Source organism: Juglans microcarpa x Juglans regia, chromosome 5D (genome assembly GCF_004785595.1).
Source record: "Juglans microcarpa x Juglans regia isolate MS1-56 chromosome 5D, Jm3101_v1.0, whole genome shotgun sequence".
In the NCBI taxonomy this organism is placed as follows: Eukaryota; Viridiplantae; Streptophyta; class Magnoliopsida; order Fagales; family Juglandaceae; genus Juglans; species Juglans microcarpa x Juglans regia.
In genome coordinates this window covers 14,533,569-14,594,516 of record NC_054602.1, presented here as the reverse complement: position 1 = coordinate 14,594,516, position 60,948 = coordinate 14,533,569, and the positions used below count along the sequence as shown (strand labels likewise).

General features: G+C 35.0%; 4 protein-coding genes across 15 annotated transcripts; 2 read left to right on the top strand and 2 right to left on the bottom strand.

The window, feature by feature from the left end:
• The first annotated feature begins 286 nt into the window (after window positions 1–286).
• On the top strand, window positions 287–10,402 carry LOC121266204 (28S ribosomal protein S33, mitochondrial). 2 transcript variants are annotated; one of them, XM_041169964.1, is made up of 5 exons: window positions 287–442; window positions 1,898–2,063; window positions 5,534–5,562; window positions 7,491–7,719; window positions 10,151–10,402. In XM_041169964.1, exons 4-5 carry the CDS (start codon window positions 7,502–7,504, stop codon window positions 10,242–10,244), a joined length of 312 nt encoding a protein of 103 aa, XP_041025898.1. In that variant the 5' UTR covers window positions 287–442; window positions 1,898–2,063; window positions 5,534–5,562; window positions 7,491–7,501; the 3' UTR covers window positions 10,245–10,402. The 2 variants fall into 2 exon arrangements, with proteins under 2 accessions (XP_041025898.1, XP_041025899.1); XM_041169965.1 differs by lacking the exons at window positions 287–442; window positions 1,898–2,063; window positions 5,534–5,562 and adding an exon at window positions 5,003–5,025.
• A 2,154-nt stretch (window positions 10,403–12,556) lies between these two features.
• On the top strand, window positions 12,557–24,766 carry LOC121264496 (pentatricopeptide repeat-containing protein At4g20090). The gene is made up of 3 exons (XM_041167688.1): window positions 12,557–14,775; window positions 16,688–16,869; window positions 24,264–24,766. Exon 1 carries the CDS (start codon window positions 12,767–12,769, stop codon window positions 14,765–14,767), a length of 2,001 nt encoding a protein of 666 aa, XP_041023622.1. The 5' UTR covers window positions 12,557–12,766; the 3' UTR covers window positions 14,768–14,775; window positions 16,688–16,869; window positions 24,264–24,766.
• LOC121264498 (phosphatidate cytidylyltransferase, mitochondrial) lies at window positions 18,702–36,275 on the bottom strand. Of its 11 annotated transcripts, none has more exons than XR_005940506.1 (12): window positions 35,923–36,274; window positions 35,387–35,532; window positions 35,226–35,282; window positions 35,063–35,125; window positions 34,911–34,979; window positions 34,651–34,743; window positions 33,394–33,498; window positions 33,246–33,323; window positions 32,339–32,467; window positions 30,660–30,765; window positions 30,073–30,352; window positions 18,702–18,720 (listed from the first exon to the last, which is right to left on the bottom strand). XR_005940506.1 is itself a non-coding variant. In XM_041167692.1 (12 exons), the coding sequence occupies exons 3-12, from the start codon at window positions 35,483–35,485 to the stop codon at window positions 30,162–30,164; spliced, it is 990 nt and encodes a 329-aa protein (XP_041023626.1). In that variant the 5' UTR covers window positions 35,486–35,532; window positions 35,655–35,768; window positions 35,923–36,275; the 3' UTR covers window positions 29,770–30,161. The 11 variants fall into 11 exon arrangements, 10 of the variants coding, with proteins under 10 accessions (XP_041023626.1, XP_041023629.1, XP_041023628.1 ...); XM_041167692.1 differs by lacking the exon at window positions 18,702–18,720 and adding an exon at window positions 35,655–35,768 and having other exon boundaries at window positions 29,770–30,352; window positions 35,923–36,275; XM_041167695.1 differs by lacking the exon at window positions 18,702–18,720 and adding an exon at window positions 35,655–35,762 and having other exon boundaries at window positions 29,770–30,352; window positions 35,923–36,275.
• On the bottom strand, window positions 25,715–27,904 carry LOC121264497 (cationic amino acid transporter 5). The gene has a single exon (XM_041167689.1). It carries the CDS (start codon window positions 27,774–27,776, stop codon window positions 26,031–26,033), a length of 1,746 nt encoding a protein of 581 aa, XP_041023623.1. The 5' UTR covers window positions 27,777–27,904; the 3' UTR covers window positions 25,715–26,030.
• Window positions 36,276–60,948: the final 24,673 nt, after the last annotated feature.

The window sequence follows — 60,948 nt, the reverse complement described above, 5'->3', positions numbered from 1 at the left end:
TGATGATTTTGTTTCTTTAAAAGAATGCAAGTTACAATTTTAGAGACTCTATTTCTTTTGTTTGATATATTTGAATGAGTATCTTTATGTTATTTCAATGATATATTGTTCTTGACATATCATATATTTTTTTAATAAATAGATTGTATTAAACGTATTTTATTTTTATTTTTATTTTTAGATCTTACAATCAAATTATTCTATACTATAGAAAAATTATATAAAAATAAAATAAAAAATATTTTATTATAATTTTAACTTTACTTGACCCCTAAAAAAAATTGCTGGTCCCGTCACTGTCCACACTTTCCACTGCGCCAGCAGAAGACCTCCAGCCTCTATTTCTGGTACAGTGCCTCGACCAACCTTCTCTGCAGCAGTGGTGCTCTAAGCATATCCTCTATTTCCTAAGTTGAGCCGGCCCTGCAAAGAACATAGCTCGGTACTGGCTTTTTCCATTCACGCTATAAGCTAAACCTAGAGCTATGATTTTCCTCACCTTGTTACTAAACTAATAAATCCATAAAACATGTAATAAAATGGTAAATAAAATTCATATCTTTTATATAAGAGCGGTGCTACTCAGTCACATGAAAAGTACAGCTCGATGTTATCGTTAGTTATAAAATTAATTTTTTTTATTTTTTTATTCACATTTTTAATATATTTAAATATTTTTAAAAAATAAAAAAATACATCAATACATTTAAAATTATTTTTTTCATCATTTGATAAAAAAAAAAAATCAAATGATCAAATCAAGCAGTGTATTTTGAACGGTATAGTAAAATTTTTCTTTATATAAATAACTTTGATGTGACATTTTTTTTGTAGAATTTTGTTAGATACAACCGGCTCGTATAACCGCCGTGTAACCGGCTGATGTCAGTATAAAATTAAAAAGAAAAAAATAGATAAGCAATCGGCTGAAACTTTGGGGCTTGATGCATTTTGTTTCTTCTCCGCTCACTATGCCCACTGCCTCCAAAAGCTCTAGAGGCTTCAGTGTAATTTCAATTCCATAACGCACCAATGCCTCCAGAAGCTCCCAGCTGCCAACAACAATTTCACCTACAACTACGATTCCCACACCTTCAACAACAAGTTCAATATCGACGACCTCGAATCCGGCCACGTCATGTCTGAAAGCTCCTTCCTAGCGATTAAACTTTCGCAGCTATATGTTATTACTAGAAGTTTCAAAATTTAAACTTACTTTGTATCCCGTTATAGTTTGTTTTGTAATCCAAAAATAATAGGGGAGCTAGCAATTATCCAAGGGTTAGAGAATCATTGAGAGACTTTTAACATTGTAATTATTCTTAAAAAAATGAAAAGCTTAGGTGTTTTTACAAAATGTGTGGAGTTCTAATTTGGAACTTTATGAAATCTGCAGAATTTTGATATTTCGAGATACAAGGAGTATTGCAAATTCTATTCTTAGAAACCAGTTGAGCCTGTGGAGCAGCTATCCAAATGCAAGTAAGTATGCAGACATCATTACGGTTGGGAAGCTCCTACCAAAGAAAAGGAATTCGAAGGGGGGTAGAGGTCTTCTCCAGCTTCAACCACAAATTTGAGGAAGGATCGTTTCGCTTCAAACATAAAAAATGAGAAAATTGCAGAATCGAAGGGAAGGGGGGAAAGGGGATTTCGGGGGAAGACGAAGGGAGAAGGGAAAATGTGATTTCGAAATGCTATGCTTGGGGAAGGGGGGATTTCAGACAAAATGAAGTTTTTCTAAACGGCACCGTTTCTCCCATGCCACAAGGGCAGCGTTTTCCCGACGGTTCCCAGTCGGTTGTGTTTAACATTTTACTTTTTTTCTTAGAATTTTAATACCTCTGTAGCGGTGTGCCCCCTACGTGGCAATCCGTTTTTTGATTTATTTTGGCAGGTTGAATTTTCTTCCCCCGTTCGAATTTCCCCTCGCGGAAAACCTCCTCCCGTGTCGCATCACCTTCCTCTGCCTAGCGCCACCGGCGACGCTGTCGGTACCGGTGGAATCAGCCGCATCGCGTACAAAACGTGCGTTTGACCTCTGTCGGCCACCCAGCAACGCCATCGACCATCTCACCGGTGACCCTCCAGCCACCTTCAAGCCTCCACTAACCTGACCGAAAGCTTAAAAAAAAAAACACCTCCCCTGCGTCTGTGGCCGAGCACCACATTCTCGGCACAAGGACCTGCTTCAGAAATCAACAATCTAAACCACAAGTCCCTCTCCTCCACCGTCTGGGGCCGAGCACTCCTCTTCCACTCATTCCCTCTCCCTTTTCTTCCCCTTCCGCTGATCGAAAGCTGCCATTTTTTTGCACTGTTGCATTTCGTTTCCAAGGTAAGAATCTCAACATTTCTAAGCAGTTCTTCTCATACCTATTCTATATATTCCTTTTGCTGTTTTTAGACCTTTTTCTATTTTTGTTGGTTGTGTGTTTTTGTGTTTCTGTTGTTCCGAATATGTGTTTTTGGTTGCTGATTTTCCTGTTCTTTAGATGTGTGTTTGGTTGCTGATTTTCGTGGGTCTTGATTGTTGATTTTCGTGAATTTTGGTTGCTGTTTTCGTGGATTTCGTGGGTTGGGTTGGGAACGGCCAAAGCCTTGCTTATTTATGCTGAGGATATTTGTTTAGAGCGAGCTTATGCCACAGTTTAGAAAAAGGAAGAATCATATTGAAGTTTTTTGAAAAAGTTTACATCTCATAAGTGGACTCTTTTCAAGTTTTGCCGCCCTAATTCTTCGATTTAGGATCATTTTGCAGCAAAGTTCAAAGAGGAATAAGTGCAAATTAAGAGGAAAAAATTGCTATTGCTCATTTCAGATTTAAACAAAATTCACTAGGTTACAAATGAATGAGTTGTGCCCCAATGCAGACATGTGTAAAACTAGACAAGTTTTGCTAGTAGATGTTTAGAGAATTTAGGTTTTAAAGAGTAGGGTGGCAAAAATGGTGCCAGCCAAGCGTGATTGACTTGTACTTATGAAGGGTATATAATTTTTCCAACCGCTCACCTCTGTTTTTTCCTGTAAAATCTCAGGGAATATCAATCCAGCTTAGGCCACCAGGGCATGAATAAAACAGCCAAAAAATATTAATTGACTGTAATATATTACAAAGTACTAATTGATCCCTAGAAAGGTAGCATCATGATTGGGCGTTTCTAAACTTTTCTGAGACAAAACTGTCAGATGAGCATCCATTACTACTATCTTTAAAATATTTCTTATCATTCCTCAGTTTTTGATTTGGGTGTACTAGCTATGTATATATTATTGAATAATTTGGTATGTAAATATTTTTTACACAGCTTCACATTCAAAGCATCTTTCTGGTAATTAATATATTACACTAATCTGCAGACCAATAATGGACCCTCAGTATAATAATGGTTAAGGCTGCAATGGGATTTTGCACTGGATACTTCTAAAGAGAAAAACTTATCCAAGAAAATAAGACAACAAAATCATATTGACATGAAAATTGAAAACAAAACAAAGAGGAAAAAAAAAAAGGTTCACTTCATTTGACCTAAAGATGAATGGTTCAGTAGTTCATGTAACGGTCTGAAATAATTCTCTTTGTATATACAGCAGCCTCTCTCAATCTCGGGGCCTTGAATTGATGATTGGTGCAATCAGAGCTCAGCTTATACATGTGATGCTTGATCTGAGCCTGTATGATAACAATATTTATCTTGGATCAGAATTTTGCTGTTATTAATGTCATTTCAAGCAAAACTTGATTTCCCCGTTAATAACAATACATGTGATGCTTGATCTGAGCCTGGATGATAACAATATATATCTTGGATCACAATTTTGCTGTTATTAATGTCTTTTCCAAGCAAAACTTGATTTCCCCATTAATGCTGAATTGAGGTATGTTCCAATATAGCCTAATCTTCATAAAAAAGGGGAAATGCAGAAAATTTCATTTTATGATATCTTTGATTATCATAATCAGTTAATGCTTATTATTGACCAAATGGTAGTTGCACTTTTATACCAAGGACAAGGCTGCAGTAGAGGAAGATGTATAGATTTTTCTCTACCTCTGCTTTTTATGTTTGGGTGGCAAATATATGTTTATCCAATGGAGCCCATCTGCACAGTGCCGCCACTCCCCGCATTGCCTAGCTCTCCTCCCTCCCCATCGTCCAGCAATCTTCTGTTGTTCCTCCCCCCCCCCCCCCCCCCCACCCCCACCACCTGCATCGCCCATCCTCTCCCCCTCCCCACCCCCACCACCCATCGTCCATCCTCTCCCCCACCCCGCGTCATTTCATTTTGGGTTTCCTGCTGCTATTTTGAAGTAAGTCTGGAAGCTTTCCTCTTCACAGTTTTCAGTATGTTGATTAGCTCAGTAGAGCAAGTGTCATTAGAAGAATGTGATTTACTATCTGCATGACAATGTCTCAGTAATCCTCTTAGAAAATATTATTTACCCAATTGTATTTTATAGCCATGACATATATATATCTATCTCTGGTAGCTTCATCTTGTTCTAGTAACAGAGGCAAAACTTAAAAACAGCCAGTATATTTTACATTGCACGCAAATCCAAAAAGAAAAATAGTAATAATGCAATGCATGCATGCATATACCAACTCCATATATATACCAGGACGTGAGATATATATATATATATATATATACATGACAATGGCTCTGATTGAGTCACTTACTTACTCTATGTCTGTCCATGGTTCTGTCTCTAGTGATTTGCTATCTGCATGACAATGTTTCACTTGATTGTGAGATGCATCGGTAGACTATGTTATCATGATTATTGAGATAGGCTACCTTTTTTCTGATTGCTATAGAGTTTCTTTAGCATATCACTGATTCTTGTACATCAATTCCGCCATGAGATAGGCTACTTATATTATTGCGACCTGCCTGTTTTTTAGCTTAATTTTTTTTTTTTTTTTTTGAGAAGTTTGGAAGGGAATGTGAACAAATTTATTAGTAATTTTGTGATATGGACAACCCATTTGAGGATTTTGGAGTTACAAATCTGTGGAGGTTTTGTTCGGGATTCCTAGGGTTTATGAACTTTTCATTGAGTTTATGATAACAAATTTGTTAAAATTCTGGTGAATTTATGTTAAAGATCCAATCATTGATCCAAAAGCCTTAGGACTGTTAGATACTAATTTGATTAAACCTTTAATCTTTAGGATCATAACATTCCACCATACTTCCGAATCCGACGTCCACGCGGCCCACTCTATCGACACTGACCTAGTGGTAGCCTTTTCCCTCTTGGCGGCTTCACTCATCGATCAGTATTCAATGACTTAACACTGTGTTTATACATAGTACCAAAACATTTTAATCCAACCTATAGGTCACCCCCTTCGTGACTTGAACCCGTGACGTGGTCCCTGTTCTAATATCAATTGTTAAAGACCCAACCATTGATCCAAAAGCCCTAGGACTGTTGGACACTAATTTGATTAAACCTTTAACCTTCAGGATCATAACATTATCTGGTGAGTAATTTTGTGATATGGACATCCCATTTGGGGCTGAGGATTTTGGGGTTACAAATCTGTGGAGGTTTTTTTCGGGATTCCTAGTGTTTATGAACTTTTCATTGAGTTTGTGATAACTAATTTGTTAAAATTCTTATAATTTTGCATATTAGGGTTTACGATTCCACAACTTGTTAGTAGAATTTTTCTCAAAATTGAAAATGGTTCAAATTGGTTGTTACAAAATCTCAGTTCCTTAGGTTAAATTGTGTTTATTTTGGCGTGGCTGTTAGTTTAGGGTTGTAAAATGGAATTTACCCTTAATGTATATGTGTGTGGGTGGATGTTAATAAGTTTGATGGTCAGCATCCTTTATTATTTGAGAAATTCAGAAAGGAGTTTCTCATCAGCTTTATTAGTGACATTGTAAATAGCTTGGAGGTCTAGAGACATTTGTTTAAGAGAAACTTGTTAAATCAGCAAAATTGTTCAATCCCTGCAGTCTGTAAATTGAAAATGGCTCAATTATAGCTGTAGCAAATTCTCATATTAATGCTTGATGGATGGTCTAGAAATACCCCTCTTTCCAAGTTTAGCTCCATATTTTTAGCTTGAAGTTAGCCTGAAGTTTGCTGCCAGTGCAGCATTTTTGCTCAGACTTTGGGTTATGGCTGCAGTTACCTTGAAGTTATCATTTTTTCATTTATGTTTTCCATTTTTGCAATTTGCATTTTAGTTTGAGTTTTTTAAAACTTTGCATATTAGTGGTTAAAAATGAAGTTTGCTGCCAGTGCATATTAGTTTGGGTAAATTTCTTTATGATAAGTAAGAAGATATTTTATTGATATAGTTTGGGTAAATTGAAATGTAACCATAAAACCCCGTTTCATGGATATCTGATTTTTTTTATTGCTTTTGTGTTTGGTGCCATATTGGTCTATGACATAATGGTTTTACATTGTACTAATGATTATTTTATTTTTCTATAAGCCTGCTCAAACTCATTAGCCATTAGTCTTATACTAGTTCTGTTTCCACCTTGTTCTTTTTTTCTTATAAGTAAATGATTATATTGCCACCTTGTTCTTATGGGAGGCTAGAGCCTGATTCCCAGCATAGATATTATAAAGAAGTAATTAAAATTGAGAGTCTAATCCACACTGAAAGACACCATTTTGGCGTGATTATGGAAAATATAGAATTGGCTAGAACTGTTTAATGGGAAGATTGTTGGATAGATCTCTACTTTGAGGGACAGGAGAGGGACTTGAAATCTGAATTCTAATCGAAATCAAAGTAGAGGAGAGTGAAAAATCTCTGTCAATTTTTATACACTAGCTTTGGTGCTTTGTGTATAAATTATTATTTAAACAAAATGAAAACAAAGGAAAGGTAAAGCATCCATCTTTGTATTGCTTGTGTGTGTTCATCAGGCTGCAGTAGTGGCATCCTTGTGTGTAAAATAAAAAAAATATTAAAAAAATTTATTTTAATAGTTTAGCCAAACTTTTAGATAATCCAATGTGGGATGCATGGCAAATAGATTATGTAAAATAGCCAAGATGCCATCTTTAGCTAAAATTTTGCTAGAATTTTCCACAAGCCAATGCAAGTTCTCTTAGTCAACTATTGTTCAGTTTACTCACACTTCCTATAAAATGTCTAAATTGTATTGGGTCAAGGTAAAGTCTCAATATTTGGATGCATAGGTGATGCTCTTGTATATATCCCATGACCCGTGTATTTGGGCACTTGCCCATTCCTATTATCAATACAATTTTGTTTACTGAATATATATATATATATGTATATATAGACACATCACTTCTGGGTCACCAGGGATCTGTGTGATGCTTGGTCCTCTTTTAATAGCGTGAAAATACACAAGTAATATTAACTTGAAATTGGGTTTGTATCAATTCTGCATAGATTTCTGTATCACAAAACATTATTCCATATATTTGTACCATCAACTCAAAATCTGACAAAAAAGGTTTATTTTTTGACTTGAAGGCAAACTGAAGATGGCTACTGGTGGCCTAAAGAGCATTCTGGCTAAGGCTGTGACGAGTGGAGTGAACGAAGCAAGAGCAAGGATATTCGGCCACATGCTTAACCCAACAGGCCAGAGATCACCCCACAAGCTGCTACGCAAGAAGCTCATCGGTGACAAGGTTGCTGAATGGTACCCACATGATGTCATGAAGGATGATCCTCTTATCATGGCTCGTCAAGAAAAAGAGTAATCTCTCTCTATCTCTCTCGTGCCAAACAAATATTTGCTTAGGTTTCTCAACTATTTTCTTTGTCCTAGAACTTGTAATGAAGCCAAGTTGTATGAGATCGTGGGCTTCCTCATTGTATTGATGAGAAAGAGTGTGTTACAGAATGATCTTAGAGCAGTTTCGTGTCTTTATAAGTGTGGATAGAGCAGTCAAATGCAAATGTCCTTTATGGTTGCCTGTTTATACAGACAAACGGCATCTTATTGGTGGATAGTAGTTAAGCAACTCAGGCGACATTGGGAGTAATGCTAAGTATGGTTCCCTGATGTTCTTTTAACAAGTAGGTCTATGGTAGGCTATAACCATGTTTCATGTTTTGAATGAATTTGTGAAGAAAAAAGCACCTTGTGATTTTATGCAATTATACTAAGCAAGAAACCTATATAGTCTTCAACTTATTCCTCACACTTTCAACTTTCTAGAATGTAATTAGGTGTCTCTTTGTATACTTCCTGTGTACATGGGCTGTGCCTAGTTTCGTTCAATCATTAAAGTTTCTTACTTATTCCTCACACTTACGTTGAACTATGTAACAGTATACTTCTGATTAGGCCTTCTCTGCCATGTTTAATGTTTTACAGTATCTGCAATGAACTACTATTGTTTTACAGCAACTTGTCTGAGATATTGAAATGCCTAAATGCATACTTATTTTTTCTATTTATAAGGAGTTGGAATGGAATGTTTTAGCATATGTTTGCTTGATATTAGAAGTTTATTTGGAGGAATCTTTTTGACTGTCAATTTCAACTCTACAGCTTTGAGTATTATTATCATTATTTTTTTACTGGTGGTTTTACACATATCCAATGGGTTCTTAGCAACACTTTCACACTCCACCTTGTCATTATTTGAGCTTGAGTTCAGTGCGAGGGTAAAGCCAAGATTTTAAAATCTAGGGAGACCAGATCTATTACTGTAACTTTACAATAAAGCCTTAAAGAAAACATATTGCTTTGAACCGAATTATGAATAGACTCACCATATTCGTACACAAAAGCATAGTTTGTGTTGCAATGTTCATATCCAAAAATTGTAATTTCATTAACTTAGTGCATATTGTCAACTTTAAAGTTGCAGTTAAGAAGAGAAAAGAAGGGAGTATAGGGTTTAGTAGATGTAATTTCATGTATTTTTATCTTGCACGTCTAGATTATATGAGGGGCAGAATTAGACCAGCCTAATTGGGAGCGTTGCTCCTTTTGAATTTTCATGATTGGAATTATCAGTAGCAGCATTAGATCTGGTAATAGGTTGTCAATAAGCTATGGAAAGTTCTCTGGTTTTGGAGTTGAATGGTGAAGAGGGTTCAGGTTTACAGTTTATGACTAAAAGTTGGCTGGTTGATGGATTTGAACAATATTAATATGCAGTTTGATTGTTGATTCCTCCTGCTATGCCTAAAGGAATTACTGGACTGTCATGCTTAATTTGTCAGTAATTTGCTATTCACTAGATACATCATTGTAATCTGAAGCATACGGTTGAAGAATTGTACTAAGAACATCTTGTTCATAACATTCTATATATTTTTTCCTATTTGTCATTATCTTTTTTTTCAATTTATTTCTTGTAGTTTTTAATGTTAGTCCCTTTCTTACCAAGAAAGCAGTTTTCTTATCAAGCCACTGATAGATCATCTAAGCAACATGACTGTCCCATCCGGGCTATTTCGCTACATGCTAATATTGTCATATTCCTCCTCCTTTACTTTCCTTTGCATCCCCCCTTCTCCCATCTTTGACAGTGCCTCACCAACATTCAGAGCTTCCACACGATTCTCTTCATTCTTTTCAGAAATTATTCTATCTTTATGTTTCATATCATTATTAGCTAGTTTTTTTTATTTTTTTTCATGGAGTTGAGATTCAATATCATTTGCTGGTTGCCGCAGCACAAACTCAAGCCCATCACATTCATAGTCGTTCTTGCATCTGTAGTCTGTGCTCTCTCCCTCACCCTTCCTTCAGTGCCTACAGCTTTGAGTATTAACTTATTTTCACTCTCTGGATAAGCACCTTAAACTAGACTAACTAAAAGGGTTGTGTTATTTCTTGAAGCTTCCATTAGGGCTGCAACCTTTTACTTTGAATAATTTCTTGAAATATCCATCTACCTTGAACATTTTTAGAAAATCTCTGAAGACAGTTCGTTTCTTTTGCTGTAAATAGTAGGGAAATTACTTATGTTTCTAATGTGATACTGTTTACAAAATATATAGCCCAAACAACTACATTGTACTTGTAGAAGAATTTCTCCAGATTGTTTTTGTGGAGTTTGATGATTTGTACCATAAGGAGAGTTGGAATTTTTAGTGGTTATGGGGAATTTATTAGTTGACGTTTGGAAAACAGTCTAACGTTAAGCGTATGTTGTGCTTTGTCCCAGGCGTTTATCCAAGCTAGAAATGTTGAAGCGTCGTGGGAAGGGACCACCTAAGAAGGGACAAGGAAAGCAAGCTGCCAAACGTAAAAAGAATTGAAATCCTCTCTTATTGTTGGAACCAAACAATCTCTAGAATAACAAGGCCGTTAGTACTTGTTTTGTTGAGCACTTTGGCGTTTCGAATTTTATTGTCCTCATTCGTTTATACTTCTTGTGGTCTCTGTATGATTTCAATAGACTTGAGTTGTTGACCCATATCTTGATTATATAATAACTAGCAAAATTCAGGGCAACACTCACACGATAATGGCTAGAAACATAGAGGGTAGATCTATCTTGTTATGGCAACAGCATTCACATTTGGTTCAACAAATTTTAGCATTATATTAAATAGCATTCACATTCGGCTCAACAAATGTTTAGCCAAACTTTTATTAAAGATTCATCTTTCTATTTTTGAGCTATTCTTTTGTATTTTTCAAAATTTTATTGAAATTTTTCTTCCATTTAATATTCAAGATTTGGTCGTGTAATAAATAAAGATGGAAAAAAAGTGCTTTGCATTCCAAGTGTGCTGCCCAAACAAATTGGACAAACCCAACAGGCAATTTTTAAAAGAGTTTTGTTATGTACAAGCAAGTTTACGTATTAATCTGCGTATTAATATTGTTGCTTTTATATTTTAAATTTAAATTAATACTGTTTTCAATAAAATTTATTTTATGATCAATCATATTGAATGAGTGGGCGTATTAGTGCACAAAATCACTTACAATTAGATTTTTCCTTTTTAAAAATCTTCTCATCGATCGATTGCTTTTCATTTCTTTCATTTCCAATTGAAAGCTACTTTTTTCTGTAACAAAATTAAAATGATATTTACAATCTTAAAATGTACGAATTCTATACATCATCTTTGAGAAAAAGTAAATAAATTTGGAATTTATATTAAAAATTTATCTTTTAATAGTAGATCCCTGTTTTAAAGTGTACAGTCTTAGAAATTGTACACTCTAAGACCGTATCTAAAATTACTCAACGAGACTATAAACTAAACCTAGAGCTTTGATTTTTCCTCACCTTGTTACTAAACTAATAAATCCATAAAACATGTAATAAAATAGTAAATAAAATTCATGTCTTTTATATAAATAGCTTTGACACGACCTACACTCAAATGTAAACATTTATTCTGATATGATATAATCAGTGATAAATAAGGATAGTCACTTGTGAAAAGATTGTATCTTTAGATGTTGTAAATCAATTATTGTATTTCTTAATAGGTTTTGTTAACATAATTATAAATGGTGATGATGAAGTGTGTAAGTGGATTTCCCCATTTCACAAAGCCCACAAAGTCTCGGCCCAATTCCCGACTCAAGGGCCACCAGGACCGCGAAGGGGGCAAAGCATCTAATAAGGAAAGGGGTCGAGTAATCAATAAGATAGGTCAATCTGACAGCCCATGATCGCCATCAGAACCTAGAGACTTGCACAGAGCACAGCGGGAAATACGGAAGGCTCTCGATCCATCGATATCAGACCATCTACGACTCACAAGGGATAAATGTAAGACCAGAAAATCAAGCTGCATTAATAGTGCCACTATTGAGCTACACACCACATTTATAGTGCCGTCGCAGAACCACGCCACATTAAAAGACTTTAACAGCAGAAACAACAGAAGATGCACATACTCTGTAGAGACAAAGACAATCTTCACCTCCTCCAACACACGGTATAAATATCAAGCTCCAAGTATGAGAAAGCTCTCTGATCCCTAGACTCTTTCACTTATTTACAAACTTTCAAAAATATTTACTAACTTTAGCATCGAAAACTCTCTGACCCCAAGGCTTCCCTCTCCTAATTACCTTCTCTCCTATCTTTTGCAGGCCCGTTTTGAAAGACTTGAATTGTTGGAGTCTAACCAAAATGTGTGCAAAATATGTCGTTAACAGAGGATTTAACTCGACTTTATAATAATAAACATGTATGTTCCATTTATAAAGATTAATGAGAATAACTAGGGCGAATAAATTCTGCAAAAATATTTTTAGACATTTTTTAAATAAATCATGATTTGAGGTATTTATTATTTTTGTATTCTTCCCGCGTGTTTGAATTTCCTTCGAAATATTATTTAGAGCAAGAAGTTTATACGTTTGTTAAAATTAGCACTATGCCTAAAATAATGATAACAATAAAAATAAATAAAATTAATAATAATTAGCATAACTCAAAAAAAGAAAAATGGACGAGGAATGCAATAAACCATCGGAGAGTATTTTCATTTTTATGTTTTTTTTTTCCTTCCTTTATTTCAAGGAATTTTAAAACACTAAATGAAAAAAGGAAAACAATAACTAATGCAGCTAAAAATGAAATAAAATATACAGTGAGTTAACTCGCATGGCCAGCAAAGAAATTGGTTTGACTCGTTCTCTCACTGTAATCTTCCTCGAGGTGAAAAGTAGAACTCTCTGAGAAAACCCATCAAGACTTCCTTATTTTCTTCCTCAAGGGGAGAAGTCTCTCAAGTCTAAGAACTCTGAGAAAACTCCCATTAACCAAATCAAGCTCCATTGATATACCAGCTTCAATCCAGTAATACCCATGCGAAAATGCTCCTTATTTCACACAGAGCTCCTGAGCAAATCAATCAAGAAAGCTCTCAAGCTGGGCCTCTCTTCAGTCCCACCTAAGTTCCCTTCTCCAATTCACTCTCATTCCCACTTCTCTGTTTTCACCGTTCCATCGAACAATACCTCTGAAACCGCCGAACCTGATAACATTGGGGAAACTGAGCCCCCAGTATCTGATGAAATCTTCAAGTCAAGTCATAAATTGGGTTCTTACAAACCGGGTGATTCTACTTTCTATTCACTCATTGCGAACTATGCCGATTTGGGTGATTTTAGGTCGTTAGAGAAGGTTTTAGATCGAATGAAACGCGAGAACCGACGGTTTATGGAGAGATGTTTTGTTGTAATTTTTAGAGCTTATGGGAAAGCGCATTTACCTGAAAAAGCTGTCCAATTGTTTGATAGAATGGTCTATGAGTTTCGTTGTCGGAGGACTGTGAAATCGTTTAATTCGGTTCTTAATGTTATTATACAAGAAGGTCGTTTTTCTCACGCATTAGAGTTTTATTCGCGGGTCATTGGTAGCAGGGATTCGAATATTTTGCCAAATGTGCTTACCTTTAATTTGGTTATTAAGGCTTTGTGTAAGTTGGGAATGATTGATAGAGCGGTTGAGATGTTTAGAGAAATGCCGCTAAGAAAATGCACTCCTGATGTGTTCACCTATAGTACATTGATGGATGGATTGTGCAGGGAGATTAGGATTGATGAGGCGGTCTCACTGTTGGATGAGATGCAAATTGAGGGGTGTTTCCCGAGTGCTGCAACATTTAATGTGCTGATCAATGCAGTGTGCAAGAAGGGTGACTTGGCACGTGCTGCAAAGCTTGTTGATAATATGTTTCTAAAAGGATGTATTCCTAATGAAGTGACTTATAACACCCTTATCCATGGTTTGTGTCTCAAGGGAAAATTAGAGAAAGCAGTGAGTCTACTGGATCGAATGGTATCAAGTAAATGTGTGCCTAATGACATCACTTATGGAACAATCATCCATGGGCTTGTAAAACAAGGAAGAGCTGTTGATGGGGCTCGTCTGTTGATTTCTATGGAGGAGAGAGGTCATCGTGCAAATGAGTATGCTTACTCAGCTCTTGTTAGCGGTTTGTTTAGGGAGGGAAAGATGGAAGAGGCAATGAAATTGTGGAAGGAAATGGTGGAAAGGGGATGCAAACCAAATACTGTTGTTTATAGTGCTCTTATAGATGGTCTGTGCCGAGAAGGGAGGTTGGATGAAGCAAAGGACGTTCTCTCTGAGATGGTGAAAGTGGGCTGCATGCCCAACGCTTTCACTTATAGCTCCTTAATGAAGGGTTTCTTCCAGATTGGCGATAGCCATAAAGCTATTCTTGTGTGGAAAAATATGGAAAATGATAATTTTATCCGTAATGAGGTTTGTTACAGCGTACTTATTCATGGCTTATGTGAGGATGGGAAACTTAGGGAGGCCTTGATGGTGTGGAAGCAGATGTTGGGAAAGGGATTTAAACCTGATGTTGTGGCTTACAGTTCCATGATTCATGGTCTTTGCAATGCTGGTTTGGTGGAGCAGGGTTTGAAACTTTTCAATGAAATGCTTTGTCAAGAACCAGAATCTCTACCAGATGTGATTACTTATAACATCATTTTCAATGCTTTGTGCAAGCAGAGTAGCATTTCGCGTGCCATTGATTTCTTAAACAGTATGATGGATCAAGGTTGTGATCCAGACTTAGTTACATGCAACATTTTTTTGCGAGCTTTAAGAGAAAAGGTACACCCTCCTCAAGATGGGAGGGAGTTTTTAGATGAACTTGCTATTCGGCTGTTTAAGCGACAGAGGATTTTAGGTGCTTCCAAAATTGTAGAAGTGATGTTGCAGAAGTTTTTGCCTCCAAAAGCCTCTACCTGGGCTAGAGTTGTTCAAGAGCTTTGCAAACCTAAGAAAATTCAAGCTGCCATTGACAAGTGTTGGAGCAGCCTCTACTGCTGATTTCTTAAGTATGCCTTTCTTTTCTTCTTGTTTTATTTTTCTATTACTGCCTCACCGTCCAAACTATTGAATACAAGAACTTCTTGATCCTTAATCAGATAATCAAACCATGTTAAAAAATGTAGCAAAACTACATGCGACAATGACCTTATTCTTTGCAATTTGATTAAATATTGCAAAAGTGCCCAACCCTAGGGAGGGTGCCTGAAGATTGTCTTTCGTCATAGAAAAGATAAGTTTCAAAAAATGTTGAGTCATTGTAAGGGCATTCAAAAAATTATTCAACTTATCTACAGTTTGTAGTTGGCCAAGGCAATGACTTGGGATACCTGAGTCTTAAAACTGTCATCACCTGGGAAACGTGCTAGCCGCATCTGTGCTATATCCCAAAAGGATTAGCCAATATGACAATTGGGACTTTGTGGAATTGCTTATAAAATTCAATTCCACCTATTCCCTAACCAATGTGAGACTTAGCACCTCTACAACTCCTTCACAATCCATCCACCCAATGTGGAACTCATATCCAATTTGGATGGCGGCCTCCCTGCTTAAATCCTTGACGTCCTTGTCAGGACCCATGCTGTTCAATATCTCAAAGACAATTAGAACTCCTTAGAATCATTTCTAAAAATATGGATTACACCTTGTAAATACCTAACATGGGAATTAGTACCCTTACAATGCATTCACAATTTATGGGACTTAACACAATACCTTTGGGGTATCACATAAACTCTCCATGGGCTTACCTGATGGATATGTTTTCTTACCAATTGCATGCATTCTTAGGGGTTGGTTTGTAGATTGGTTATGACTCATATTAACTTATTAGTTAGTATTCTAATATCCTGTCTAGCAGCTCAAGCTGAAGGCCTCGTATGCTGCCTGATAAGTTAATATAGCTAATATGACTACAACTGCAATCCCCAAAAAATTGAACAAACCAAAATATCCTTTGCTTAATAAAATTTAGAAACGGTTAAATACTAAATTAAGATGAGATGCTAATTACCTCATAATTACTACTTGAAAAGGCGTCTTGATTACAATGGTTTTGTTAGCCTTTGGCTTAGGATAACAAATGGGATGTTCTCTAATCAAACCGTAGAACACGATACTAGTATGCTAAAGGCAATTATGGTAAATAAATTAAAAGCAATAAAATAATGAAAGAAGAGGAAAGAAACAAACATTCAAAAAAAAAAAAAAGTTGAAACAAAATAATTGCAATTAAGTTTGGCTAAAAGATCTGGTAATACCTTTTGTATTACCCCGATAACCTTGTTTGACTTGTACTTTTTGAGACTGAAGTTCAATGGTCCCATGTAATTGTCAGGAGCGCTCTAGGAGCCAAAAATATATTAATATAAAATAATAGGCCCAAGACTTCCCATTTTCTTCTAGATTTCAGTTTGGTTGTTGTTTTCTTGGGTACGGTCAATATTTTAAACATACCAAAAGTAGTAGCTTAAATTCTTATTGTCATTGTTAGAGAAAACCATCTGGATCCAAGCACAGAGAAAAGGCCACAATACCTCTTTTTATTTTCTATGTTGGTTCCCGTGGCAATCATGCTAGAGTACCAGCAGTTTACATATGCATGTGTCTATCTGTCTCTCTCTCTCTCTCTCTCTCTCTATATATATATATATATATATATATATATATATGTAGTATAGTTCTTTTCTACTTCAAGACTATGAGAATAACAAACTAGCTGGATTTGCCAAAGGCTTCATCAGAAAGAGTTACATGTTCACAGCGGAGCCATGATGAGTATGGTCCATGTAATTCTAGTTAGTAATCATCTCTGTTCTAGTCTTAAGTTCTTTTAAAATATACTTAGAAACAAAAAAGATCCTTAAAAATATAGTGAAGCTCTATCCTCTTTTTTTTTTTTTTTTTTTTTTTTTGCAGGCTGGGGTCTTTTGTGGTTCAATTTCTCATTGCTTCCCTGGAGCCCAAGGCGTCCATCTCACCAAGCACTGATACAATGATATTTGTTGGCTGAAACTGCCGCAACCACCGCACATAAACTGAGATCTATGGCAAGGCGAACCTAGTGGCCATACATACCATTTTCTACAAGTAATTTTCTGGTACATAACTGTACATATAACTTGGTTAAAGCATGAAGGTTTTTGCAACTTTGTTAACAATTATTTTGCAAAACAGTTGGACGGGTATTCAGTTAGCTGCCAAAAGTAGGCGTTATCAAATGTTGAGAAAGATACTTCTTTACTTTACATTCATTGAATATATAATGTATAAAAGCATTAAACCGACAAGTATAAACTTTTTTTTTTTATAAGTAAAACAATAATTTATTAAATCACTAAATGTCAAAATACAGAGAAAATGCCCTAATTATGTGGGCACATTAGAAACTAGGAAATCATGAAGGCCCATGCCATTAAAGTCTATAGCAATGGCCCAAGTACAAAGAGTCCTAAAGAAAAACAGTTTTAGCTCCTCCAAAGATCTCTCTTTATCTTCAAAAGTTCTCTCATTGCGCTCCTGCCATAGACATCACATAATACAGATAGGGATCATCTTCCAAACTGCTTTGATCTGTCTCGCCCCACGAATCGAAGTCCAGCAAGCCAATACATCCAGAACTGTTTCCGGCATAACCCACGCTAACTCCATTCTTTTAAACACCTCGTCCCAAAAAGTCCTGACCATCTCACAGTGTAAAAGTAAATGATTCACCGATTTACCCCCGCTTTTACACATACAACACCAATCTGCAATAATTATCCTCCTCTTTCTTAGATTATCCGTGGTGAGAATCTTACCTAATGACGCTGCCCACGCAAAGAAAGAGGCTTTGGGAGGAGCCTTATGACGCCAAAGCCTTCTCCAGGGAAACTGTATCTCTGGAACTTGTGTGAGAACCTTATAGAAAGAGCGAACAGAAAACACCCCTTCCGTTGCAGGACACCACCACAACCCATCTTCTTGCTGGAGGTTTGGACGAACAGAATATAGGAGGCTATAAAAATCTACAAAACTCTCCATCTCCCAATCCTGTGCTGCTCGATTAAAATTGATGTTCCAATGAATGTTCCTACCTGAGACTTCCATAACCTCTGCCACTGTGGCATCTTTGGTACTTGCAATCAAGAAAAGCGACGGAAACAGATCTTGTAGAACACTGTTACTACACCAAACATCCTTCCAAAATCTGATCTTGGAGCTTGTCCCTAGTTGCAATCTAGTGTGACGGTGGAAGACCTCCCATCCTCTTCTAATATGTTTCCATAGCCCCATACCTGATGCTCCTCTAACTTCTCTAGTACACCACCCCTCCCCTAAAACACCATATTTGCTCTGGATCACAGTCTTCCATAAGGCCTCTAGTTCCTTAGTATATCGCCACAACCATTTGCCAAGTAATGCCCTATTAAACAACCTCAAATTTCTGACACCCAAACCGCCATTAGATATAGGACGACAAACCATCTCCTATTTAACTAAGTGGAATTTAAACTCATCTCCTAAGCCCCCCCACAGAAAATCTCTCTGTAATTTCTCAAGTCGACCCGCCACACTTGCCGGTAAAGGGAATAATGATAAAAAGTAGGTGGGTAGGTTAGAAAGTGTACTTTTGATTAATGTGATCCAGTCCCCTTTCGACAAATACATTCTCTTCCACCCTGCTAGTCTCTTCTCTACTTTTTCAATCACTGTATCCCAAATCGTGCGTGCCCTCGACGCTATACCCAATGGCAATCCCAAATAAGTCATAGGAAGAGACGCTATCTTATAACCCAGTATGTCAGCCAGCACCCTTATATCCTGAACTTCTCCAATTGGTACCAACTCTGATTTATCATAATTCACTTTTAAACCAGACACTGCTTCAAAACACAGCAGCAATGCCTTCGCAGCCCTCAACTGGGCTTGATCAGCCTCGCACATGATGAGCGTATCATCTGCAAACAGAAAATGTGAAATAGTTGTAATACCCCTACTCGGCACTCCAATTTGGAAACCACTGATAAAACCATTAGTCACTATGGCTGAAATCATCCTACTTAGTGCCTCCATAACAATAACAAAAAGTAAAGGAGATAACGGATCCCCTTGTCTCAAACCACAAGAGCTTGGGAAGAAACCCTCTGGACTGCCATTAATCAACACCGAGAAACGTACCGTAGATATACACCATCTGATCCAAGACCTCTACCTCTCTCCAAACCCACACCTACCCAATAAATAAAGGAGGAAATCCCAATTAACATGATCATACGCCTTTTCTATATCTAATTTGCACATAATCCCTAAGTTGCCAACCTTCAATCGACTGTCGAAGCATTCATTGGCTATTAAAGCCGCATCAAGGATCTGTCTACCCTTAACAAAAACATTATGCGATTTAGTAACAATCTTCCCCAATACCCCACTTAATCGATTGGCAAGCACTTTTGCAATGATCTTGTAAACACCATTCACTAAACTAATGGGCCGAAAATCTGTGATCTCAATGGCCCCAACCTTTTTAGGGATCAATGCGAGAAAAGTAGTGTTGAGACTTTTCTCAAATTTTCCTAACGAGAAGAACTCTTGAAATACCTTCAAAAGATCCTCTTTAATCACCTCCCAACACTCCTGGAAAAAACCCATAGAGAAAACATCCGGTCCGGGAGCCTTATCTTTTGCCATCTTCTTTACTACTTCAATAACCTCTTCCTCTTCAAAAGCCCTCTCCAACCTGGTGACATCCCCAAGATCAATAGTATCAAAAGCCAATCCTTCTAAAGTAGGCCTCCAACCCACCTGCTCAGTAAGAAGCTTCTCAAAGAAAACGACCACGTGATCTTGAATAACTTCTTCTTCTCTACTCTCAGCACCCTCAATTCTCAGCACTTCAATGTTGTTATTTCTTCCATGTGAGTTTGCCATTCTATGGAAGAACTTCGTACTCCGATCTCCTTCCTTCAACCAAAGAGCTCTTGATTTTTGGCGCCATGAGATTTCTTCCTATAAGATTATCCTTTCAAGATCAGCAACCAACAAAGTTTTCTGAGCTTGTTCCTCCTCATTAAGTGGCCTCCCTTCTTGCAGTCTTTCTACCTCCTGAATTTCCATCCACTTTGTATTTTTGTTCTCCTCCACATTACCAAAAGATTGTTTATTCCACTCCTCTAAGTCCCTTTTTAAGGCTTTCAATTTGCTTGCAAAAATGAAACTGGGTGTACCTTCAAAATGATACGAAGTCCACCATTGTTTAACCCTTTCCACAAAACCTTCTGACTTCAACCACATGTTTTCGAACTTAAAATACCTTCTACCGTTACGAATACCTCCACAATCCAGCATAATAGGCCAATGGTCCGATGTTATACGCGCCAACCGCTTGTGCCATACCTCCGGAAAATGACTTTCAAACTCAGGTAAAATTAAAAAGCGATCCAAGCAGGACCAAGTTTGATTATTTGACCATGTGGCTGGACCCCCTGCTAGTGGAAGATCTATCAAGTTCAAATCAAAGATACACTCTGAGAACTCCAGGCTTGCTGGCCTCAGTCTTCTGCTTCCAAGACTCTCATTCTGGAAACGAACCACATTGAAATCCCCCCCAATACACCAAGGGAGCTCCCACCAACTCTGTACCCCTGCAAGCTCATCCCACAATAAACTTCTTTCAACGTCCAAGTTAGGCCCATACACACCTGCAAATGCCCATAAGAAATCATCTGACACACTTAAAAGAACATGCAACCATATATCTCCCTATGAACTCCTCCACTTTCACTACCACCCGTCTATCCCATATTACCACAACTCCTCCCGAAGCCCCCGAAGAGGCCAAATATACCCAATCTACATAAATATTGCTCCATAAACTTCGAATAGTCCTACTAATCATCTTCAACTTCGTTTCCTGTAAACATACAATGTCCGCCTTCCACTCACGGAGTAGGCGTCTAATCCGAAGACGCTTCTCTACCTCGTTTAGACCTCGGACATTCCAAGATACAATCTTGGGTTTCATTGGGAAACATTCAGCCCCTTCCCTTTTACCTTATTCCTGCTGGAACTAGCTTCCGAGTTCATCGACCACATCAATCTTTTTAATTCCTGACTTTTCTTTGTGTTCCCCCTCTTTTTTTGGTGGTGTCCAGCTTCCATAGCAGTTAACAAGGCTATAAACTGCTCCTCATACCCATCACACTCAATTCCAACAACATGTTGAATTTCTTTTGCTTTATGAATAACCCAATCTGATGCTTGATCTAGAAAATAGTAACTTTTTTTTTATACGTAGAAAATAGTAACTTAATGGGATAGGATTGCCCATCTTATTGTTCTGAAAATTCTGAAACTCACTTCCTTCCGAAAACTCCTCCAACCCACAGGCCTCTTGGATGAAAAGTTCATCTTCCACGGAATGCATAAAATCATCCGAGTCATCCTCAACCTCAGCCATCTCGAACTCCTCAACTAGTTTCACAGACACTGTCGCCGGGGCCAGAAACACCCCAGCACCACTCATCGGCGAACTCTGGTTCTCCGTAGACACAAAAACACGAGATTCGAAGCCTACCAAGGCCTGTCGCGTACAGAATTCCGGCAAAACCTCATCGGCGACCCCCACTACCTCCATTGGCGTCGTCTGTGTCCCCGCAGCCTGACCCCTCACCGTCGATAAGCTGTCCGGCATGAAACCGAGACTGAAAAGCTCTGTAGAAGGTATCGGGCTAGGGCTCCGGTTGTCGATCTCCTTAGGGTCGAGTTCAGACCCACTATTTTGGGTCCTGGACTGAGATCTGTAGCCTTGGGCCCTGGGCTGAGGCCCGCAGCCTTGGGCCCTAGGCTGAGACCCACTGCTCTGAGGCCCACTGCTTTGGGCCCTGGGTTGAGACGGCCTAGCCCCACCAAACAGGTCTTGTGACTTGGGCCGACGCCAAACATTCCAGCCCTTTCCCCTTTTATTTTTCTGTTGGGCCCCTTTGTGGACTTTACTCGGCCCACTTCCCATTTCAAAGCCTTTTGACTTAACAGCTGCTTCTTTCTCCTTAAAAGAACCGACAAAAGCTACAATTGTAGCCATATCTCTCTGCAATGCACGCAATTGCCCCTGCATTTCCAGCAATTTCCGTTGCAGCTCCCATGCATCCTGACACGCCACAGAGGCCCTGCCAAGAGTATGGCTCAACGTCCCACTACGCCAAAGCCCCTTACCTCTGTCAGAGACCTTTGCACCAGCCACCGTCTCCTTCACAGTCCTCGGTAGTGATGAAGAGAGGACCTCCTTATACGACCGCGCATGGTGCTTCAGCCCCCTCTTCCATCACTCGGGTGACCTCCACCAGGCCAAACAGCGACTTTAGTGTCCTCCTTCCTTTGCTCTAACAACACCTCCCTCATCTTCCTCCAACCCCATCCATTCTCACCTTCTGGAATACATAAAATATTCCTTCTTCCCCTCTGATTATACTCTGAAATTTCAATATATATCCCTCCTATTTGCACATCGTTGAGCAATGATACTACTAAAACCATCTCGTGTTACTGAATATACCTCCTTTTTCCCCTTACTTAGGCTCTCCTCTAACACCTTCCCAAGCCATTGAATTGAAGAATACCCCAGCATCACCGAGTTCTCTGATTTCCAGCTACGCTCAGTGACTCTCAAACCACCACCTCCACATTTTGCTAAAATAAAGCACTTTGATTCAATAACTACTTCTATAAAACGACCCATCTTGACTATCACCACTTCAGAATACGACAAGTATAAACTTAGAGGGTCAATTTTGTTCCAACTTTCTTGTTTCTTTTTCTTCTTCCTAGATAGGTGCTAACTCGTGTATACCTCCTTGTGTACTTGGGCTAAGCCTATTATCATTAATACAATCGTTTACTTATAAAAAAAAAAAAAGTGTTCCAAGAATGCCATCTAATACCCCCTTTGAATTGCCAAAAGTAGGCGTCATCAAATGTTGAGAAAGATACTTCTCTACTTTACACTCATTGAATATATAATGTGAAAAAGCATTACAACAGCTAGTACAAACTTATAGGGTCAATTTTTTTCCAATTGAGTATGATTCAAAGACTTTGTAAGGATATATTCAAATTGATCAACTCCACAAATGATGTAAAAAAGTATGGAAAGTATCTCCACTCAGTATCTTCTGTCTAATGAAGTGGCAGTCAACCCCCATATGCTTAGTTCTTTCATCAAATCCTGGATTTGAGGTAACATGAAAAGAGGATTAGTTATTACAAAATAGTTGGATAGAAGTTGGAGCAGAAAAGCCGATCTCTTGAAGAAAGTGTTGTAATTCCAGTAACTCACTAGAAGGTGTGGGTACCCTATACACAGTCTATGCACTAGATCACAATACCACTATCTGTTTCCTTCTCTTCTATGTAGAAAATGTTGTAGTACCCAATAGCAGACCTATCAGCATCAATGAAACCCTTTTTTTTTTTTTTTTTATCAGTAAGCAAGTTTTATTGATAGCATCAGTGAAACCTTTGTACTCTAAGATACCCATGCATCCTATACAATAGTCCATGGCGTAAGGTTTGCTTGAGATAGCGAATAATACAAGTGACACCATCCTAATGTGGAACCTTTGGGGCCTCCAAGAACTGGCTCACCACACTGATTGCATATGAGATGTCTGGTTTACTAATGGAAAATTAACTGAGCTTTTCAAGTAGACGAAGATATCTTCTAGCATCTCATGTGACTTTCTCATCAATTTGGAGTGATTTGAATCCATAGGAGCAATAACGGGTCGCCTAACAAGTTTTCAGAAAATCAGGTTGCATACTTCTTTTAAGATAAAATAATCCTTCTTAAACATAGCAACTTCAACACCAAGAAAGTATCAAAATTTTCCCAAGTCTTTAGCCTGAAATTGATGCTACAAAAACGTTTTCAGCTTGGCAATAACCTCAATTTCATTCCCGGTGATAAAACATAATCCACCTAGGGGATTGTTTCAGACCATACAATGCCTTGTTACTTTGTAGACGCTCCACTGATACTTTTTATTTTTATTTTTATTTTTTTTATAAGTAAATGATTTTATTAATGATGATAGGTATAGCCCAAATACAACAGATGGTATACAAGAGATAAGACCTACCTAAGTCGTAGTAATAAAAACAAGAAAATCATGAAAATCTAGACCATTAAAATCTATAGCTATAGCCCATAGAAATAAAGTTCTAAAAAAAAAGATCGAAGTTCCTCTATTGTCCGGTCGTTGTGCTCTTGTCATATGCACCACATAATGCAGATAAGGACCATCTTCCAATCTGATACTCTTTATGAACAACAAACCCAGGTAGTTGCTCCATGTAGACTTCATCTAACAAACTACCTTGGAGAAAGACATTTGGAGACTAGTTTAGGTGTCTGAGCCCTTTAGGGCCAAAGCTTGTGTTTGGGTTGTATGGTTCTGCATGATGCTGGCATGTTTGAGAGGCTTATGGCTTTTTCTTTTTCTTTTTTAACTTCTTGTAGGTCGTGACTTATGAATACCGCTGTCATGTAACATCTGATTAGGGAATTGGACAATATCACTCTAGAATTGACTGTTCGGAGGATTCATGGTGTTGAAAGAAGCTTGGATGAGCAGATGACAAAGGTGAGCAATCTGATTGCTCTGTGGGACGAAGATGGGGGAGGTGAGTAGAGGGGCAGATATTTCAGGTGATGTTGGTCGGGGATGGAGCTCGAGTTTCTTCAGCTTCATATCTCTGGTGCAGTGCATATCGTATATTGGTGGTTCTGCTGTTGAAGAACAACGTTTAGTATTGAAATGTTTGAATGAGAAAGCTGAAATCTTTCAGCTATTAATCGTTCTTGCTGGACTTGCAGCAGGTCGAAGCTTTTTTGGGTAAAAAAAGCTTTTTATTTTTTATTTTTTATTTTTTTATCATTTATGGTGATGGTGTTGTACAAAGTATTAAAGCCTGGAAATTGTATTCTAAAAAGCTTATTATAATAGAAATTGCTTTATATTATTTAATTTTGATTTAATTGTAACAAAAAATGAAGTGGATGATGTGACTTTATATCATTAAATATCATTTAATAATAATATAGCCAACTAGTTGATGATTTGACTTCATATAAACAAATCATCATAATTTGAAAATTACAGTATATAGATAGATAGATACATAATGCTCAAGACTACAGACCCTCGAGATTGGTTGTGAAGACGTCGGTCATCCTTCGTGGACCCTTCGTAAATCGGTCCAGATCCTTCAGCATTCACTATCGTTTGAAAGTGCTGTTATGATAATGCCTTGTCAGGACTCCCACCCTGTCTTTCTCCCATCCATCCTTACTAACCGGAAGTGAAAAACTGGAATATAGATCTTCTAATTGTCTAATAAAACTATATAAGAGAGATAAATATATTATGTGCGTCTATCTCCCTTTGCGTTAGACCTTTAAATTTGGTCAAGTAATTGAAGAGACCCCAATTGGAAAAAAATATATATAACACTTTTTACCAACTTATCTTGAAAGATCTTTCAACGATCAGAACTGCTACATGATTGGAAAGTCATCCATCTCAAAAGGTCATACTGTTTTAGTTCAGAGAAATACTACATATAATCGTAAAATACGCAAGCGTCTTGCAGTCGTTTTGAAAAAAAGTGAGATCCACTGTTAAGAAATTAATTTTTTTGTGGGTCTTGTATTTATTCACTTTTTTCAAAGTGATTGTGCGACGCTTGCACATACACGACTACAATTATCATTTCTCTTTAGTTAAATAATAAGGGCCTCACCATGGAAATCCATTTGATATCATGATAGAAAACTTGGTCATATTCATGTTAGACTATCTTTGTTGTGGATTTGAATACAAAATATGGATATGCACTCAGACTAGTTCAAATGGATGGCTCCAGATATTTCACCTCACATCAAAGTATCAATAGGACTTCATCTTGGCTTGTTGTACTATCAGTCTATCATCTATTCCATCAGGTAATTCATGCTATAATTAACTTTCCTATATTAGCTTAGTAATAAACTTTCCGCCATTAGCATTTAGTACATTGCTATATGTAGAGATATTTGTTTAAACATTGTTTCATTGACATCTGACAATAATACTATCTAGACTGCAGATTATTATTAACCGACACTTATGAGCTATCCTGGTATGAAACACAACTGGGAAGGAAATCTTATTAAGCATTGGGAGGATAAAGGATAAAGGGAGTACAGTGATTTCAAGGTCCTGCCTTCTGTTTGATGTTATCATCATCAAATTTCAGAGACTTCATTTTGTGTTGCTGGTGGGCGGTGGGCCATATCATAAGTTGCATGGAGACCAAAGAATATATAGTATGCTAGCATTACAAGGCTGCAGACTCCAAATCTGATAAATGCATCAGAACTCAAAGATCCCATGAGAAAGATATTTGTTGCAATTGACAAGGATGGAAGCCAGGGGACAAGTGGAACCCCCCAAACTTTTGGCGTCCTCTGTTGAGGCACAAAAAACGAAATCCCTGCAGTTCCCAAGAACCAAAGAGGAACGGTAATGGTGTATCCTGGCCAACTATCAGGCTTTAGTCCCCAGTAGGCTGAAGTTGCCATTGAGGAGGCAATAATGATCAGCAAGAAGATAACTAGCTTCAGGAGGTTAATTCGAGGGGTGATTTCCCTCACATAGTATCTCCTCACCAGAAGTGCAACTGCCATCATCATAAAGACAAAGAGTGTGCTCACCGATAACAGGCCTGTCAAGACATCCAAGCTCGAAAAGAAAGCAATACAGGCACTTGAAATGGAAATCAAGAGTGTAGCATTTATGGGGGTTCCTGTCTTTGGGTGGACAAGAGCAAACCATGGCGGAATCATGTGAGCTCGTGCAATATGAGTAGTATATCGTGCTTGTCCTAGTGCCCCTACAAGAAGAACAGTGGTCATTCCCTTTAGGGCACCAAGAGCTACCAGGTATTTTGCCCATTTCATGCCCACACTCTGAAAAGCTATAGAATATGCTGCTTCTCGATCTATGTCTGTGTATTTCTGCATCATAGCCAGGGAAAGCGCCATCAAGCAATATATCACGGTTATAATGGACATTGATCCAAGCAATCCTAATGGTATATCTCTCGATGGGTTTTTGGTTTCTTCAGCCATGGTGGCAATATTGTCAAACCCGCCATAAGCAAAGTAAACAATTGCAGCAGCCTGAAAGACTCCTTTAGCACCATATGGCAAGAAGGGTGTCAAATTTGACGTCTTGGCATGAGCAAATCCTGCAATTATCACAAATAAGATTACTACAGTGTTAACTGCAGAAGCTATCCAGTTGAGGTATGAAGTTTTCCTCGTGCTGATCATTGCAATTGTTGCTGCAGTTGCCAGGACAACTACAGCTATTGGGTCCAGGAGATTATACCCATCTCTGAGGTTTGTGTGAATGCGCAATGAGTTGCGTTGGCGGTTCAGTAGAGATGTAAAGTACGAAGTCCATCCTCTGGCAACTGCTGCAGTTCCAACAATGCTCTCAAGCAGTATGTTTCCTGCTGTTATGAAAGCGGTAAAGTCGCCCAATTCAATTCTTAAGTAAGCAAATGACCCTCCTGCAACTGGGATTTCTACTGCAAATTCTGTGTAGCAGAAGACAGAGAGCATTGCTGAAACACCGGAAGCAACATAGGACAAAACGATGGCTGGTCCAGCATGATCATGCGCTTCTTGGCCAGTGAGCACAAAGATCCCCGTACCAATGACTGAACCAAACCCAAACCAGGTGAGATCCCACCAGGTGAGGCATTGTTTCATATCATTCTCACTTCGTTTGCGAAGTTCTCCAATCTCCTCGGCATCATTTGATCTGCTTATGAGACGGTCCTTGAACCGAAGAAATGTTTGCGATAGTGCAGACAGATACGTGTTCCAGTTTTGAAAGGATTCCTCTGGGAAGAAATCCTGCTTGCTACATCTCCAATATTTTCTTGGTTGGCTATCGTCACCCAATTCTCCTGTGGAACCCATCTTGGTTTCCCTTGTACTATTTCCTACCAGTAATACTAAGAGGCAAACTAGAAACTGGTGAAAAGGATTGGAAGATTGATGCCATTTTATAAGCGTCCACGCCCTTTTCGTTTCTTTCTTGTAGACATTTTCCTTTCCGGGAGGCTTACCGTCCAGCGTAAAAAATTTGTTTTTTTTTACTTTTTTTTTTTTTTTTTTATATTTTTTTAATACATTTAAATATTTAAAAAAAATAAAAAAATATACAATATACTTAAAATCACTTTCTTAATTATTAAATAAAAAAAGAAATTTGACCAACAGTCAAATAAAAAGGATAAAGTGAAGAGGTAAAGTAACTTTTTCCTCTCCTCAATAATGGATGACGATGAAACCAAGGTTGTGAGCTCAAAGCACAATGGTTGTCTTCAAGTCTCCTCCACTTCAGACAAAATGGGAACCGGACTTGTTTGTGATTGGCTCACAGACGCATCTTTTGGTGAAAAAAGAACTGTTAACTATCAAAGATCCACCATCCCTCTTTCAATTCACAGATATTTTATATCCTTGATTCCAGGTTTGGGATGCTTAGAGCTCTGTGCAAACACACAAATTTGGCTCACCGTTTGCTAAATCCAAGTTTTTCTTTTGTTCTAAGCTTTTTCCTGTTTTCTTAAAAAACAAAACCTATTTCATTCCCTACCTAACTTAGCGTGTAAGCTAAACCACAGAACAAGTTCAAACCATCAAGCACAGCCTTCAAATTTGTCCCCCAACCATGGTTAGAAGAGAAGCCTGCCAAAACAACATTCAACAGAATTTCGGATGATGCCCCCACACTCCCCACATGGACCTGTATTCCCTAGTAAACTTCCTTCCACTTCTATCTAACCCACCACAGAATAAGAATTTCAGGCTTCCTGCTAGGGAGAACAGAAAGATCAAGCTTTTGATTAAAAGCTACAACTACGAGGAACATTTGATGTTCATCTTTAATAATTATGCAAGAAGATACTTCTTTTTTCCTTTCAAAAAAGAATGATAACATGGGCATCAATGGTTGGTGGCGTATAGCTGCTGCCATCCTGTCCACATCCAATGCTTATCCATCGGAAGGAAAAAAAATGCTGCATGCGTTCACTTGAGGGTAGTTAAGTCAAGAGAGTTGAGTGGGAAATGAACAGGGGTTCCACGTGACGATTCCATTGGAAGAGAGAATCGAGAATATTCAAAGATGACTCAACCTCTTTGAAACAATGCGGATCTAAAAAAGTCATGCAATTCTCCAGTAAGAATTATCTTCCATTTTATGATATTTATGGATTACCATTTCTGCATCCAAACAAAAGACCCGCGCAACAAGCCACCTATAATTTAGAGGTGACAATATAAGACACGACTTATTAATCCAATACGAATACGACACGATAAAAACATATTAGAGTTTAACCTTAACGGGTTCGGATCAAAACAGATTGATCCGTTAAGACACGATTGCTTAACCGATTAATAACGGGTCAACCTGTTTTGACGCGTTAAAAAACTTAAAGTTACAATTATACCCTTATACCTAAAAATAAAATTTTTGAGATTTTAATTTCAATATTTTTATTGTTTGGATTGTAATTTTAGACTTGTAATTAGTTTTCTATTTTTTTTATAGATATTGTGATTTTAACATTTGTATAAAATTATGCTAAACTTAATTAAGTCAAACGGGTTAATTTCGGATCTCAACCCATTTACATAAACAGGTCAAAACGGATTGACACGATATGACCCGTTATGTTAATGGATCGTGTTAGGGTTTGAGATTTTGACACGATAAACTTAACGGATTGGGTTAGAGTTGACCCATATAGTATAATAAACATATCTTGACACGACACGAACACAACTCGTTAGCACGATTTGACACCCCTACTATAATTTTCAATGCTTCCTAGTATATTGACTGACAATAGCCCCTGTTTGGGTACAAATATATGTAGTCACTACATCAAGTCATATTCAGTAGACAAAAATGAATGAAATCGTTTCAAACAAGACACAAGGAGAGCGTCATTCGACAATGACTGCTAAACTTCTGACCTCCCTTCAGCAATTTAAGAGACAATTTCAAAATCAATACACATCAAAACAAAATTTGCATTTTGACCAAATCAGACCTACCCTTTTTACCCAACCTCATGATTCATTTCACATTGCACCCCTATATCTGCAAACAAACAAGTTGATTAGGACATCCAGGCAAGCCCATGTGGAATTGTTAGTTTATAATCTCAGGCTATAAGTGATCAATCGTCGTTATTTAGCATAACTCTACCGTAAAGTGCAGGGCCAGCCACAAAGGAATAGGCTTGAGAGGTTGATAAATAAAATTTCTCATAAAAATTAAAGGTAGCCTCATCTCAAGGATTTCCAAGCCTTGCACATTTTGTTAGAAAGATATCTAACAGCCTTAACTCCACCAACAGTTAGTAGACCAGAGACAGCCTGCCTTGCACTTGAAACCATGACTGTTCGCCTCAGAACTTTCTGCATGCATTTTGCAGCCTCTTCTCTTGAGCCAATTGAAACTTCATGTATTACTCGACCTTCAATTGCGATTTGAAAGGATGTTATTATCAAATCAAATTTGGCGAAAATATTGAAACTATTGAATAATTAAGTCTAGTATGTTAACACTATAAGTCAACTAGCAACTAAATTGATGTTTGAAAAAAGAAAAAAAAAAGTTGATGTTTGAAAATGAACAATCAAAATCATGTTTCTTCCAAATACAATTGAGTTCACAAAGTTAGGATGGGTGTCCATCTGTGTAGTGTTGAACTATAGAAATATCAGAATCTTTGCATAAAGTTCTTTACTACAAATCCACAGCAGACGAATTGAAGTTAATACCAGATTCTACCAGCTTTTTCTCCTGCCCTAGCTTCATGCCCATTTTGCTTCTAACCATTGGAGGAAGGGAACTAACAAGAGAGCGAGCAGCTGATAAGCCACAATCCTGTTCTAAGAGGAGAAAAGGTATTTAAGCTTTTGGAACTAGCCTTTTTTTATATATACATAAGCACAAAAGATGTATACATTAGAGACACCTAAGTAGAAGCAGTAAAAAGATAACAAAAAAAACAGACCAAGCTTGAAAAATCAAAGATTGCAGACATCCAATGATATAGAGATCTGCAGAAGAAATCATTTAACCCCTCCATGTTATTACACATATATATTAAAAAAAAAAAAAAAAACCCTCCATGTTACTCTTGCAACTCTCAAGAGCTACAACCATTCATCTCTCTCCAAATGCGTCACAATAGTCAAATTGAGATCATTTTCCACAATCATTCACTATGTGGGTTACTAAACCAACCTTTCTAGCAAAAAGAAAAAGATCCACTGCCCATCACAACATTACCTAACTCAAACTTTCTAGCTACTTAACAATGTAGAACAAGTGAACCACAGTTTTGCCCATCCCTCTTACACATGTAGCACCAATTGATACTATTACCTGTCACTTCCTTATGTTATGCCTTGTGAGGGTTTCTCCAGAGCTGCCTCCCAAGCAAGGACTGCCCTTCTCCATGCAACTTTACTCCTACAAATGCTTTCGATGGGAAAGGAGGCCGTTCATGTGGATACAACGCACAGTGAACCATGTATCTTGTCTTCTCTCCCATGTCTCATTTGAGCTTGGGCTCCACACCATACATGTGCCAGAACTTGTCTAAGAGTCATCTCCCGCACAATATCCAACAAGTCTAGAACAACACCCCCCCCCCCCCCCTCCCCGCGGTGGGTGGCCAACAAACCCTACAAATGTTTTTCCACAACCGAACTTGAAAGGCCCAAATAACCTCTTAAGAATACCCTAAGAGCTACCATACTTTACGTCTATCACCATCCTCCATAGGCTTTCATTTTTGTTGGTGCAGTGCCATAAGCATTACCCCACATAGTATACCAGACAAAATTTGACAACTTTCTGCATGAATTCTTTTATTATTTTAATGAATTCAAGAAAGAACAAGACATTTACTTTAGGAAATTGACATAAACTGGAGACAACATATAACTTTTGAAAATCTACTCATTATCCAGAAGCTCAATAAGTATCTAGCTCAAAGTAATGAATCATTGAGTATGCATCAAGAAGTTAATAATGACCCAAAACACCATATAAGGAGCTAGTCCTTATTATATGCTGGAATTTCAACTGTTTCATGGAGGAGTGGAAATGTGCATAAAATTAAAAACACCGCAACTATCATAATAAGAAACAGAATTGCAGAATGAGCAGAAAGAAAAGCTAGGTAAATGGCATCTAACTCTCATTCACCTAATCTGACTTCAATGTTGCTTGCCTGAGGATGGCTACATAAGAAAAAGGCAGTAGAAATTTCAATGCTAAATTTTACAAGTATACTTCGTCGCTGAGTTCAAGATCCCAAACATGTTTGATGCATAAAGCAGCAGAGAGGTTAGAACACTCAGGTCTCTCTCTCTTGAATAGATCACAAAAAATCAAAGATGGCATATTGAATCAGCTTTCTTTTGAGAACTTGAGGATCTAAACAGACCTGAGAAACATTTGTTTGGCCACTTCCAGACGACATGAATCTCAACAACTCCTTAGCCTCATACTCTTCAAGAAATGGCCTATACCTTGACTGGAATAAATCAAATTGCCCTTGTACAATCTTCTTCACCTGGGCAGGTTATATAAATGAACAACTGAACTTTCATAAGAAAAGTAATTTTGTTAAAACTATCCAATTTCACCAAAAACAAAATGCCTTACCAGGTGTAACATCCAATAAAATAATGACAAAAAAATATCTAAATTATAATATATTAAAAAGAGAGAAAAATAAACTTACTGCCATTAACTAAGATGCATTTCCCAATATACACCGTAAATAACTACCAAAATTGGCAGATTGTGTCCTCTACCTACCAAAAAGTTGAAATGTGCACCCTCCGTTGAGATCCGACCACCAATATTGTGTGGCATCACTCAATTTTACCCACTTTTGATCCATCTAAATGGTCGGATTTGAACAGGTGCTATTTGGCATTCGATGGTACTTGGAAGGGTACAATGCGTCAATTTTGGAGCACATATTGCAAAATGCGAATTAGTTGGCGGGTGGAAAATGCATTTTCCCCTAAAAAAGGCATCTGATAAGCAGTTACAAAAAATGTACAGGGCTGGTAAAAAATGAGGCCTTCGAAACTTCCGGTGGTAGTAGTGATAATTGCATAATATGTCTTCCACAGGAATATCTCAGTCGTATAAACTCAATTTTGTTAATCAATCACTAGAAATAATACTTAAGTTTGGTCAATTGTTAATTAACATCGTACAAATCACAGATACATATAGTTTCAGTAGATCCTCCTGCAAATTATCAGCCATGCATAAAGCTATGAAAAACTAGGACCAGTTACCATCAAAAGACCATTTTGAACTCTATCAAGCATCACCTTATTTCTGTCTTCTGCAAAAAGCATTCGCAAGTCACCCATATATGAGAGGCTACATATTTTGGCATAAAGATCTTCCTGCAAGAAGCATAATAAGTTATGAACTTTAATAATTCTAAAACGATCAAGGATTGAAATAGAAGAAAACCTCAGTGAATTTCGGTGGCAAAAGGAGGAGGGCAGCAGTCATTGCAGCCTTTAAATTAGCAGAGTTTACATTTTCTATATCCAGGTTATCCACAAGTATATGAACCTGTATGAAAATGATAAAGCTTCCTTGAGATTAAGTTTACAAAGACAAAAACAAAATTGACTAGGTCCAGACTAGCAGGCAAATGCAATGCAGAGAAAGTTTGCGGCAGCCAATGTAAGCAGAGGAAAGACACCAAACTAGTTTGATCAGATAACAGAACCAAACTAGTTTGATCAGATGACAGACTAAGTTACTCATATCTACATGTTGACCTACTTTATGTGGAATTGAATTGGAACTTTGCATATGTTACCAAACTAGGAATCATATCATGACTGGGCTCAACAACCATATTGAAAAAAAACACTCTCTCCAAGAACCATCAGCAAATAGGACTCTTCGGCAACTCACATTTTTGTAGCCACATGTAGAGAACTACCAAAAAAGGAAGAGAAAGAGCAAGGTGGCTGGGCAAAGGAAAGCCCTGTGGGTTTTTTTTTTTTTTTTTTTTTTCTGATAAGTAATAGTATTATATATATATCAATAGGAGTAACCAAGTACACTGGACGTATACAAGAAAAACACCTAGCCCATACAAGAAAGCCCTTAATGACCCAAAAGCCCATAAAAGTTGGGGGTTTGGTTTGAAGCAAAGAAAAATATCCTCTAAAGGGCAATTAAGTAGAACAAAATAACATTGAATAGCTTCAGTGCTGCCCACATACGGTGAAAGCCGAAGGCATCTCAGTTCATTTCCATCTTCTAATCAGTTTTAAATGATGAAGAGTTTTTAAACTATATAGAGAACTTGTTGTCCATTACACTGTTTCCCTTCCATTAAAAACTGCTGGTAAGAAAAACTGACTGAAGAGTCAATTAACTAATTAAATCATTAATGAAAAGGAAAAAGCACAATCAGTGCAAAATAATTTTGGCTTGGCCACTTTTTCAGGAAAAGTAAGGTCCATAAAACATTTTTTTCGTTTCTTTTCTAAAATATTAGTATCAAATCCCACAATTTGTTCTCATACGTAGCATATAATGAGGGGTTGAAAATAGAGATGGATGCAATATACAGATACATCATAAAAGTGCTCGCTAGAAAAATGATGTCCTGTTGGCATAAATACCCCTTTCATTATAACATCCCCAGGTAAAGAAATGAAGACATGAAAGAAATTATTTCTAGAGGCACTGATAAGGAGGACATACCGGTTTCTGTAAACGACCACTCAAGTAGAATCTTTCCCAATTGAGTATGTCCTTAATCAAGTCATGCATCCGAACAACCCCATATTTGAGCAGCTGTTACATTTGCTTAAATGTGAAAATTACGGGAAATTGATCAGACAATATTACATGGCGTACCAGAACATACGCCAAAATTTTAATGAACATAGATTCTACCACATAGAGTAGAAGTGTGCACAATCAGAGACAGTTGATGAGTGTATGCATTGAATGGTTAATACCTTGTGATTCCAAGTAACAAAAGGGTTAAAGTGTACTCCAACACCAATTTCATCCGCAATTTCAGTAATCTAACATAATGAAACAATTTATAGTATCAGTGAAAATGAGACCAAGACCCAACGAGAGAGAGAGAGAGAGAGAGAGAACAAACCAGTTTTGGCCCTCCAAGATGCACCATCCATGAAGCGTAGTGATTTTTGTTCATTTGTAGATTCTAGGTTATAGAACCAGCAAAATTAAATTCGATCAGAAATTCAAACAGTCTTTGTTCTCTACAAGGGATTGTCCAAAAAATAATCATAGTTAGAACTTACCTGAGAATGCCATTGTTCAGGATTTGATACACCGAGAATGTAATCCACCATGGTTGACTGGAATGTCAGAAATTCATTAATTCAATGAAAACTGACCAAAAAAAAACAAATGCTTACGTTTGAGAATCTGAATATTAACAAGGCAAGAACAAAGTTAAAACCATGTCACGATTGTTTGGATGAAGAGCTGAGCCATAGACACAGCAGAAGTCTACCGGGGGAAGAACTTTCAGGAAACTTTCAAGCTCAGCTTTATCCATAACGACACGAGCAGTTCCGAAGAGAGGACTTTTCACTCAAGTTTTAACTGCAGAAAAACATACATACCTAAACACATGAAAAAACATAGAATTGATCATAAAATATATATATATATATATATATTATATATATATATATATATATATAGGAGACGTAGTATGCAAATACCAAAGAGGAATTGTATCAAACAGCTGAACTACAAATGAAGTAGCTAGTCTCGTTTAAGCCAACTGTTGGAATAGTGAAGACAATGATTCTGCACGGACTAGATTATACCTAAAGCTTAGAATGGGATCCAAAGAGTCAGATTTATCAGAAGAGCTCGTCTCTTTGGTATGGACGTGGTGTAAAACAAGGCTTTACACCGTCCAACTAGTGTCTAAATGAGCACGATAATACTTCTAAATGAGTGTTAAACTAAGGAAAGGCTTTGTACCAAACTGAATGAGACTGCTGCTCCGACACTTTTTCCGTGCCGACCGCCTGCTCCGACACACCAGTGCCCGAATCCGGTGACAATATTTCTATTGCCGTGTCTCCCTCTCTCGGCAAAATAGGTTGTAAATTATAGGTTTCAGAATATGTATGATAATGATATTTCCTTCAAGGAATCAGCAGCCAAATAGAAAACATAGTAATGTAAACGACGAACTGACGACGGGCAGCTTGTGTTTCTCAGAAAAGCAACAGTGGCACTCGAGACGGGAAGCGAGTGAGACTTGATGAAGCTTCGAATTTGAGTTCGATTTCAGAGCATCATTGGCTCCCTGAAATTTTTGCCAAATTTTAGGATTAGTTACATTTTACCCTTCGAAGTTTTAATCAACTTATAATGTCTCCAAAATTAATAATTACATTAAAATAGACTATCAATTTTCAAAACTTTTCAATCCTTCCATTCCGTCTATCAGCAGCGTCAAATTTAACAAAAATTCACTGTAAATATATAATTTTTATCTAATTTATTATCATTGACAATATAAAATATAAAATATAAAATAATATATGATATCAATAATAACAAATAATTAATCATTAACCATATATAAAATTATTTTATACCTAAATTATAAGCAAGTATGAATAATCTATATATACATCGATATTCATTAACTATATATAAATTAATAAAAAATTTTATTTAATGATTTATGATTTATTATTAATTGATAATATATATTATTTTATATTTTATATAGTCAATAATAATAAATTAGATGAAAATTACATTTTTGTAATGAATGTTATTCACATAAATAGCACGTGCAGTGAATTTCCGTTAGTTGATGGTGGACGGAAAGGGGGGATTGGAAAGTTTTAAAAGTTCGAGAGTCTACTTTGATGTAATTATTAATTTCGAAAGCACATTGTGATTGAGTGAAAGTTCGAGCGAATAAAGTGTAATTAACTCCAAATTTTATTTAAAAATAACAAGTTCAATATTTTAATTTTTAAGAAGTAATAAAATCGCGTAATCCGGAAAAAAAAAATAACTATTCCTATTTTCAAAAATTTTTATGTCGTATTATCTGTTTTTTCTTATTAAAATAATAATAATAATATTTTATTTTTTAACTCGTTTATTTTCATATTTTTTTAACTACTCAACCATTTTCCTATGGAAAGTCTTTTAACAAGTAGTAGAAGATTTGCAACGAACCAATGACATCCCGAATTTCTAGTTGCATCTATTCCCAAGACCCTGCCTACGACCGAGTTGTTACAATAGTTAGAACGCACGGAAGTTCTATTTGGTGAGGAAAATGTTCCGTCTTTGATATGCTCATTCAGTATACACCTACCCAAAATACAACTCGATAGCTAGTTCTTTGATTGACCACTTGTGCTAAGTGATTGGGGCTAAATGGAATAACCAAATGAAGATGGGGGCGAGAAAATTAAATAGGATGGAAAAAAGTCCCAAGGCAGAAAATGAGTATAAGATGGAAAAATGTCCCAAGTGAAAAAATACAATAGGACGGAAAAAGGTCCTAAGTCGAAAATTAAAGATGGGACGGAAAAATACAACTAGACAAAAAAAAAAAAATTCTAAAAGGCAGAAAATGAAAATTGGACATGGTAGAAAAACACAATAGGGTGGAAAATGAAGATAAGAAGAACAAATGAAAGAGGATAGCACGAATCTTACCATTAGAGAAGGCTCATCAGCTATGATGGTTTTTGCACAATGTTATTGAAGATGAAATTTGGAGCCAGAGTCAGAGAAGGTCAAAAACTCTATAGAAAACCGGCATGGAACCGCATCCCAGTTGGCAAAAAGAATACAACTCGGTTTTATGTTTTTGTTAGTCCTTCCATTTTTATTTTCATCTGAGTTTCTCCCATCTTTTTTCATCTTCCCTCTGTCTTTTCCTTTTCTCTATTTTTAGACCTCCGTCTCAAAACTTCCGTAGCTAAAAACTCTTCTTTAGCCACCAAATCCATGGGTAGGTCAACTCCTACCACTAGTTATCATGATCTTATTTGAAAAACCATCAGCCGATCATGGGTAGATAAGATTTTTGGACTGATTCCTATACTTAAGATCTCGGAGAAGACATGACTGCATTGGCTAGAGTGGCGCCCCCAACACGTCAAATCAAAAATATTCTTAGGAAGTAAAGTAAAATGATTTCTGAGCTGAATTTGCTAAAGCTAGTCGACGAAACTAAGAGCTTTTTGAGTGAGATTTTAGCACCATAAGAGTATTGGTATTGGCTTCATCAAAATTATTTTTAAAATTTAATAAAAAATACATAATTTTTATAAATCTAAAATTTCTCTAATTATAATTCCACATTAAATTAGTCATTGAATTCATCAAAATAATAATATAATATTATTTTTTTAATAAAAATATTATTTTTTTATATTTTATAATTACACTAATCATATGTTGATTAATAATTTAATTTGATTCTTACATTATTATTACAAGACAGTTAGAGATTAAATGTGAATAAAAAAGACCTTTGGAGATTAAAAGTGAACAAAAAATAGATTTGATGAATGAATAGTAGACTTTCAAATATGAAGAAACTTATAGATTTACTGTAGCTCAAAGTTTCACATTTATCTATTTGACTAATCCAATACAGCCTTATTTTGATGAAATTCATTAAATTTTACATTTGGCTAAGCTTTTGATGAAACCAATGCCAGTGCTCTAATAAATGTTAAACAAATTGAATTGCACACACCCAGATATGGAAAAATTATTTTCCTTCAAATTCAATTTGATCGTCTCCAGTCAGGTAGGACCGGTCAGATTCTTCTATTATTTTCACAATTCTTTTCAATTTATCTCATTTTATCTCATCTAATTATTATAATTTTTTCAAATTTTCACATAAAATAAAATAAACAATTTAACTTTTTTAAATTTTAAAATAAAAATAATATTAAAAATAATATTATAATAATATTTTATTCAACTTTTAACTTTTATTTCAACTCATCTCATCTTATTTCATCTTATCTGTAAGAACAAACGAGGGTAAACTTTCAAGCATTTTTGTACATAGTACCGAAATTTGTCTTAGGCAGTGATTATCCAATTGTAAATTTACGCCCTTTTTTAGTGTGGTGAATACAAGTCATATATGTAATTCTATTTAAACGCATAAGTTTATATATTTGTTTAAATAGAAGGATAAAAATAAAAAATTACACGTTAATGTGTGATGTAGAAGATGATAAATAGAATTTTCCTTAGATTTATGATGCAAATCATGAAGGCCAATTTAGGTAACTTTCATTGTATTAAAATTTTGTTAAATTCATATTTGAAATTTTATTCTTGTGAATTTTATAGATTGAGAATTTTATCATCCCACAAAAATTAAAATGTTTTTTAAATGCTAGGCGATGAGGCGCTCAGTAAAATTTTTTTTTTAATTAAAAATGTTAAATAATGGGAAACTGAAGAGAATAGAGATCTATATTGGATTATCGGGTAATTAACTTGACCAATATACTTTTATAAAGCTAATTATAACTGCATGGGTATTAATTAAATTATTAGATTTTCATGATCAGGTATAATTAATTTTGTTTATTATACATTTTCATGGCGTACGTATGTGTTTGCTCTTCCATTTCTGAGCTTAATTTGACGGAACTAGTAACTTTTACATGGACAAAGGAGCGAGGCCCTCTCAAAGCTGCATGCATGTATATGCCGATTGTTGAATATTGTGGAATCTGGTCCACACCGCTTGAGCGGAGTCTCTAGCTGCTCGAGCGAAGACAAGTCAGAAAGTTCGCTCAAGACAGCTCGACAAACCGCTCGAACAAACGCAAGTCAGAGAGTTCGCTCGACACTACTCGACACACCGCTCGAGCGGAAGGAAGTCAGAGAGTTCGCTTAAAGAGCTGCTCGACACATGGCTTGAGCGATTGTGGGAAACAGGTTCGCTCAATGCGGGCTCGACACACGGCTCAAACGAACATGACTATTTTAGAATTCCTTATGGTTTCCGCCGCATAACATATATATATATTTTTTGTTTTGACTTGTGATCATCAAAGTGAACAGTAGCCGTCCCACACATATTGTATTGTGATTCCTCAAGAAATAAAAATTATTTGCAGCTTCCATGAATGTAGGCAATTTGTCGAACTACGTAAATACTGTATCATGTGTGATTGCTTATTTTTCCCGTATTTGCTTTTACTTTATTATCATCGTTTTTTCACAACACCGATCACGTGAGAACTTTTCATATATCACATTAAGTTGCGTTAATTTATAAAATTATGTTTGCAAAATTTATTCGTAAACTACACGTTTCTCATGTGAAAAACACTCCAATCCCTCTTGTCACATAGTTGGTTTAGATATAAGACGAGATAGTTTTAAATAAAAGATTAAAGTTAAAAAAATATTATTAGAATATTTATTTAATATTATTATTATTTGAGAATTTGAAAAAGTTGAATTGAGATTTGAAAAGGTTAAATTATTTATTATATTTTGTACGAGAATTTAAAACAGTAGTAATAATTAAATGAAATGAGATGAAATAAAACATTTTCCGAACCTAAACGGGCCATAGTCTCCTTCTTTAACAATGTTTGAAATCAAGGAGCACTCCCCACCCTTATCGGTTCTATTGCCTGTTTTAGGGTGGTTATAATTATGTGCTTGATTATAACATGTTTTGTTGGCAATTGCCAATCTCTCTTTTTGTTAGGGGTACTATCCGCATAGTGCGGGGCAGGGGCACCCCCTCTCTGCCCAGCACCATGTGGGGAAAGCGGTTTCAACCTCGCCCCGGTAGCGGAGGGTGGGGTTGAAATCGCACCCCGCCCCACCTCCCACTCAACCCAATGATTCACTGGATCTATAATTATTTTTGGGTCTAAAAATCAAATTATAATATAATATAAATATAAATTTTATTTGAAAAAATATAAACTCATTAGAATTGTATTTTGGATTGTCTTGGTCTCAGTAAGTTTCACATTACTTAAGAATGACTATTGTATTGCCTTGATCTCCTATATAATGGTTGGCTTAGGAGGCCAAGGTAATTCATTAACTTGAATTTAAGTTTTTAACAAATTGTATATATTTATATACAATATATATTTATATAAATTATTTATATAAATATAAAAAAATATTTTTTATTATAATTTGAGACGGTGCGGAGCGGGGTCCCGCTGGGGTCAACCCGCCCCCGCTAGTGGTTCTTCATGCGGGGCGGGGGCCCCCGCCCCTGCATGTGGGTGCTGGGTAGCCCGCCCGCCCATGCTGGGGCGGAGTAGCTGGGGGCGGGCCCCCACTACCTACCCCTACTTTTTGTATCTTCTTTTTCACTTTAATGAAATTTTATTCACATGTGAAAAAAGAGGAAAGGGAGATGGATCTGTTCATATAAAACTAATCTTTTTTTTTTTTTTTTTTTTTGTAAATTAGAAAACTTGTTGATGTGTCATTTTATCAGTGGTTGCTAAAAAAAGGAATTTTAGCTGGATCTGGATAAAAGATGTTCCCTTGTGAAAAGCATGTTCAAACTTTATCTAAAATGGGATTTGAAAAAATTTGAATTAAAAGTATCTAATTTTTTAATTTAAAAAAACTTTGCCTTTACTCTTCATAATCTTTTAACATGTATATACTCAAAAAACTAAAAAATTTGGTGTGAAAATATTTTAAAGATATAACTTTGTACAAATCCTAAACCTTGGCCACTAAAATATAGAGTTACATACTTCCAAATTCCTTGTTGAAAGAATTATTGAGATTTTCAAGGTATTCCAATCATTTTCTTCTCTTTTGTCTTTAGTGTAAGAGTTTTATTTAAACTCAATGTCCCACACACTCATCTTGATAGAGTTTGAAATAGTTCAAAACTTATTAGTTAGTAGATGAGTTATAATAGGATAAGAAAACTCCTAAGAGATAAGATTAACTCTATATCTCTAATCACAGTTAAATACAAAGTTTTAGATTTCTTGATGGTTAGAAGTCTATAAATAGTACTGAGGGGTTAAAGGATTCTCACCTACAACATCATAGTGCCTCTAGCCACCGGGAGACACTTGTGAGGCTAAGTTGCTAAGGTGATCATTTTCTCATAGTCAGATCAAATTCTTCATCAAACAGATGGAGAAATGTACGTGTTTAATTATCATTATTTTATTATTGTGGATCATAGAAAATCAAAGATCTAATTTTTAATGTTCATGTTAAAATATTTAACATGTGGTATCAGAGCGTCAGGTTGTATATTTTTTATGATCTCAATAAAGCATACAGTGCATAAATATTTGGTTTTATATGTGCTTTCGTATGTACGATTTTATCATGCCAAAAAAGAATGAAATATTGCCTTGTTTATCTGAAAGGAAAATTACGGGATACTATTGTTTGTTTTTTTAAAAATTCATGCAGCAATACACATCAATAATGTATTTGGTTTTCACTATATCTATCTCTCCCTTTGCCGTACTGTGTATCTATTTTTACTTTGGTTCTATTTCATGCTTTTCTTTGTGCATTGTTTACATAGATTGCATGTTGAAGAACTGCTATGTTGTATGTGTTACGATGAGAGAAAGTTGAGAAACCATGTGTATTTCTTCCTTATTTTATGTGTACTGAGTAATGGGGTTGAGAAAACGCCGTGCATGTATGATGGTGGAGCCGCTGTGTATTGTCACCGTGGCGGCGTAAGGTGGCCATGTCACCGAGGTGGCGTGAAGGGGCGGCGTTAAGGATAGCGTAGAGGGACTGTAAAGTCCCGAATCAGCGCTGCCCTTCCCAATTGAAAATCTTGTTTGGGCTTATGGTTGTCGGGCATTGGGAGGAGGCTGGGAACCTCCGTGACGATTTTGTGATGCGCAGAGGGCTTTAAAGCCCAGTGGCGGCATGATGTTAGTTGAATAAATTAAAAAAAAAAAAAAAAGGGGAAAAGTGTATTTGGAGTCAACGGCAGAAGGAGGACGGAGGCAGCTTGCCCATCACCTCCTCGTTGGCGACGCTCGTGGCCGTAGCAACTCAAAGCTGTAGAAGTGGTGCGGCTCTACAATGTTTTAAGGAAGAAGAAGGTTTCTTCTAACTTGTAAAGACTTAGGCCGTGGGCCTTGGCCCAGTCCAAGAGAAAATAAACGGGCCACTATTGTGGCCCAGTCTGGTAGGAAAAAAAATGGGAAGGAATCAGGCCTAAACAGTAGGCCCGACCCAAGTCAACTTATGTTTGACCAATGAATTGAATCGGGTCTTAACCCGGTATACTGGACCGGTCCAGACTCGGACCGATCAGATTATAATATTATTTATTTATAAAAAAATCTGAAATTTTATTTTTCTTTTATATGTGTGTTATTATTGTTAAATACATGTATTAAAGTTTATTAAGTTTTCTATACATGTTATTATTGGTATATACATGTATTAAATTAAATGTTATGTATGTTATTATTGTTAAATACATGTATTAAATTTTATTAAATGTCATATGCATGTTATTATTGTTAAATACATATATTAAATCTTTTGTACATGTTATTATTAAATATATGTATGAATAGTTTATTTTAACTCTCATTATCATGCCATGTATATTTGTTTATCTAATATGGGGCAAATGATTTACATTAAAATTAAAGAAAAGATTGGTTGCCCAAAGGTACAAGATTTTCTCACTACAACAAATATTGGTTTTTCCCGAGAGTGACTCTCGTGAGAAAAAAGTATATCATTAGTGGGAAAAAAAAATTTTCCCACCAATTTGTTTCGTAGGAGACTCGTGGAATATAATGGGTGGAGAAAGACTTTTTTTCCACCAAACCACAAATTCATGAGAAAAACCTTCTTTTTCCCATGAACTACCGTGGTGGTTAAAACTTTTTTTTTGTGGCAAATAAGGTTTTATTGGTGTAATGTGGTGGGCAATAACACCATTTTCCATGAGAAGAGATTGTGGCAAAACTTGTTTACCTATGACATATCTCCGTGGAAAAAGTTGTCTTTAGTATTTTTTATAAAATACTTTCTTGGGAAATATATATTTTTCACAAAATATTTGGTCGGAAATACTTATTTACGAAGAAATCTTATCGCGAGAAATAATTATTTCCAGCAAAAAAAAGTATTTGCCACGAGTTGCATTCGCGGCAAATGCTAAGAGATTTCAAAAAAAAAATCATAAAAAAAAAATGATTTAGAGAAAAAAATAATCATAATAAATAGTATAATATAGGCTAAAATAAATATATCCGAACCTTAGAGATCCAAATTGACACTTAGGGCATTTAGGCTTAGGGGAGCAAACAAGTAATGAAAGCAAACGTATATTTTTTTTTTAAGTAAGAAGTACGTATTATTGATACAAATGAAATAGACATAACTTGTGTATACAAGAGACATATCTTTTTTATATAAGTAATAAGAAATGAAAGCCAACATAACGTCTCAGTAATAGGTAATAAATACTGAAGGACAATACTCTTTGCAGGAGTAAAGTTATGGTGCACCTTTTATAGTGCCTAAGAAAGATCAACATACAAGTAACTCCTTTAGTTTTACTCTTTGTAAACCAAAGTAAGTCGGACATACCTGGTTCAAGCGGAACAGGTGAAATCAGCTCAAATACTGCAGTCCCGTTGTCCCCAGGCATAACCATCTTAACATTCTTAGGCAATTCTACCTTCCCAGTGATATCTCCAGTCCTCAAATAAAATTGAGGCCTGTAATTTGAGAAGAAGGCTGTATGGCGTCCACCTTCATCCTTAGTAAGCAAATATATCTCAGCCTCAAATTTCGTGTATGTTTTAACAGTGCCATGCTTGGCAATTACCTATAAAATAAGAGACATAGCCGACCAACCTCCTATAAACATCTTCACTGTTCAATATCATAGCTCAATGTTGATTTCATAATTTAAATTTAACTAGCACTGCCTACAGCCACAAAATTTTAAATTCTGACGTAGTCACAGGACACATACACTACTGTTTAGAATCTTATCACGTGAAGCACAATTTTTTCGTTATTTATAATTATCGAAGCACACTTAAACTACTTTGCATAGGATGTAACATAAAATTGAACCTGATTCAAGTAATTAAGTTCTCACAAAATACATCAAGATGGATTTTGCATACAAAGATCTAAAGATCTAAAGGTAAAAGCCAATTTAAGCTGAAAGGAGGCACAGTTGCATCAGTAATGATAGATTCATTATCAGAGTACAGAGCAAATAATCAGCTCATTTGAGAATTGACTGCCCAAGGGTTCTGCAGAAATAAGACTACTAAAAATGATTACACACTTACCTGCCTTAACCCCAAAACCTCAACTTCATCACCAACTTTAATAATTTCTTGTTCAACACAACCAGTGGCAACAGTTCCATACCCCTTAAATAGACAAAATTATTAAAACTATGATGAAATTCTCAAGAAAAATCTTTGTCCATAAAAGTATATGAGCAGCAAAAGAGTAAAGAATCCATCTTAAGTTTAAAGCACAGAGAATATCAAACAAGAACATTGATAAAAGGCCTATAGTTTGAAATGGTCATTTCATAAAAAGTTTAATTGCGGAAATGATGACATTTTAGTAACAATACCTTATTTCTTCACTTTTTTATTCTATGGATCCACTGAAATCAATAAATTACGTGAAATGCAAATAAAAACATACAGTCTATGCCAACTTTAAGGTATCCCTCAAATGCAGAAAGGCATAAATCACAAAAGCATGGTGAAAATAAGTAATAAAATTTATTCTCACTCAAATGCAGTTTCTTTCCTAATGAAAAGCTTAACCATTGATGCTGAATGAATGCTTTTACCTGAATTGAGAATACATCTTCAATAGGCATCAGAAAAGGTTTGTCAAGCTGGCGTACAAGGTCAGGAATGTATTCATCCACAGCATCCATCAATTTCAGGATAGCTTTTTTGCCTATCTCTTCATTCGTACCTTGTAATGCAGATAAAGTCAAACCCTGAATGATAGGGATCTCATCCCCAGGAAATTTGTAGAAGCTAAGAAGCTCTGCCAAATACATAAGCTTTAAGTGAAACACTTGTTGCAGAATCAAAATTAATCTAAGTGTGGAAATATATATATATTTAAATAACATTCTCAAAAAGCCACCCTACCACGTAGCTCCATTTCCACAAGCTCCAGTAACTCAGGATCGTCAATAGCATCGACCTTATTTAGAAAACACACAAGTGATGACACACCAACCTGCACAAATGCATTCACAAATCCTTATATAGTTTACTCTAAAGCACCAAACAATCCAAATAGGCTATCACCCAACCAACAAACCAAGTGTTGTCATTAATCTATCATTATATCTTCAAGTGTTTCAAAGCAACCCTGCACAGAGAATTCACTCTGTCAACACTGCAACAGAGGGATGTGCAGCCAGTACACTGCAAAAGCTAGACCAGCAGCCACCATGATAAAGCATGAGGGACCTGCAGGATGCCTTTAGTGCCAAGATGATCGTGCAGCTGCCCTACCATTTATTTACACTGTGCAAAACTGATTGTATACTAGAAATAGAAACTTAGTTGTCTTTTAGTTTTTTAATCTTTGTATCCATATAAGTTGTACATATATCTTCGTGTAACAGTGTGTAATGCATAAAACCATTTTTTAATGAAAAGTGTCAAATATTTTGGCCTCAGTTGCTCTCTTGATTTCCTCTCGTTTTCTCTTCTCTCAGGGTGCAATTCTAACAAATTGAGTAGTTGAAAACATTTGAAATAGTAAATTTACATAGATACAAATCTGACTAGGCCCTCAACACCGCACCATACACGTCTATATACACTAAAATAATGCACTTGAGACATAAATGTAGGATTTTTACCATGCTTAAGGGTTGGACAGCTAAGGAGGCGTGCGGGAGGTGCTCCTGCGTCTTCGCTGGAGGAGGAGATGGTGGCTCACGGCGACGGGGAAGGCCACTATAATCAGAAAACCGTGGGGGGGGGGGTGCGCCGTGGAGACCCGCAAGAGAGACCGTGCTAGGGAGAGAGATGCGGGAGCTGGGGTGGAGTTGGCGGAACTGTAGGGCGGCTGAGGGTGGCAATGGACACAGCTGGAGACAGCGGAGGTGCACGAATCTGCTGGGATCTGATAGGTAGAGGGAGAGAGAGAGAGAGAGAGAGAGAGAGAGAGAGAGAGTTGGCGAAAGGGAGGGCTGGGGGGAACACCCATGGTGGCTCAACGGCAAGGGGAGCCGTTCGCGGTGGCGCAGTAGGGAGGAGAGGCTCGACAGTCGAGGAGAGAGAGAGAGAGAGAGCGAGAGAGAGAGGGAGCAGAGTATCGCGGGGGTTTTTTTTAGGGGGGAGGGAAGAAACGAGCAGGGGATTTAATTTTATTGGTATTTCCGGCGGATTCTTATCGTTGAAATAACTATCACATCGTCGCAAATACCAATAACCCATATTTAAAAAGTTGATCTATTTGTGGCGAAACAAAGTTGCCGAAAAAGATAATAATCTCGTTGCAAAAAACTAATAACCCATGAGAGGGAAATTATTCTGGTAAGACTATTTTCGGCGAGAAAATGTCGCCACACAAAACTAATTAACTTGTGGCAAAAACTAATAACCCACGAAAGTAACATATTTTTTATAACTTTATTTGCGGTGACTTTTACTCGCCGCAAAAGGCGTTTGTTTTGTGGCAAAAAATCATTTTCCCACAAAGTTTTTCTTGCCAATATGATCTCATGCCAAAAAGCTTGTATTTTTTCCCACAACTAATTTTCGTGTCATCAACCTACTATTTGCCATGATCGTATATCATAGAAAAAAATTTCGTGGGAAAAGTCCATATTTGTTGTAGTGTCTTAATTTTGGTGAAAAATCATTAAACTCCATAGTAAGGTGGATAAAATTGGAGTGGACAATTTATGTGTCAAGATTTACTCTCAAATGAGAGTCTTGAAGACATTACTAGTTCGTCCATTAAAGTAAAAGTTGGGATGAACAATTTGTATGCTAGAATTTACTCTCAAAGGAGAATTCTGGTGATACAGCTAGTTCATCCATATAATTTAAAGTTGGAAGGAACACTGTGTATGCCAGAGTTTATTTCCAAAGGAGAATTCTGGTGATACAGATAATTCATCCATATAATTTAAAGTTGGAAAGAACACTATGTATGTCAGAGTTTACTCCCAAAGGAGAATTCTGGTGATACAGCTAGTTCATCCATATAATTTAAAGTTGGAGGGAACACTTTGTATATCAGAATTTACTCCCAAAGGAGAATTCTGATGATACAACTAATTCATCCACAAAATTTAATACTGGTGAGAACACTTTGTGTATCAAGATCTACTCCCAAAGGAGGGTCTTGATGACACTATTAGTTTATCCATAATTGATTAAATTCTGATTATTGTTTTTGAGTGTCAAACTTAAAGCATTAATGTGATTAAAATATTTTTCTTGCAGTAAGTATACGAATATCTTTACAATCTTTTCTGTACGGAATTGACTCTAGTATAGAGAAACATGAGCATTTATACTAAGAGTTTTAGACCATGGTTTATCCATTTTAAGTCTTAACATCAATATTATTGAGAATAGTGAGAAGGGTCAGAAAAGTACAATGTTTTATCAAACTATAGAAATTTCTTAGTTTTGTACATAATGATTTACTTCAAAGGCATTATTATTTAATTAAAGTAATGAGATATGAAAAAATTGGTAGCATGATTGTTAGCTAGATACAAATTTATTTTGCTAATTTGTATGTAAAATCATTTGTAACTTTTTGGAAAGGAAGGATAAGCTTTTTTTCTGTATAAGTTTCAAATTAGATCTTATACATGTTTATATACTCTTTTAGATTGAACTTGAGTGCAAATGTTCATATGTATTTTGTCTATATAAGTTTTAAATCAAATTCTATAAATGTTGATACTTATTTTAGTGGTTGAACTCGAGCATAAATGTTTAAATTTTTTAAATTGTTTCAAAATGTCATTTATGTTTGTTCCAATTTTTGTTTGAATAAAATTCGTATTTATCATGCCTTTGTATTAGTGTTTTTGTTAAAAAGTTTTCATTTTCGCACGTGAGGCATTTATTGGAACCAAATGAAAAATGATTCATGAAATTTTTTTTACAATTTATGGCATAGAATTTGAAACATAATTTGTGACATAAAAGTTTGGAAAATATCTCCAAGAAAAGTTGTAGAGATTAGTAAATAAAATATTTTCCGCATTTAGATTTTCTAATTTCAGGATATGTATTGATTTGCATAAAAGGAAAACAAATCAAACATATCAAGAAAAGATGGTACAAGGAGTAGAAAGTTTCTTGAGATAATGCATATAGGCGCATGGAAATCTTTTCTCTATAATGTTTGATAGATATAAGTATTTCATTACTTTCATAGATGATTTTCATAGTATGGATGTATCTATCTACTACATGAAAAGTCTCAAGTCATTAGTAATTATTGAGGCACTTCTCATAGGGAGGAAATGCAGTTAAGTAGAAAGGTGAAAATCATCAAATTGAATTGAAGTAGTGAACGCCAGGAAAAATATTATGAGTCAGGTTATAACCCTGACCTATTTTGTTAATTTCTTTAATAGATGTGTAGTAAAATTATTAAAGACAATGGTACATATCTTAAATTGTATTCCCAGTAGGTAATCTCAAATACTTTTGAGTTGTGAAACTTGATTTAAGACTTATACATATATAAATAGTCAATCTAAAGTAAGGCTTTACAATCCAAATGAAAGAAAGTTAGATCGTATAATACTTAATGTGTACATTATTAATTACTCAGGGAGATCCAAATTATTTAGGTTGTATTGTCTCTATTCATAGTTTGAATTTTGAGAAAATTGAAATGTTAGATTCCTTATAGTTGGCAAAATCAGTAGGAGTATAGAAATTAGAGATGTGATTGTTGTGAAGTGCATTCTTGTACTTCAAAAATACTTATAGTTCATTTTATAATTATCTTAATGATAACATGGAACAACAAGCAAATGATCATTTACTTCATCAGAGAAACACCATTGACGAATTAGCCATGGAGACATCAGAATAGGTAACCTCATATGATCTTCTTGATTTGATTTTTGGTTAGGTTGCATGGTGTATTTTTAAAATTTGAATTTGACATAGAAATAAATGAAGATTCGTATATGTTTTACAAGTCATAAAAATAAGTGATTTTATAAAAGACCGATGCATAAAAGAATGATTGAAATCCATGAATCAATGTAAAGTCTGAAATTTCGTTTAAATTGTCTGAAATGTATAAAAGTCAAATGTAAATGAGTGTTGGAGACAAAACCCTGACTTTAAAAAGAAATATTGAATGATATAAAGTCAGACTTGTAATTAAGGATTTTACTCAGAAATGAGCATTGATTAGAAAGAGATTTCTAATAAACTTGAAATAACTCATTAAGAATCACTATGGTATGAGTAGCTCATTATGGTCTAGAGTTATATTAAAAAGATGTGAAAACAATTGTATAATGAAAGTCTGAAATCTACAAGAAACGAATAAAATGATTAGTTAAAAGAGGTAACATATTTTCTGAAAAATTGGTATCTGAAATTTGATAATACCAATATTGTTTTGGAATTAAGAAAAATATTGTTAATGTATATAGCCGCAAGCCAGTGGGAGTATATTTGTATTTATGATCATGTATGTATATGACTTTTAGCAAGTATGAATTATGATTTGTAGTATGATATTAAAGTTGTCCATAAGGAATTTTAAAAATGAAATTATGAACGAGACATCTTTTATAAATGGGATTGAATTTTAATATCAAAACGATGAATGTTAAAGATTGTCTCAGTATAGTTGCATAGAGTTTTGGAAAATTTTACATGAAGAGTTGTTTTGAATAGATGCTTAAAAATAAAATGTGACATGCTCAATATTTTACATTGTCCTCAAAATGATTAGGTTGTTAAGGAAATTTTGTATATGATTATTATAATAAATTTGATGATTGCACAAACCTGTATAAGGTTGAATGTCAGTTTTCAGTTAACATTATTAGTTGTTGCTATAGTAACCCAAGGATGTTTGACCCAAAAGCTGAAAAAAAAAGGTGCAAGATTATTTGCAAGAAATTAAAGAGTATATTATTGCTTTAAGAAGAACTGATACTCTTAAGGTAACTAGTTATTCAGATCCTATTTTGTGGGATTATTCTAATGATAGAAAATACAGTTATGATTATGTATTTTGCTATCTAGTAGAGTTATTTTATGGAAAAGTATGAGACAAGTCTCTTACTGCTTCATGTGCAATAGGGATTGAGTTTGTGGTATGCTTTGAGGCCATAATGTATGGTATCTGACTGAGGAAATTTATCTTAAGACTTGAAATTGTTGACTTATAGCCAAGCCGCTAAGAAAGTATTGTAAGAATTCTTCAGAATATTTTTCTCCAAATGATAAGTATTTAATGAAAATTTAAATACATAAGTGTTAAGGAGAAAGTAGAGAAACAAATATATCCATAACAATAGTGTGCTAATGATTATACTTTTAAGGGACACATTTAAAAGATGGGTCATATGCTTATACCCATGATGTGAACATGCTAAAGAGATCATTAATATGCTGTGTATTTTGTTATTAGAAATTAAAAGATATCTATTATGGTTATTTCTGTTTTCTTGTCTTTCCACTTTATATGTACATTGAATGGTATGGATAAATGATGACAAGATAATGTCTACGATAGATATGAATTGGAACCCAAGGTATTACAGTATTAGCCTTAATTATCCCAATTAAAGATCATGTTAAATTAAGTTACTGGTGTTGTGGTACATGGAAGGGAATTTGTTGATCATATAACAGAGGACCGCCATGATTCACATTGGTAGTTGGTTTGACATTGATATTACAGAACTCATAAAATATATTTGAGCTATGAAGGTTTCAGGAAATGAATTTGAGTAGTATGGTTAATTTTCTATAATAAACCCATGAACAAAAAATAATATTTATAGGCGTATGGGCCAAGTGGGATAATGTAAGAGTTTTATTTAAACTCAATGTCTCACACACCCATCTTGATAGAGTTTGAATAGTTTAAAACTTTAATAGATGAGTTATAATGAGATAAGAAAACTCCTAAGAGATAAAATTAGGCCCAGTTTATATTCTCAAGTCATCTCAAGTCATCTCACTACTATTCATTATTATTCATCAACTTTAACTCACAAATCTCACTACTATTCACAACTCATCTCACTACTATTCACAACCCATCTCAACTCATCTCAACTAATCTTCGAATCCAAACGATACCTAACTCTATATCTGCAATCACAGTTAAACACAAAGTCTTAGATTTCTTAATGGTCAGAAGTCTATAAATAACACTGAGGTGTTAAAGGGTTCTCACCTACAACATCTGAGTGTCTCTAGCTATTGGGAGACACTTGTGAGGCTAAGTTGCTAGGGTGATCCTTCTCTCATAGTCAGATCAAATTCTTCATCAAACAGATGGAGAAAGATACGTGTTTAATTATCATTATTTTATTATTGTGGATCATAAAAAATCAAAGATCTAATTATTAATGTTCATGTTAAAATATTTAACATTTAGTTCCTATTTTATATATATATATATACTAGTAAAGACAACGTGCACTGCATGTATGCCTAGATGATAGAAATAAAGAAAATAAATATGAACTTAACATACAAGTCAGCATCCCATTTAAGTATATAATTACAATAGTGAGAAGTTATATGAACTTAAAAGTGAAGAAATAAACATAAACTTTACATACAAGTCAGCGTCCTATTTAAGCATATAATTACAACAGTGAGAAGTTTAACAAAAAGAGATTTAGAGTGTATTGTCCATGTTGATTCATTACTGCGAGCAAGTGTATAATCCATTCCTGTTTTGAAACTATACTTGCAATGTTTGCTAAATATGGTAGGTGCTCCTGTAATAATGAAAAAATATAAAGCATAATGCAATACGTTTTTTTGAATAAATTTGAAAACATATATTTCACCTCGCCTGTGTGTTCGAAGAGATCAACAGTTGTAGAATTTAGTATTTCTTCTGCCATCAGTCCAAAGACAACAACTGCTATGCATCTAATATTGTCCTCTATTTCCAAATAGACTCGACAACTATAATTAATGAGAATATTATTATTGTGTAATTTTGATAATTACTATGTTATATTTATCATGTAAAAAATTATCATTTAAAATGATGAGATAAAATGCTTACCATCGCTGTCCGATGCTCATATCTTTGCAATTATAGCACAAGAATTTTTCATTATAATCATATCCAATTGCTTTATTATAGTTTGCATTGGACATGTAATAGAATGACTGATGTAAGTCGAGTAATAAAAAATTTTCTTTAATTGTGAATGTTGGTTTCTGCATTAAAAATGGATAAATAAATGTGAAACATGAATGTAGCAGTAAAGTAAATTTAAATAGAAAGAAATAAATTAGTTTTAAAAAAGCAAGTTACACCACCATTGGTCCTGTGGAATCAATAATCTTAGCAATGTCAAAAATTTTTGTTATCATCTGCATGGTACTAGTTGAAGTTAATCCTCTTGATGTATTTAAATTCTTGACAATGATTTCTTCTAGCAATGCATCATTTTGTGTTGCCCTAAAAAGTTGGATTAATAATTAAAGCGACATAAGTAGTAAAAAGAAGTGATAATATATGCTAAAGGTATATGATATTATGTTATAATGAATGCAGCAATAAATAATTTAGATTTTATCAAATTAATTACTGAAAGAAATTCTCATAAACAAATGATTTACCATGTATGTAATGAGACTGTAGGTGCTAGAAGAGGATGGATGATGAAAACACTTGTTGATTTTGATGATAGAGAAAGACCTACATTATAAATGTGTTAGCAAATATATAAATATATGATAAATAATCAAGAAGAATATTATTTTCAATGAGAAGTACCATTATAAAAACCAACTTTATTTCGTATTCTAAGAATTATTCGTTTTGCTGCAATAATGTTTGAAATTTGTTGATACTCGTCATAAACAAATCTAGCCCACATTGTTAAACACAAAGGCTTAGGCTATACAAGTTGGAAATAAAACTAAATTTGTAATAATAAAAGTATTACAACGTATTAAATAAAAAATGCTATAAATGTAATTGGGGATGTGTTTAAACCTTTAATCAGTAACTTGTATATCTTGAACTGTTATCCTTCCATGGATAGTATTGACTTCTCTTGGTGGCGTCATTTGGATTGTAACAATTAAAATATCTATTTCATCAAAATATTTATTGTTAGTTCATGAGGAAACAAAAAGTATATAAATATATATATATATATATATAATAATTACCTATTTTAGAATCAGTATCCTTATAAGCATCAAACTCATTCAAAGAGATGATATTATATTTTGGAAGTATTAATATAAAATATAATATTCAACAATCAATATTAATTTTTCAGAATATCAAACCTGCTATTAGTATATGATTTGTTATTCAAGGAAAAAACTGATTTAAGATTTAAATAAAAAAAATTAGCTTCTCGAAATTATATATCCAAACAAATCATTAAATGAAATTGATTAATAAAATAAAAAAACAATATATATTTTAAGAAAACAAAATAAAATGTTGTACAACACTATTTTTTTTAAATGAAACAGATTTTTTATAAAAATGTAATAGTCTATAGAAACAAAAAAAATCACAAGAATGTAGCCCACCTATCCCTTCCTAACTCCAAATCCATACGGTGCCCTTTTTTTATAACAAACCCTAGATTTTTTTCCCGTCTCCTATAAATTCTTCTCGACGGGACCCCACAGCCCCTTATTTCACCTTCCAGACCCTTATTCATTCATCTTCTCCTTGTTTTTCTCTATTCTCCTCTCCTATTTTTCTGCTCTTGTTTTATTCTCTTAGGTGATATTTTTCAGACATGGATATTTTTTTTCCTTCTTTCGTTTGATGTAGATTGTCATGTTTTTCTTCATTTGTTTTATCCCTCTCTCTGTAGTTGTTTCTTTATTTCTTAGATTTTTTTTTTTCAAAACTCACACAGATATGAGATATTATCTCTAAAATTTGAAAATGTTACTTTTTTTTATTTGATATGTGCACTTATTTTTGTTATAATTTTCTCAGACTTTGAAATAATAATTTATTTTTTATTTTATTTCTCTAAGGTTATATTTTTCAAATTTGGGAATTTTTTCTTTTTCATTTGTTTTATCCCTCTCTCTGTAGCCATATTGCTTTATTTCTTGGCATTTTTTTTCTCAACTTACACAAGTTTCAGATGTTATTTCTCAGATCTAAAAATGTTATTTTTTTTTTGTTGCATATCTACCTTTTTTTTCCTGTTATCATTTTTTTCGTTAGAGATTTGTTTGTTTGTCTTCTTTTTTTTTCGAATCCTTACAAATCCAAATCTCTTTTCTCCACATCTTAAAAAGTTCTTATTTTCTCATTTCTGGTTTTACATATATTTTTCTCGTGGTTCGATATGCATTTTCCTCTATGATTTTAGCATATTTTTTTCCATCTCAGAGATCTGAGAGTTTATTTGTAACATCTGGAAGATTTTCTTTTTCTTTTTTTTTTTTTTTTTTGTAGATTTGAAACTTTTTTTTTATTACTTGTGTTTGTATATTATAGATAATCGATTATGTGAAGAATGTAACAAAACTAAGGGCAAATATGTAAATATATAAGCAGGGGCAAAATTGAAAAAGAAAATTTTAGACGAAAATACTGTTCATCCAACATTCACGTTTATATATATAGTAGATATATATATATATACATACGAAAAGGTAGCGAAATAAAGAAAAGTAAATAAGAGTAAAGTAAATAGAGGACCAGATTACTGGATAGGACCAGATAATTGGAAATAACAGAGTACGAAAAAAAAGAGTATGCACAGTTAATAAGAGCATGCAGTAAAATCGACTATATGCATGTATGCGAAATATAGAAAATAAATATATGCAAAAATAACAATTTATATTGAAATATAAACTTAATAAAATTACAAGCTTAAAATTACAGGTTAAACTTACAGAGAACTAAATGAAGAGGGATAGGAGATATGTGGAATAAGAGAACGAAAATGAATTCGAAAAGAAGGAGAAAGGTCTTCAAAATTAAGCCTATCTCCTTTGGACCAAAGGTGCCCCTTTTATAGATGAAGGGTCGCCTTTTACAATAGAAATAGTAAATTAGAGTCCGTGAGTGAATAGTAATTGGTACTGTTCATTCACGTGAAAGTAGGATCATGATGTCTTCAGATAGCTTTCTCAGCGTGTCTTGCGGGAGCATCTGTTTTGACATAAAGCAATGGGCATCTTGACAAAAGAGACTAGTCAGTCTTGTGGGACGGTTGTCTTCTTTTGTCTTGTAGCGTCGGAGGATCATTCATCATCAGATAATCTAGGAGTACCTTCAGAATCATGTCAAAATATATTACTGTACAGATCAGTAACAGAGCCTTCGGATGATGCTTTTGACTTTTCTTCATCAGAATTATCATTCTCTAAAGACTTTTTTAGCAGGTGAATTAAATCCTTTTTTGTCAAGCCATCAAGAACATCACTTTTCTTTTTGGTATTTGAAGATTTATTAGTTTTTATAAAGGAAGCAGTTGCCTTTCCTTTTTGTGAAGCAAGTGGTGAAGTAGGGGCCTGAATTTGGGGATATCCAGTTGGAATAAGAGAACCATAAGTGATTGCAGGGAATTCCTCTTTATTTTGCAGATCAGGGGCAGTCTGCGGGAAATCCCTTATCACGAAATCAATAATATTTTGGGTATAGGAGAACCTATCCCACTATTTTGTGAAGCAATATCGGACTAAGATATCGCCATTCTTTTCATAGTTTCATTTTATGATCCAATGAATCTTGTACCATTTGCAGAAATAGAGGCAGTAGAGAAATTTTGTCATATGTCTTTCCAATTTTGAAACAACAGCATTGGTAAAGCATTTGAATGCTCTGAAGAGCATATCAGGAAAATTTTCAGGAATAGGAACAAACTAGTTCCACCATTTGAGAAACCAAAAAGGAAGTATTCCTTTGAAATTCTTATCAAAATTAATAAACTATAAATGACTCATATCTAGTACTTGAAACAACATAAACCTGAACCAAACATCAATATAATTATTATAATTGTAAGAAATATCAAAATCAGTGAGCCTCTTTGAAGTAAAGGGGTTGGTGCCCCATTCTTCTTCAGTAATGATTCGGAGAATATAAACATTATGGTAAATTAATTTTGATTTGTCGATCTTGTCATAAATTAGTTTTATGACAATGGAATTAGTTTGGACTAGAATAATGGAATAGAATTGAAATGTTTTTGTGGAGTTTTCCGAGATCCAATGGAATCCAGGAGGAAAATAAAATGAAGCAATTTTGAAGGGATCTGTATATACAGACCTATTAGGTTCTACATAAAACAGATTTCAAGAATACATTTTTCTGATGTACTCAGTTTTAGATTTTGGAAGCAAATACTGAGTACTGAATTTTGAAGTAATGGCTTTGGCATATGGATCATATGTGACTGAAATAGTTGAAGCAAATGAAGCAGGTTGAATTACTTTGCCGAGGGTGGTAAACCAGTTGGCAATTTCGATAGGTGATGCAAGTTCATTTTTTATAAGCTTTTTATCAGGAATGGGTGGTGGATCAACTGTTTGTTTTTCTTTTCCTTTTTTCTTGCTCATAATTGGGTGTCTGCAATAATTCACAGGTAAGAAAATTAGGGATTCAATTATTAGATCCTTTAATATATTTAATATCAAAATAAAAAAATACTTAAAATAGCTTGTCATCGGGCAAAAATATATTTTGATGCAATGTTTTCAACATCTTTTTCTAAAACATATTTAGCACTTTTACAATCAATGCATAATAAAAATTTCTTATTAAGTAAATCATTTTGAAATTTGAAAATGCATAATACTATAGATAAGATTTCTTTCTTAATAGTACTATAATTATTCTGTGTAGAATTCCAGACTCTAGAATGGAATCGAACAATTTGTTCAGATGAGTCTGGTGAAATAAGTTGTTTCAGAATGCCACCATAACCAATGTCTGAGACATCTGTTTCAACAATTTTAAAAGAATTAGGAGTAGGAATACCAAGACACGGAAGATTTTTGACATGTGCCTTTATTTGTTTGACTAAGGTAGTATGAATTTCTATCCAAGGAGGAGGATTAGTGTGTAGCTTTCAAAGAGTGTGAGATATTATTTCCTCATATCTTGGTAGAAATCTACAACATAATTTAAGGAACCAAGAAATCTTTGTAACTTTTTTTTTAATCAAGAATGACATCAAAGAATTTTCAGCAAAATCAATAGCTCTACTGATAGGTCTGATTTTAGTTTCATAGATGTCATAACCAACGAATTGGATTTTTGTTTGAAACAGTTTGATTTTCTTGGCTGAAACAGCAAGACAATTTAGTCTAATGATATCTAAAAATAAATTCAAGTGTTTCCAGTATTCATCAATAGACTTGAAAAATATGATAACATCATCAATATAGACAATAGTAAGATGGGTGAATGAGTTAAAGATATCATTCATGATATTTTGAAATTCACTAGGGGTATTTTTTAGACCAAATGACATCACATTCCACTTATAGTGTCCAAAATGGATGTTAAAAGTAGCCTTATACCAATCTGACTCTTCTATCAAGATTTGCTAAAATCCTGTCTTTAGGTCAAATTTGGAGAAGACAACAGTATCATTCAACCTATGAATCAAGTCATTTTTGTTGGGGATAAGATACCTAATGCACTCTTAGGCTACGTTTGGGTGTTGAACTAAATTGAGTTGAGTTAAGTTGAGTTGAAATGATAAAATATTGTTAGAATGTTATTTTTTAATATTATTATTATTTTGGGATTTGAAAAAGTTGAATTGTTTATTATATTTTATGTTGAAATTTGAAAAAGTTATAATAATGAGTTGAGATGAGTTGAGTTTGATTTAGTTTCCAAACATACCCTCAACTTTGTTCAAGTGTTTATAATTGATAACTAGACGATGGGTCTATTTCTTAAGCTCAACATTTTTCTGGACATAGAAAGCAGCACAAAATCAATGGGACTTACTATGTCTAATTATTCCTTTGTTGAGTAGATCAATGATTTCTTTTTTGTAAAATTTCAAAGTCTCACTATTCATTTGAATAGGTCGAGTTTTGGTTGGAATATTGTTTTCACAAAAGTTCTTAACATAAGGTAAAGTAATAACATGCTTTTTCCTGTGCCAAAAAGCATTTGATAAATCAAAATAAACATAAGAAATCAAGCATTTGTTAAAATCATCAATTTTTTTATTGAAGTAAAGTACTAGATAATTGTTCAGAAATCTTTTTATATTTGATTTCCTGTTGGAGGAAATTCAAATGCTTGGTTTTTGTAGAAAGCAAAGATTTCAGACTTTTATTCGTATCAATTTCAAATCTGGAAGCAAATTTAAACTTGACTTTCAGTTCGAAAGGATCAGTGTTAGTACTATATTTTTTAGTCAGAAAGGGATAAAAAAATAAAATGAAAGAGATTTCTTGTATAACTTTGTCAGACATGCTTCTGACCAAAACAGAGGAAATCTTGAAAAAAACATTATCTTAGCAAACATGCGCAATGTTTAGCTCATAATTGATCTTCATCTGAGATCCATTTGACGAAAACACTCGTTCAGTAGATTTTTTAAAATATTTACTAGGTATTAATCCTTCCTGGATACAATTTATATTTGATCCAGAATCAATTATAGTAACAACGGAAAATTGGAATTCATAACAAACAATAATAGTAACTCTTGAAAACCATTTGAGATGAGTAGTGTGACAGATCAAACATATCTGATTATCAGTAGCCTTATCTTTTTGGCTTGAATCAGATTCATTCGTTTGCTCATTGTCAGATGGAATATCCTGATCAAGTTGTTTGTCAATTTGAAACATAAAAATTCTTTTTTTAAAACATCATTTTCAGATTTAAGTTTATTGATCTCAGATTTGAGTTCAATGATCTATTTTTTAATAAAATTAATTTCATGTTGTAAATCACTAGTAAAGACATCTTTGGATTTTTTTTCTTTTGAAATCTCTTCAAATTTTTTTGAAAATTAATCCTTTACTTAGAAGTTTCTGGTTCTTGACGAACCATCGTCTTCTTGAGCTTATGAAGATATTCTTCTTTAAGTTCAAGATTTGTAATTTGATAAATCAAAGTTAATAAAAGATATTTTTGTTCTTCAGCTTTGGTTAAAACATTGATTGTTTTACTCAAAGATTAACAAGATTTATTACAATTGCAACCAAGCTTAATACTAGAAGAATCAGGGGACTCAATTTTAGAGTGATACTCTGAATCACTAAAACTAAACAGTTTTAGGGTGATACTCTGAATCACTAAAACTAAACTCATGAATGTCAGATGATGAGGAAGATTGTGTTTCTAGGAGTCGAAACAATTCTTCTTGATTATTGACATCTATATTCAACTGATTAAGCTTCTTTTTGAGTTTATTGGGTTTCTGAGGAGACTTATCAGCGAAATGCTTAGATTTGCCACAATTATAACATTTTCATTTTGAAAAACTCTTTTTCTTATGAAAAGATTTTTTAGAAGATTTTTTGTAAAAATATCATAGAATTTTCTCCTTATCCCACCATAAGGTTTAGAAAAATTTTTAGAATATTTTTGCTTTCGCCTAGATGGAGTAATAGGAGGAAGGCCAAATTGTTCACAAAAAGTTTCCATTTCATATTTGACTTTTTTGCTATTTCTCAATTGTTTGCGAAGTATTCTTTGATCATTACACATACTAATACCAAATTTCTTAATTACACTGAAAATATCACCATATGTGTAATTTTCGTAATCAAGAAATCCCGAGATATCAGTAAG

What these genes read in the sequence shown, in the direction of transcription:
- LOC121264497 (XM_041167689.1), bottom strand. Translation starts at nt 27,776, where the DNA reads ATGGGTTCCACAGGAGAATTGGGTGACGATAGCCAACCAAGAAAATAT.
- LOC121266204 (XM_041169964.1), top strand. Translation starts at nt 7,502, where the DNA reads ATGGCTACTGGTGGCCTAAAGAGCATTCTGGCTAAGGCTGTGACGAGT. An exon ending in ATGGCTCGTCAAGAAAAAGA is followed by an intron (nt 7,720 to 10,150) that starts GTAATCTCTCTC and finishes GCTTTGTCCCAG; the next exon opens with GCGTTTATCCAAGCTAGAAA.
- LOC121264498 (XM_041167692.1), bottom strand. Translation starts at nt 35,485, where the DNA reads ATGGATAAAGCTGAGCTTGAAAGTTTCCTGAAAGTTCTTCCCCCGGTA. An exon ending in ATCCAAACAATCGTGACATG is followed by an intron (nt 35,283 to 35,386) that starts GTTTTAACTTTG and finishes CTGACATTCCAG; the next exon opens with TCAACCATGGTGGATTACAT. An exon ending in TTGCAGAAGACAGAAATAAG is followed by an intron (nt 32,468 to 33,245) that starts GTGATGCTTGAT and finishes TAACCTGCCCAG; the next exon opens with GTGAAGAAGATTGTACAAGG.
- LOC121264496 (XM_041167688.1), top strand. Translation starts at nt 12,767, where the DNA reads ATGCGAAAATGCTCCTTATTTCACACAGAGCTCCTGAGCAAATCAATC.